This window comes from Vigna radiata, chromosome 7 (genome assembly GCF_000741045.1).
Source record: "Vigna radiata var. radiata cultivar VC1973A chromosome 7, Vradiata_ver6, whole genome shotgun sequence".
Classification (NCBI taxonomy): Eukaryota; Viridiplantae; Streptophyta; class Magnoliopsida; order Fabales; family Fabaceae; genus Vigna; species Vigna radiata.
The window spans coordinates 41,312,362-41,384,450 of NC_028357.1; the positions used below are offsets into that span (position 1 = coordinate 41,312,362).

The 72,089-nt window shown below is 30.1% G+C and overlaps 4 protein-coding genes and 3 non-coding genes across 9 annotated transcripts; 3 read left to right on the forward strand and 4 right to left on the reverse strand.

Moving 5' to 3' along the window:
• Positions 1-3,947: 3,947 nt before the first annotated feature.
• On the reverse strand, positions 3,948-7,404 carry LOC106769111. Its single transcript, XM_014654591.2, has 7 exons — positions 6,972-7,404; positions 6,281-6,367; positions 5,923-6,183; positions 5,650-5,814; positions 5,489-5,542; positions 5,219-5,365; positions 3,948-4,646 (listed from the first exon to the last, which is right to left on the reverse strand). The coding sequence occupies exons 1-7, from the start codon at positions 7,134-7,136 to the stop codon at positions 4,269-4,271; spliced, it is 1,257 nt and encodes a 418-aa protein (XP_014510077.1). The 5' UTR covers positions 7,137-7,404; the 3' UTR covers positions 3,948-4,268.
• Positions 7,405-27,238: 19,834 nt separating this feature from the next.
• On the reverse strand, positions 27,239-27,631 carry LOC106765844. The gene is made up of 2 exons (XR_002668743.1): positions 27,575-27,631; positions 27,239-27,473 (listed from the first exon to the last, which is right to left on the reverse strand). It is a non-coding gene; the product is annotated as an uncharacterized LOC106765844 (transcript).
• Positions 27,632-31,759: 4,128 nt separating this feature from the next.
• TRNAF-GAA lies at positions 31,760-31,832 on the forward strand. Its single transcript has one exon. It is a non-coding gene; the product is annotated as a tRNA-Phe (tRNA).
• A 4,393-nt stretch (positions 31,833-36,225) lies between these two features.
• On the forward strand, positions 36,226-39,500 carry LOC106767284 (beta-amyrin 28-oxidase). 3 transcript variants are annotated; one of them, XM_014652138.2, is made up of 4 exons: positions 36,226-36,916; positions 37,699-38,154; positions 38,356-38,543; positions 39,046-39,500. In XM_014652138.2, the coding sequence occupies exons 1-4, from the start codon at positions 36,424-36,426 to the stop codon at positions 39,355-39,357; spliced, it is 1,449 nt and encodes a 482-aa protein (XP_014507624.1). In that variant the 5' UTR covers positions 36,226-36,423; the 3' UTR covers positions 39,358-39,500. The 3 variants fall into 3 exon arrangements, with proteins under 3 accessions (XP_014507624.1, XP_014507626.1, XP_014507625.1); XM_014652140.2 differs by lacking the exon at positions 36,226-36,916 and adding an exon at positions 36,988-37,311; XM_014652139.2 differs by lacking the exon at positions 36,226-36,916 and having other exon boundaries at positions 38,067-38,154; positions 38,312-38,543.
• A 2,123-nt stretch (positions 39,501-41,623) lies between these two features.
• Positions 41,624-44,325, reverse strand: LOC106765579 (protein MET1, chloroplastic). Its single transcript, XM_014650257.2, has 7 exons — positions 43,739-44,325; positions 43,378-43,484; positions 43,178-43,275; positions 42,948-43,024; positions 42,383-42,503; positions 42,058-42,117; positions 41,624-41,985 (listed from the first exon to the last, which is right to left on the reverse strand). The coding sequence occupies exons 1-7, from the start codon at positions 44,158-44,160 to the stop codon at positions 41,845-41,847; spliced, it is 1,026 nt and encodes a 341-aa protein (XP_014505743.1). The 5' UTR covers positions 44,161-44,325; the 3' UTR covers positions 41,624-41,844.
• An 841-nt stretch (positions 44,326-45,166) lies between these two features.
• LOC106769243 (probable serine/threonine-protein kinase PBL16) lies at positions 45,167-51,165 on the reverse strand. The gene is made up of 6 exons (XM_014654775.2): positions 50,588-51,165; positions 49,451-49,749; positions 48,679-48,814; positions 46,750-46,886; positions 46,026-46,149; positions 45,167-45,824 (listed from the first exon to the last, which is right to left on the reverse strand). The coding sequence occupies exons 1-6, from the start codon at positions 50,649-50,651 to the stop codon at positions 45,439-45,441; spliced, it is 1,146 nt and encodes a 381-aa protein (XP_014510261.1). The 5' UTR covers positions 50,652-51,165; the 3' UTR covers positions 45,167-45,438.
• Positions 51,166-55,038: 3,873 nt separating this feature from the next.
• TRNAQ-CUG lies at positions 55,039-55,110 on the forward strand. The gene has a single exon. It is a non-coding gene; the product is annotated as a tRNA-Gln (tRNA).
• The last annotated feature ends 16,979 nt before the right edge of the window (positions 55,111-72,089 follow it).

Here is a 72,089-nt window from a genome sequence, read left to right on the forward strand (position 1 = left end):
CTAATATGTAAGCATTATTATTAATCCTCTTAAGAAATTGAAAAGGTCCATCTCCTCTAGGTAAGAGCTTAGATTTCCTTTTTCAAGCAAACCCTTCCTTCTTAAGGTGTACTCACACCCAATCTTCAGGCACAAACTTCATTTTCCTCCCTTGGTTATCCTTGGAATCCATTTTCTCATCTTTTTTTCAACTTGTGCCTTGACTTTCCTTATTCAAGTTCCTAACAAAAGTAGCTTTGACAATACCATCTTCATTAGTCGTAGCATTAATATTAGGCAAAGGCAAAAAATCTAAGGGAATTAAGGACTTAAAATCATAGACTACCTCAAATGGAGACATACAAATAGTACTATGAAATACTTTATTATAAGCAACTTCCACATGAGGTATTCATTCCTCCAAAGTTCTCAAATTTTAATTTCCAAAGCATCTAAGGAGTTAGGAAAGAGTTTGATTTACCACTTTGGTTTGTCCATGTTTGAGGATGACACGTTGTAGAGAATAGAAGTTTCGTACCTTCCAAAGATGGCTAACAAATTTTACATCTTTATTTGACACAATGCTCCTTGGAATACCATGTAGTCTCACCACTTCCTTAAAAAATAAATCCATGTGGCTTGCACCATCACTTTTATGGCAAGGAATGAAGTGAGCCATCTTTGAGAACTTATCTACCACAACAAAAATAAAATATTTTTCTGTATTGGACCGAGGGAGGCCCAAAACAAAATCCATAGACGTATCGGTCCAAGGAGAGTGAGGAATAGGTAATGGCATAACTATTCCATGGTACATGGATTTAGATTTAGCACACTTACAAGTAATGCATCTATTACAAAAGGAAATCACATCATGTTTCATGTGAAGCCAAAAAAATGATCATGTAATATATCTAATGTCTTTTGAATCCAAAAATGTCATAACAGAGGAAGATAATTTACAAATTGGATTAGTTTTTAAACCTCATAATTCATTAGTTTTAACCATTTGCCATAATTTTCATGTTATGCTATAGTTATAACATCCCATCTAACAATAACATTATTACTAGTCATCCAAACATAGGTTAAACATACTCATATGTATGTATATATATAGGTTTGTGTGTGTGCGTGTGTTTGTGAGGCAAGCTAGCATTCTTTTTAAATTTAGTACACATTTGAAAATGTAATTATCCACACAATCACTCATGTGAGATCTCATCCATTCATCTAATCAATACCATCCAACGACAATTCATTTAATCAATCACACTTATTCAAAACCAAATGTCTACACATCTCAACATAATTAATTATCTCTCATGTCATTAATTATTTACATCACATCATCATAAACATTTGACTCTATTTCTAAAAAACTCATGCTTTGATTTAGACTTAAAGATTCTACATTTGTCATACTACTTTCACTCACGCAAAGCTACATCTCTAGAAGCTACATCTACCTTGTATGACATCATAAATTCCTTATAATTTACCAAAAACTTTCTTTCACACTACGAATTAATAGGAACCTCCATTAACTCTCACAACCTAATATATTTTTCTATGTAAATTCAATATTAGTAGAGTTAGGATAATATCTTTTTAGAATACCTATTAAATACACAATTGATAACAGTTGATTTTATGTGTTTTTATGTATATATTTTTGTGAATAAATCAACTCCTTCATAGCGTTTACCTTGTTTTGTCCGCAAGTTGAATATGTTTTATTGTGTTATAGTTAGTGTGTGCTTGTTTAACTCTAATCTTTGTTTTAAGCGTGTAAAATTAGTTAATAGGGAATAATTTTGGTGGAGGAAAACAAGTTGAAACTTAATGAAGCATGATTAGACAAATGTTAGGCACAAATGTTGCCCTACAACTTAAGAAAGATTGTTCAAAAACCTTACACTACTTGGCCATTAATACAAAGCCTAAAAAGAAATCTTACACTACTTGACCTTTAATACAAGGTCTAAAAATGCTTCATGATGGCCCAAGCAAAAAAGAGTTTAGTTTCACCTTGTATACATGATTTTAACTCTTCTTGAATTCTTTTAGCCATGCTTCGTGTAATTGTACCCCTGACTAAAGGTTTGTCATCATATACTTAGCCATTAAAGAGTTTGTTGGGTTCTCAAAGTGGATAGAAAAAACTCTACTAAAAGGAATACTACCTCAAAGCAAGAGCAATTAGTTATGATATCTAGTTCAATTGGATGTTGAAACAGGCACATGGAATACTAAAGCATGAATATTCGTATGTATGTTCAGTTGTTTGAGGATCAAAGTATGTTATGAGAGGTAAAACTTTTATACAGTTACATTATATATGTTTATGTGGTGGTCATAAAAATGATTGTAAGAATAATAATTAGTGTTTCATAATAGTTATATTTGATATATTTAGATGTTTATTATAAATATATAATTTGTGATCTAATGGTGATTAAGTAGAGGATAACTTTGTGTGTGTGTTGACGATGATGTTAATGACATGCATATATGTGTATGATATACATTACTTTTATAGTGTATGATATTATAGTTATCCTATGAGTGTATTACTCTTCTATGAGAAATTTGAGAAGATACTTTGAATGTTATTACGAGTTAAAGGATCATAATATTAAACACGAAAATCAATATAAAAGATATGATATGTTTCACTAATGATCTAATCATATGGATATTGTATAATATGATTAAATACTAAAGATAGTTCTTGTATAGATATTTTCTATAATAAATAAAAATAATTGTTTTTATTTGTGAAATTAAATTTTATTTTTATCAATAATGTTTTTGATGTATTAATTATTATAAAACGTTGGGATATGTTTAACAGGTGTATTTTAGAAGCTATTAATTTGAAAAATTACATTTTTTTATTAAAATACAAGTAATAATTTGTGTATTATGCATAGAAGTGAATTAGTTCTAATTTATTCTGTATGTCGTGAGAATATGGTGTAATAATTGATATATATTTGTAAAGTATACAAAGTATATAATTTTGTATGATGATTAAAAAATAACTAACTCACCTTTATGTACATGTACTTGGTATTGAAACAAAGCAAATTATGTATAATTTCTTGGTCTTTGTGTTAACACGACACATTAATATGATGTTATCATTTGAAAAGGGTACAACCCATATGAGTGATAGCCATATGCTATATCTACAATTTTTTATGTTTAGCTGAAAATATTTGATATGGTATCCAAGCACATTAAATTTAATATAATAAATACACTGACAATACATAGAATGTGATTATATTATTTATTTTACTATTAATCAATTTTCATACAATTGGACAAAACTAATCAAGAAAAGAGAATATAATTATTGTTTGAGCTATTAACTACAGTATAGAATTTTTGTTTCAGCTATTAATTACAGTATAGTTGTTATGATTTATGTCTGCAATTTAATCTCTATAATTATGAGTTAGTGTACTATATTAAAAGAACATTCCATAACTTAAATGATTACATTCTTCAAACTCAACATAGAGTAGCCAATTTGACCCAACATTCATTGTCAAAATACAATCCTTTAGGCTTAAAAATTTCCATTTACAACTTAAAATGACTGAGTATACGTAATTCGTGATATCGTGCAAGAATACAACATCCATAAAAGTAGGTGGACCTATGACTTTTGGTACCGCATGTTCACATGCTTTAATGGTATACAACGATGGATTTGCAGAGTAAAAGGAGGTGATTGAAAATGGGTGGTGGAAGAAATGGTCCACTTTTAACAAAAAAGTTGGAAAACACAACAGATAGTACTGTCAGCTACTCACATGCAACACTTTTGCAGCATCTTTCAGTCCAAAGCTAAACACTATTTCATTTTATTCTCACTTTTATTTGACTAGTTTTCATTCAAAGCATGGTCTTATGTACCATATCATCATTTAAAATTATGGTGTGACTCAATCTAGTTTTGGTAATCACAAAAGACTAGCTCCATTGCCATTGACAAACACTCCTACAAGAGAGAAGGAGTGGAGAAACAAATAAAATACAGAGATGTTATAAAGGCAGGGCCTGTTTCTTTAGGCTTTTGAGAAACTTGGCCACACTTCACTCCACTTGCTTACATGGAGAATCTTTCAATATTAGAAAAAGAAAAAACCAGTCAAAACTTTCCACTACAGAAAAGGGTATACAAGATGGTAGAGAAGAAGAGCTTTAACACTAGGATTGAATGATACAATAGGCTGCAATTTTTCATCTTTTTTTTTTCTTTTTTTTTTCATTACTCATTGACAATTGGGATTTTTACCAGGGCCACCATAGTAAAAGTAGTGACCCCAATCCCCATTACTGCCTGTTTGAACATCATAGCAGTTGGATTGCTCAGTGAAGGTGCCAAGGCCTTTGGGAGCCTTGAGATTGTTGGAGCTATCAACCACTTGAATATTCCTGAAGTAACTTGATTTTCCAAACCCTTCTTCAGGAAAATGACCACTGCCCATTTGAGTTGAAGTATGCTGACCATCAGGCTCAGAATTAACAACTTCACCTCCCCACTCTATCATGGAAGCACTGTCAGCCAAGTATGAGAAGAGGAAAGAAGGCCAATACCCCAACACATAGTCATTCCCAAATTGCATCCACCAGTGTCCCTCTTTTGGATCCTACAAAATATAGAAGATAACTAATTAATAACAGTAACAAAGTTCATGTCTTTAATAAGTATGTTGCTTAGCTCAACATTAGCAGAGGGAATTTTGTACTATATTAGTCATGAAGGCTTAAAATGCATGTACTATATGCTGGCATTTATAGGCATGAGTATAAGCATCTCATGACTTTTTTTTAAGGTTTCTAAGGTTGAATTATTAACAGTGTCCCATCACATTACAATTGGGGTCCATATCCAACTCTCGATCAAAAGAAGTTGGGAGGAGATACCAGGGATCTGTGCTATAATAAAGAAGATTCTAACCATGGTGCCACTGCTAGGTAAAAAAGCTTTTACTAGCTAGTTAATTAGTGAATACTGACTATGAATTATCAAACACTTGCATCTGGTATTTTCCACATGTCATGTTTCATACGGTCGGTTGAAAGATGTTATATTTTCAACAATCCAAACACTCGAGACATTACAATGGTCCACAAGTCAAACACCTTGTTGGAAGAATGATGATGTTCAAAGATGGTTTCTTTTTGTGGATTAATGAGTAGAAAACTCCTGGGAATTTACCTTCCAGATAAGTATACTGATATCGTACTGAGAGTTTCGGTATCCAGAAACTGGTGTAATAGTTGCACCCATTGCTATTTCACTATTCACTTGAATAAACCCCGAGCAGAGAAGATTATAGCAGCCAGTTGCTTGATATGCATCACTCTACAAAATGCAGAAAGTGAGTTTAGAAAAAAAAAGATTATTCTATCACTAACAAATACATTAGAACAAGAAAAATAGAAAGCCACATAGTTCAACATATAAGTTCAAAAGGTAGAAGCTTACAGTCCAGTAGGTGAATAACCGTGTGTTGTTGTCACCATATAAATCTGGGCTTACCTGTTATCAGGCACAAGGAGTCATTGCAATTTACAAGTATAACTCGGTTAAAAACAGAAGCCTAGTAGTTTTCACATTCAGACTAACTGAATAGTGATTCTTATTACCTGCCAGCCAGCTTCAATGCTATTGAGATCTTGACCAAATGAGCCTCCTAATATCCACAGCTGAGACAAGCTGAACTCATTAGGTTGTTGTATCTTGGGTTCCCACACATTTATCGTGGCTTTGGCTCCATAATACTTGTCTCCTTCAACATATGCTATAGCATGCTGGTAAAAAAAATACCACAAACACAATTAGGAAATTAGACCAAGGCTACAGATTAATAGAGGAAACAAGAAAATTTGATAGCACAAGGCCCTCAAAAAAGTTCTTACCTGATGACCACTCTGGTTAATTAGATCAGGCTCTGCAGACCTAGGCTTAGGAATTGCTCTGTGCTTCTTCCTACCATACCTTCTGACTGAACTTGCTCTCAGAACATCTTCCTCTTTAGTTCTCCGGATGGGTATTGTGTCCTCAGGGCATCTACCATTCGCATGCCACGCCTGACTAATAGGGATATGAACTTTTGCTTTGGGCTTTTCAGATAACTTGTTCTCATCAAAAAGCCCTTCAGGGTGGAAAGATGGTCTTGTCTGTTAAATCAAAGCATGGTATTGGTGAGCAAATACTCAAAAAAAAAAAGGAAATACAATGAACAGGAAGCATAGATCTTGAGCGAAGAAAGTAGACCTGAATCTTGTGATCTTTGAGGAATGGATGATCAAATGCAGGCTGCTTAGAAACAGGCACACAGTCTATCGTATCCCCATCTGGACTCTGCAACACAAAAAAAATTCATGCCATGTTACCAACAATGAAAACACTGTGTACAAAAAATCTGAAACCTTGTTAGCATCTGACAACTACTTCAAATCCAGTGGCTGATTAAACAGAAGAAAAAAAAAAAGCAGATCATTACGCACTTCTTTCTTTCCGTACTTTCTAGTTACTGCTTCAAAAATTTAATCAATAATAAATCTATCAAAAGGGCTAGGGCTATAATTTTCCTTTTTAACATTGGGGGCTGCATGTAGGAGGAAAAAAAAAACAGTTTGTTTAAGAAATCAGCACACCCAAATAACGATCTACGTTATACAGAACAGAGAGAGAAGAACCCACAAAATAACATAGCGGAAATAGAAATAGCAGCTGCAAAGAAAGGATATTTTAACCGAAAGTGTTTGAAAGGTAAAGAATCATTTCAGTAACATCTCACCTACAACAACCAAAGACCAAACCAAAAAAGTAATCTTTTTTATTGTGTGTCAAACAGATTAAAACAAGAAGAAACACCCAAATGGGGGTAGATGAAGAACATCTCAAAACACAATAAGAAAGGAGAGAGAGAGAGAGAGAGAGAGAGAGAGAGAGAGAAAGAAACCTGAATGGTTTTGACAGGAGACTTGTTCAAGCGATTCAAGTGCTTAGCAACCTCAAGCTTCTGCCTTGAAAGACTGAGCCTAGCAGCAGAAGATAGGGAGATGAAGACACCCCAGAAACAGAAAAGAAGGAGAATAGTCACAGCAGAACCACCACTAGAAGCCATCACAACACGACCCTTGAAGAAATGCAGTCTGAAGTGAACCCCTAAAAACCTTTGAAGAGTGAAGTTGCCCCCTTTCACCTTCTTCAGGCACAAAAAACTGCAATGTGGAGGACTACCAACTAGCCCAACCTCACCCCACTTTCTCACTTTCTATGAAGCCAAAGGGGCACCCACTAAACAGCCACACACACATCTCACACTAAGCTAACCCTCTTTTGTTTTATTCCTCTTTCTTCAAATCACCCTTTTCTCTCTCCTTCCACTTTCCATCATCCTCATTATATTATATCTCATTAACTATTCATATTCATTATTCATTCATTAAATAGTTAAACAAAAACCGTCACTTTCTAGCTCCCTCTTTCTTGTCATTTTCCTCTTACTTGTGTTACATACCACTATCTTCGCCTTCTTCTCGCTCTTCTCCATAAAATAAAAAAAGGTTATTTTTTGGCTACTTTTTTTATCATAATAAAATCGGGTTAGATGTTTGCACGGGGAAAAACAAAAAGGGTGGCAAAGGAATAAGAAAAAAAAATTAATTGTGGGTCTGTGTGTTCGTAATTTTCATGAATGTGTGCAGTGTCCTCACGCTAGCTTTTGTCGTTTAGATAGCCACTGATGTGAAATTGCGAATTGTCAAGTGAGAGTGTGTGTGTGCAGAACCCAATGCCTTTACCGTTTTATCTTTGCATTTCAAATACCAAAAAGAAAAAAAAAAGGATTTTGAAAACACCCAAATAAAAGAAATTATTAGTTTAATTCTTCTTTATACTTAAATTAAATTTAAGTTTTAATAGATTTTCTTTTTCTTAATATGTAAGGAGTTTATTTAATACTTTTTTTTTATTTTAAGAAAGTTAATATGATTCTTTTGTTTAGTGTTTACCTTATAGAAATCCGGATTTACACCTCTTTAACAATATGATATAATTTTCATATTATTTTTAAAATTTTCAAATAAAATAAGAACTAAGAAAAAACATGTAAGAATAAATAAACCTCTCAAAATTTATTAAGCCTAAATTTAATACTCAAATACAAAGTTTTATTGATGCATAATTAGTTAAAAATTAAATTTAAATCTTTTTTAATTTATGAACTAATTAATTTTATAATATAAAAATCAAAATTAAAACTTGATCAAAGACACACGTTTAATTCTAAAAAAAATAAGTTGTAAAATGTAACCACAGAGTTTTTTCTTTTTTAAGTCTTTAAACAGATTTCACTTTTGACGCTGAAATTTACTTTTGTTTTCTCCTTTCTTTTGCAACAAACGAAACTGAAGCCGTTGCTTTTAAACGTAAAAAGAGCAACTTTTGTCCTGAGTTCTGACTGTAACTATCCGTTACTACCTATTTCTATTCAAACTAATTCATTTTTTTTTTACTTATGAAAACATTAATCTTCTTTTGAAAACCAAACTAAGGCTGTGTCTTTATCTGTGGTCAGCAATTGTTTATAAGTATTGAATAATGAAACTGACACAACATTTTTTTTTATAACATTTAAACATTATTTATGTGTTATTTTGTAATTGATCATGGTATTTATTGTTATTATTATTATTGATTATGAAATAATTTTAGACTAATCACAGAATGATACGTAAATGATATTCAAATGTTATAACATATTGTCTAAGTATCATTATCTATAAATATTAACGAGGAGAAATTTGATGGTGAAATTATGTGTATTTGAAAATTAAGAGAAGGCAGGGATTTGTGAGATGAAATTATTTTTTTTAATATTTTCTCAATTGTGCTTACTTAAGGACATTGTGTATAAAAATACATTTTTATCTACAGTTTTATTTGTTCATGTGTATGTTACTTTTTTTGCTATGAAAAAAATCTTACAAAAGTCGTGACTTTCAGTTTCAGTTGAAAAGAAAAGAAAAAGAAGCATTTCAAACAAAGAAATCAATTTTCCCAAAACTGAAATCGATTTCATGATCTATGCAAATACGTTGAATCGATTCTATTGAGGTTGTAATTGATTTCATGATTATGAAGAGATATCTGAAATCGATTTCAACATGTCTGAAATTGGATAAGCTATCTATGTAAGTGATTTTATGACGAATGAATAATTGATGATCTGATGAATGAAGAAGTGGGCCCATTTGAGAGTGAAAATAAAAGCTGCATTATGTTTAATCATTCAAAGGGAATCCGATGAAAAAATTTAATAATTTTGGTGATATTGCTGCATGCTCATACATATAACATAATAATTATGCAAATCTCTGAGAGAATCACCAGTAACTTGGCGTCGCATCCACGACCATGTGTTATTTTCATTTCATTAATCTTATCTTCCACAGACAAAGATTCCTCTTTTCCAATTTTAAAACATCTCTTCCATTATTCTAGGAATCCTCTTCCATTATACTTATATTCTTTTCACTTATCAATATTTCCACAAAAAAAATATATTCATCTTTTTAAATCAATAAATCATCTATACAAGATATTACAACACTTTTACCCCAAACTTAAATATATTCATCTATAAATTTTAACATCTTCATTTTAGACTAAGAATTAAATTATTTTTTATATGATATATTTTTACATTTATCTAACATAGAATATAAAAATAAAATAATCATAAAATGTAAAATTTTATATTTTTTCAAAAAAAATTAAATACAAAATAAAAAAATAATATAAAAGGTTTAAATGTATAAGAAAATCGTTTTTCGATTTCTTAATAAAATCCATTGATGTGTAATGTTGATGAAAATATATTATGTGAAAATGAAAGCACTGGTTTGTAGATCTTGTTGACCACGTGTTCTTTGGAAAGTATTTTTCTTAACGAAGATTTTCATCCAATGTGCTTTTCACGAAAAGTTTATTTAACTTTTATATAAGAAAAAATATAATGTTTTTTCGGCTTATTAGCGCGTTTTCAAATTAAATGAAAACAAAAGGCGTTTAATTCTTTCAACTTTATTTCTTCCATCAATACATTTTTCAAACATTAATTTTATCTCAACTTTATTTTATTAATTATAAAAAAAATACCTAAATTTTCAATTTCATAAAAACTATTTTTTATAATTTTTGTTTTATAAATATTTATAAATTTTTACATTACGCATGAATGAATATATTTATCGTCAATAACTCTTACAACTAGTTTGATTAATAGATTTATCTCATGGTTTTTCTTTATCCCAAATATCTCATGCATTTTTCTCTTAATTTAAATATATATATATATATATATATATATATATATATATATATATATATATATATATATATATATAATTTGTTATACAATAATTTTCTTCTTTTTTTTACTTAATAAGATACGAGTTTGTCTAACAATAGAATCCTAAGAGTTTTCAAATACTAATATTTTCTTGAGTTACTATTAGAAATATATTTGTCTAGTGAATATTTGGCTTATTTAACAACTTATTTCTTTTTAACTCTCTAAATTTTAATAGAATTATTTTTACTTAATAAAGTAATTGACTCGTTTATATAGCAAATATTAAGAGTAAAAATAGTTATATTAACTTAACAAGACCAAATTCACCCGAAAACTTTACTATTAGTTTTATACAATTTTCATAAAATGTTTTTGCTTAGTGATGATTCTACTTGTCCAACGACTCAAATTAATAAAAGTTCTTTTTCAATAAACTCGTATTATCATTAGAATAATATAAGTTTTATGGAATTTAAATCTTTATATTTTACTCATAAACAACATACCACACATCTATATCATATGATCAACTTAGTTACATCTAAAATATTTTACTCATTTTTATACCATAATTATTACTTTCAACTCAAAACCTACATAGATAAAATCAAATTGACTTGACATGTATATGTCACAAGATCAATACTCAAACAAAAGTACAATTACCACATAAATTAAATCCAATAACATATCTTTCGATATCAATATAAATATTCAACAGCAAACAAATACTCAAATTATTATAAAATCAGTAGAAACTAAGCTAACTTCCTTTACTATACATAACTTCTATCTCAATTATGCTTTAAAGACTTTAACTTTTACGTTTTACTTTATCTATATAAAGAAAACTCATATAAATTATTTGAACACATAAAAAATAGGATAATGATATTTAGACAACATTTGAACATTGATTACGTGTCAATCTGTGATTGGTCGAAAATTACTCCACAATCAATAATAATAATCATAAACATTATTGTAGAGTAATTTTCGACCAATCACAGATTGACACGTAATCAATGTTCAAATATTGTCAAAAAAATGTTATCTAAGTATCATTATCCTAAAAAATATTATAAAAGAATAATGATTCATCTTGAAATAAAAAGAATCGCATGCCCCTTCCTCCCTCCCTCTCTCTCTCTCTCAATGAAAGCATATTTTCATGTTTAGTATTATTTTTCTTGATCAACAATGCTGGAAATACAAACACACAAAATCAATAAAGGAATTTGTAACTATTTTATATTATTTAATACGTAACAAAGTTTTGCTTAAAGCAGTTTAATAAACATGAAATGAAAGAATTAAAGATGCAAGTCATGGAGTGGGACAAGTTCACAGTTTTAGAAAATAGGAAACTACTTTTATCTGTCTTTTGTTGTCAAGATGTAAAAGAACACAGTTGTATCTTTGTATGTATAAAGTTATCACTTTTGTTTTATTCTTCCGTCTCTACTTACCATCCTTTTCTACTATAAATAATGTGGAAATTTTATTTCCCACTATAAAAGACAACATTTCAAACAATTGTTTCATGGTTTACATTTAAAAAAATAAAAACAGTTCAAAGATCTGGTTCAGATTCAATTGTAGGCAATTTATTTGACATGAAAAAAACAAGTTTTCAGTTTAAGAAATGTATTACGTGAATAAAAGTTTGAAATCCTACAATTTAGATTTTAGATATAAAAAAGAATTATGTGTATTTAAGATACAAAATTTATTTTTTAATATATAATCAATTTGATTTTTATGTATATATGGTTAGGGATGACATGTCTAAAAACATTCATCATGATACCTCTTCTTATCTATAAAGTATCTGAAAAAAAGAAAAATATCCCATGAATTTTTATATACATGTGAGTTTTTATAAATATTTACAAATATTTTTTTACATCTTATTTTTAAAATTTTTAAAATAAATTATTTTAAGAAAATCTTTAAAATAAAAATCTACATAAAAAGATTAATTTTAAATACAATTCAAATCAACTTATCTAATGCAAATTTGTATAAAGTAAACTTAGTTGCATCAAAATATACATTTTTAACATTACAAAAAAGAATGAAATTTTTTACGGATATTATATAAGGACTTTGTTTCGCCGGTAATACTGTTTTATCGAAGGATCTTCCGATGGAACGTTGGATGTAACATCAGTGAAGGATTAGGGTCGCCGATAAAGGGGTCAGAAATTAAATTAAACATTTAGGAGTGTGATTTTCTCTCTTCGAGTGACAGAACCCATACACCCTTAAAAGCCTTTAGAACCATTTAGAACCCTTCTTCTCTGCAACCCTATTTGTTCTTCCTTCACAAAGGCTCCATCACCGTGAGTGTGAGTGTGAGTGTGAGTGTAAGTGCTTCTTCGTTCAGTTCATGTGAGCTATCGGATTCCCTCCGGCTACTGTGGACGTTCGTCCATTCCGTCATCGTTCGCGATCATTGGTAAGTGTTATTTTTTTTCGCAAATAGTTAATGTGTTCGGTGTAGTAACTAATTTGGGTTGTGACTTGTGGCTATTGTAAGTAAAAGAGTGTCCGTAACCTTCGTCAATGCATTCGTTAATGGTGTGAGGTTCGTGACTTCCTCTGGCCGGTTGTCAGGCGAAACATTCTTGTTGGCTACCACTTGTAAATGTGTCGTTATCCTAATTCCAATTTGAGTTTGTCTATGGTGACTCTGTTGGTGTATTGCGTTTTGCAGGGTATTATAGGATCATTCACAAACCAAGTGCAGGGTTTTGGCTGTCGTGGTCTACTATTTTCGCCATCGAGGCAAGTTATTGAGAGGCCGTCCAAGAGGTAAGTTGTGTGTTTTACAATGAAATTTTGCATTTGATTTTCCTGTTTATTTGGTTGTGGGTTTCTTTTTGTTTGTTTGATTCGATTATGTTGTTTAATATAAACTTTGTCGTTGACTGTGTTGTGGATGAGGTTGTATGATTGGTTATGATATAAATTAATAAAAATAAAATTAGATGGATTGGTGGGCCAATTTGATTCACCACGAGTTCAATCTGAATAAGCCGAATTTAAATGAACCGAATTGAAAATTGATCTGCATAAAAAAAATACATTTTTTTTCAACCCGACTTGGTCCTTACCTATAATTGGTCAAGTTGGCCTGCAGGTTATATAACCATTTTTAACACCTCTAAAAATGACGTTGTTATAACTTCATCAGTGGTTTTTTTTTTTTAATAAGTTCATTGGAGGAAAATCTATATATGTAACAATAAATTCAATATCATTGTTTTAAGAAAAAAAGTTTGAACATTTTAATGCAATTATTTGTTGAGTGTTATGAAAACTAATTTTGAATTTAAAATATAAAAAAGAAAAGTTTACTTCATTTCTCAATCTCAAGTTCTCCAGGTAAAATTATTAGAATCATTCACTTGATATATTATTCCCTTTTAAAACTATATTACATCACTATTTTATTTTTAAAATGTCTTTGAAAGATAAAATAGGAAATCAATTCAAACGAATATATCTTTCTATAATAAGATAAATTTTTTATAGACAATCGATAATATTTGTTTGAGAGAATATTATTATGACACAAATAAAATTTTATATTAGACAAAATAAGAGATGAACATAAATTTATATACACATAAGATATTTTTTTAATAAAAAAATGTAATAAAAAAACAAATATTTGAAGACTTGATTAAAACTAATTTCATCATCAACATTATAATTAATATCAATATTTGGATTTTAAATTTATCATATAACATCTTTAATATCAATTGAATATTATTCATTTTAAAACCTAATGTTGTGTCATAAATTTATCTTTAAGAGATATTTTATAAAAAAAATATTTTGAACAACCTTAAATCTCATCTAAACCATATGAATTATTAAACTATATATCCCTTCAAAATTTTCTTTCATCAGAGTTAAACATCTAAAGATATATTATTACCTCCAAATATAAATTTGACATATGAAAAAATGAATATTTATGAAAAGGTATTTGAGAGGTCCTTATCATTATCCATGGAGAAGCCGTGGCAGGGTTTAGTGACAGAAGTTTCGTCATGTTGCACTGCAAGCTCATCACCAACGATGACACAAAACAAAGATAGAGTTTGTTTGGACCCTTTAACCCAACCGCATCACTGGCCCTACACGTGTACCTTCATCCATCACACGCACATCACACGCGCGCCCGTGATGGAATCCATATCAGTACGGTTCCAGGCGCCAAAATAAAAAGTAATGTAAAATGTGAATAAATTACGCAACGGTACAATGAATCTTCGAAACTCTCAAAAGGGAATCCAATGTTGCAAGTTCATTCAAACATTAACCATTCTTAAGCAACTTTCCTCTTTTTTTCTATATTTTTTTTCAAAATTACAATATTAATTTAATTTTTATTTTCGTTCATTTTTGTTAATTCAGTCACCACATAAATTTTTAATTCTTATTAATTTTATTTTATTTTATTTTTTAATATCATTTAAATAATTAACACATAATAAACTGCATATGACACAATTCGTAAATTTTTAAATATATTTTTAGATTTTTAAAAATATTTTTTAATTTTAAAAAAATATTTATATGTTAAGCCATTATTGTGTTACATGATTACAGTGATACTAGGTATTGGAATTAGTATGACATGTTGGTATCAATATGAATGTTTTATATTCAATTTTATTTTTATATTCATTATTTTTTTCAATTTACTTTTTTTTTAATTCAGTCATAATTATTTTTAAAATGTAAAAAGTTTGTTTTTTTAATTGAGGTTAGAATCTCATTTTTATATAAATGTATACTATTTTTTTATTAAAATTCATATTGTTATTAAATAATTATAATTTAGGATTAGAGTTAATTTAAAATTAGAATGAAAATGCTAGAGACATAGATTAACACCATGTGTTTCATATTTTAAGACCTTAAAAATCACAAAGGATTTAACACTTTATGTATTACGTTAAAAATCAATTAAATAGTTTAACTAAAAATTAGTATAACATTTATATAGAATTAAATTTGATCTTAATTTAGAAAGAAAAAAAATTGTCTACAAAAGTAATAAATATAAAAACTAAATTGAATATAAGACATTAAAGCATGTCATCGATAATGACACTACCATCGTCACGTGAGATACGATGTTGGTTTGATATAATGTGGTTCTCAAATTGATTTTTGGAGATAGTTTTGGAAAATAGTTTCTGAAAGTGCTTTATAAATTATTATATAGTTCTTTTTTCTCTTTTCCCAAATTGTAATGGTTATTTTATTGAGTTTTGCTTGTTAATGGAAATATGTTTTGGGAAAAATTCTGTGATATTAGATGTCAAATTAGTTATTTCCAATGAGAAATACTAATCTAGGATGAATTCAAGTGTATTGAAAGAGACTTTGAAGGACAAGATTATCCTGACTCTACTAATATATAACTCACATATATAAAAATAATTAAGTGGTAAGAGTTGAATGCGACTTCATTTGAGAGACGGTATGATAGAAAAATGGTCACACTCATGGAGTTAGTGAAGTTAACCTTACATGACTTGGTGAATCACATTGGTTTAATCATGATACAAGTTTTGAAAAAAAGAAAATGGTGGTAAGTATGACACAGGTACAAAGTTTCACAAGTTTATTCAATATATTAGTATTCCAAAAGCAAATTTCAGATTCATTATGTTATTTGAACCACTTTGAGCTCATATTTTTTTAGCACAATAGTTGATACTTGGGTCGTGATTTGATGAATGTTGGCAGTTTATGTTTTTTGGACGATTTATATAGTGAATAAATTGTTGTTTAAGCCACTTGAGCCGATAATTTAATGAGCTAGTTGGATAGTTGAATTTGAAAAACACAAACCATTTGAGCATTTGGATTTTTTTTTTGAACAACGTTCGTCAAATAAGTAATTGAGTGATGTTAATAGGAAAAGGGAGGAAGACTAAGTTAAAGATTCAATTTATGTCATTGTAATATAATGCATGAACTTTAATAAACTAATTCTATTTTATTTCAAAGTTTTAGTTTGAATTTGCAAGAACATGTCATCTCTTTATATTTGAGTTTATTTTTGTGAAAATTAACTTACCCTTGTATTTGTGTGTTTCTTATTATTTTTTTTATGGTCATATATTTTAAATGTACAAGAGCAAATATCGGAGTTGATGATGATAGTGACATTGGAGTCGGAATGGAGAAATGAAGGATTGTGATAGGAATATTATAGTGATGATGAAGCCTAGTTTAGAAAAATTATAATAAGTTCCCTAGTTTATATTTTGAAGTATCTCATTATATAGTCTAAAAACTATAATGTGAGTTTATTTTGAAATACCTTATTAAGGTTACATAGACTGACTGATATTCAAGTATTGCTATATGATGTTTACAAATTTTTAAGTTGTTAGACTTTAAGATATTTTTAAGGACAAAACCATGAAAAAGGTTTAACACTTCAAATATAATAATTTAACCATAATGATGTTATCTTAATGGATTTGAACTCATAATATTGACGTTATCTATAAAAACAAAAACAAGTATCCAAAGATGAACCATCATTCTCCAATAAGATGAAAAAGAGGTTATGAAGATGAATCCTCGTTCCTTCAACCAATGGAATGAAAAAGTGGTTTCAAAAAAGAATATTCATTTATCTTAGACCTCAATTAGGATGCTTGTTTTCGTAGTTTTACTTTCTTACAAGTCGATATCAATAACAATTTTAAGAATAAAATTATGAGAAAATTTCGGATTTCAAATAGACAATACCTTAAAGAGTATGATTGATCATAACTATATTATCTCATTATATAAGATTAAAACATTGTTAGTGTTTCTGGAGATAAAACACCATTAGTATTTCTAGAGATTAAAACATTGTTGATGTTTATAGAAAAGTTTTCAAAATGTCATATTATATAATAAATCATAACCTTAAATCAGAAATAAAAATAGATAATATTAAACACAAGTTGAATTAAAAGTTGAATTATTATTCAAGTAAAAAAATACAAAATATATGAGGTCAAATAAAAAGGTTATATAAATTAATTTGTGTGAACTGATTTTAACTTTTTTAAAAAATAATTTATTTTTTACTTTCTTAAAGTTATTATGAAAAAAAAATGTGTAGGAAGACCATTAAAATTATCTCATTACTTTATTAATTGAAAATCCAACCAAATTCATTAAAAAAAAACAGGTCAATCTAAACCATTGACCCCTCAAAATTATAGGTATTGTGGACTGAAAAGTTTAACTGCATAATCCAATCAAACTGGTTTAACGTCTTATTACAAAAAAAGAAAAAAGTTTAATGCCCATTAAATCAGACAGAAGCTTGAAAGACACTTAATTTGATAGATTAAGCAATCAAATTAACTGCTCAATTATTTAATGAGAATAAACTTTCCTTTTCATTTGATTCTTACAACTATGACATAAGAAGTTTCTCTTTCTTTTTTTCTCTTATTTCTTCTTTAAGCCTCTTTTTTTCTTTTCATATTTTTATAATAACCAACTTTATCATCATTGTTCCTTTACACCTTTTTTTTGATATATAAAAATCGGCCCTTTTATTTTATTGCACATAATATAAAGATAACTCCGTTTTTAAATGAAAAAATCAGAAAGTTTTTTTTTTTTTAATTTTTATTTTTTTATATATAATAAAATTATGCATGACCAACTATATATGCAAAATGTTGATTTTTCAACATCACATATAATGCACAAACAGATCACGTTCATATGTCAGTGTCGGTGTTCCTCCAAAGGGCACAACGTTGCTTCAAATAAAACCAGATTTATACAAATAATTACAGACTATTTAAATCGAATTTACAACACTGAAAAAAGTTCGAACCAATCATGTTTGTTAGTTTGATTTTTTTTTTTTTAAAAAAACATGATCTTTTGAAAGGTATGGATTCAATTGCACACATGATTTCATCATCAAATCACATATAGTTAACGTTTTTTTTTATAATAATTTGCTTGCGCAAACTAAATAATAATAGTTATTATATAAATATATCACGGAGGATAACAACTTTTACATATTTTCGATCTAAATAGTTTAATTTAGTTTGATTGGATTATGAAAGTTAAAATATGAAACGAATTTAATTGTTTAAAGTTGGACTTTTTAGATAATTAAACCTTAATAACACCCTTTTAAAAAATAAAAGCATGTAAAAAAGAATTAAATAAAAAGAAAAGAAAAATAAAGCAAAGCCGTAAAGGTATTGATAGAGAAAATGGACTTTTTCGAATTATTGTGCTTTTGGTGAGGAAGTGGGAGACTTTTGGAAATGGTCCTAGAAAAAGCTTGAAAGTAGGGTTGAAATAAGTTGTATTATAAAAGAATTTGCGTATGGAATACAAGCTGGAAAATTGATCATAATAATTCTTTGGGGTCTACATTTTTTCATCCTTTTGAGTTTGCAAAGTTTGGATTTTTACTTTTACCCACCAAAAAAGGGTTTATAAGGAATCATGATGATGGTGTTTTGATGGGTCATCTCTACATGATGATTACAAGATGGATTGTGTTATTTTACATGTAGATGATGATGATGATGATGATGGAGGATTAGATATTGGAAAGTGGCAAAGCATTTGAAGAAGGTGGGATATCACTTAATTATTAGCAAATATGGTAGGTTTGGATGGAAATGAATGAACAATTTAAAAGCATAACCAAAGAGAATGAAAACAATATTCTTGTTCTTCACATACGATAGAGGATGTAGACAATTTATTCTTCTTATATGTATTAAACAAAAACAGAAATATAATAATTTCCAATTTACTAAGAATAATAATCAAAAACTAAAATACGTTATGTTTTTTTATTGATTTTTTCTTTTAATGAAGATGAAAAAAAAATAATGAAAATATGTGCTTACATATCAAACTATGACTCTTTATAAATATAAGTCGATTATTTTTTTTTAAGTTGTCATATTTATGTAATTGGTTAGATTACTTTAATAAAGCGATTAATAAAATATAATGATTTTATCATATTTAATGATTTATTATATATATTTAATTAAAATTACTAATAATTTATACTATTTGCATTATATTACTCAAATATTTTTTCTTATTTTAAATATTTTTCATAAATAATCTAACAAGTATTTATCCATTTTTTTTGTTTTTAATATTATAAGAAAAAAAAAGTACAACCTTGATACAAAATCTCCAACGTTTTGATTGAATTTTATTGATGATTAAAGTAATTAAATATATGTTTGAATTTTAGTACGGATTAAATATGTTGTTATTTCTTAAACTATCAAAAGGTTTTGAGTTTAGTCTATCTTCCAAACTTAGTTTCATTTTCATCGCTCTTATTAATGAAACTGTCAGATTTAGTCTTCCATGACCAACAACATTAGTTTTTGGTAGCTAACGGTGTGCCACATCACTTTTTTTTTTTCAAGAAATGTGTCTATCTTTCCTTTTTGCATCTTCATGTCGTGAGGCTTATCTTCTCCCTTATTCATCTCCATCATCCTCCTCAATATCGTCAACAATGCCATCAACGACGCCATCACCAACACCACAATCACCTTCCTCCCTCACCCCTTTCCCTACTCCTCCTCTCCCACATTGCTTAGGTAGTGATCGAAATTGGGTGTGCTTTGCAGGTTGATGGACTTCGCGATAGATAGTGTTGCTTCATAGTCATCTTGGTGGTTCGATTTAAGTGTGAAGAGGCTTTGTCATGCTTGTGTGAAGAAGGAGATGCACGAGGACGAAAGGGATTTTCCTGGATTTTGTGGTGTTGTTTTTGGGTTTCACTATGGTTGAATCGCGAGGAAAGAGATGCGTGAAGGGTTGATTTCATTTACTGGTTGGTGATTGATTTGAGGTGGACGAATATGATGAGGGAGGCGCTAATCATGGTGGCACTGTTCAAAGGGGTTTTGGGTGGTTTTGTGACTGGCTTTCCTTGTAAGTTTTGGTTCATGATGAAGGCGCAACGACATTTGCATTTCGCGATTCTAGACTCGTGGTAGCGGAAGGTTGCGCGAAGTGGCAATCTTGGGTTCTGTGTTTTGCAAGTGCGTTTTACCCACAATGGTTTCAAGTTAATGAAGGTTGAACGAAGCTGCGAAGAATGGAGGAATTGTGGGTGTGAGATGGAGGTTTTGCACTGGCTTGAGTGACGCTGATGGTGGCCGACGCGAAGTGGTGTTGGGGGTGTAGTGGAGCTCATTGTGGTTATTGGCCTGAGGACATTGATTGTGACACACCGTTAGCAGGATAGGAGGGACGAAGGTAAGTGTCTGCAATGAAGATAAGTGTACATGTGGCATCAAAGGTGGGACACCGTTAGTCATTTAAAAAAAAAATTAGCGTCGTTGGTCATGGAGGACTAAATCTGATAGTTTCATTTAGAAGAGGGATGAAAATGAAACAAAGTTTTGAAGGAAGACTAAACTTAAAAACACTTATAATTGAGGGACTAACAACATATTTAACTCGTTCCGTGAATTATCATGTGTACTTATTCTTATTAAAGTGAAAAATATTGTCTGTGTATGATTAATCTAGAATGAATCTTTACTCTTTGTTTTGTAAATTTAAATTTTTTTATTAATTATTTTAAGGTTAATTATATATTAATGTTAGTTTTCGCTTTAATAAAAATACATAAGAGTTTCTAAAATTTAACCACATGGTTAATTTAATTTAATAAAGTTAAAAAAAGTGATGAAATTAAACTTATTGTGTTAAGATTTTAATTTTTTTTATTATACTAAAATAAAATATGAAAATAGTTATTGTACCGAATTTATCATTTTCGTAATAATTTTGTAGTAAAAATATACAAAAAGTGCTTGTAAAGCTAAGGGTACCTTAGCCTTAGAGGGGATGCATTTCAGAAATCTGATTTCATTTAGCTGAAACCCTTTCTCTCTCTAAAACCATTTGCCCTAAAATTCTCTCTGACTTCTCTCTATAATTCCAATACTTTGAACCGTTCAATTTCTGATTTGGTGTTGCCAAATCAATCCTGGCGTAGAGAGCTTCGATTCAAACCGAACATCTTCCGACTGGTAAGCCATTTTCCCCCTTTTTCCTTCACTGTTCTTGAGCTAGGGCATGCCACTTTGCTGGATTCTTGTGCCTCATGTGTTTTTCCTTCCATTCTTTGTCTATTCGAGCTCTAAGAGTTGTGTTCTATCACCAATTTGGTGATTGGTAGGTTTCGTGAGTTCAACGCTGTGTAGGTACGGCCTTAGGACACTCTCAAGAAGTGGTACTGTTAAGCTTTGCAGGTAAGGGGAGCTAGTTATATTTTTTTTATGACCTGTATGATGTGCATGTTTGATAAACTGAAATTTGGTGTACTGTTATATTATATTTTTGGTTTTGAGTATGTTAAGTTGTAAATTGCTGAGATTGTGAATTTGTGCTTTGGTGTTGAATTGGTACACGTGGAAATTTATGTTTGTAAGTGTCTATGTTGAAATTAAATCTGTTTTGGTTAAAAAAATTGATTTGGTTGGAGGGTTTGGAGTAAGGGCTCTGTGATAGTATGTATATGGTTATTAAACAGGTGTACAAGTACTGTTTAAGGTTACTGTGAGGGGAAGGGAGATATATAAGACTGGGTATTTGATGTCTAAAGCACTGTAGGACAGTTTTAATAACTTAGATAATTAAATAATAACTTGTTGAGAGCCTTTCTTTGTTGGTAGGATAGAGGGGACTTAAAAACCTGAGTTGGCACATCCCTGATCATAAAGCATCCCTGGCCTGGTCCAGTACGTTGTGACTAGTCATATGTGTTGGCATCGAAGGTGAGTCTGATGCGTCAAACATCTGAACCCTCTCCGGTGACCAATTGGGTAGGAAGGGAGTGCTGGAAGGGAACATGTCTAATGGTGATGGTAATTAGCTAGATAGTTTAGCAAACAAGAAGCATTATGGGTTGTTTAAGGGGAAGTGAGGGAATGATTTTGGGCAGTAGGAGTATATGGTGCATTTGATCTGTTTAAGTAGTCTAGACAAGTCATTTGGGACTTATTAAGATCATAAAACTGGCCTAAAACTTAATAAAAATGGTAGAATAGAATTTGGGGTCTTGAGTTATAGGGTTTAAGGTTTTTAGAACTAAATTCATATATAAATCACTCTAAGATTAATTCATAGTTTCTAAAACTCATTTAGACAAGTTTAAGTAGGTCCATATCACAAATTTGGGGTCTTAGAAGTTGTGGAAGAGGTTTAGAATGAATTTTGGGGTGTTGGGTTGTCAAAATCTGCAAAATTTAGCTTCCCCAGCAAATAAATTCTCTTAGCGCACAGGGGGGGTGTGCTGAGCGAATTATGTGCGACATATTAAGTGTTTTTGATGTTTTGAGAGTTCCGGACGTCCGTTTTGGACGTTCTTTAGGTCGTTCTGGGGGTTTTGACCCTTCCGGAGCCATTGATGAGGGTCTCCAAGCTTTTTAAATTATGTAAGTATTGGTAATAATACGCTATAAAGAAATTTGTGTTAATAAGTGATGTTTCTGTGAAAATATGTAATGTCTGAGTATGCATGAGTTGTTTTTGTGACATGACTAAAGAGTGTCTTGTATGTTTATATATATAGAGCTTGTGTGGTTAAAAGGAATATGATTGTGAATTGTGGTTCAAAGGTATATGACTTGGGAAGGAATAAAACATGGTATCAAGGTTATTGGTGGTGATGTAATTGTAAAATCTCTCGGTGAGATTCTTAGTGTTTTAGAATGAAAGTAGGAGCTCAGTCTTGGGGGTCTTCCTGACGCTCCAATGGTCTTTCTTCTCACATAGAGAGGACTGAACCATGTGGTGAGGAGTAGCAGGAGGTCTTAGTTTTAAAGGCTTCCATCATGCTCCAAGGCGCGAAACAGACTAACCTCGTGAGTGTGGCAGGGCGGGGGAGCTCATGGCGGGAGAGCCTAAGTATCACAAGCCACCATAGGTGCATGACCCGCCATAGCTCGACTATCATTGTAAAGTCCGGACGAGTCAAGTCTAGAAGATAACATGCTATAATCTGTGTTGTATACATTGTCTTGCTTGTATATACTTTACTTGGATTGAATCCAGTATGTTCATGTTGGTATAATTGCATGTTTTTTATATAATTAGCTCATTCTTGCTTGTTTGTTTGTGCTGTGCCATGTCTGTGTGTTTTCTCTTGCGATAATCATCCATTTGGATGGGAGTAGATGGCGAGGAGGCTACTTTGGAAACAACTCTTGATGGGTACTGTAATTTAGTCCACTAGACCTCATTTCTCTTAGTCATGTTATTTTGTAGAACCTTTTCATGTTTTAAAATTTGTAATTCCTTGTATTTTCAGGGAGAAACTTTAGTACTCTACTTCCAAATTCTAAGTATTGTTTAAGAATGATTATAATCCTATTACTCTTGACTGTTTTGTAATGTTATTTACAGTGACGTCTTTATTATATTATATATCTTTATTATATTATATATCTTTATAATATAATTGAAATGTCACGGTCGTGCTAAATAAATAATTATACTGTGAAACAAATGCACAAATGGAATAATTTTATAAAAGGTATTAGGTATCCTAATTTGGTAAGTATTTCTTTTACTAGTTTTTAATTTGTACTTTGATAGATATTTGTTTAAATAATCTTATGCTTATATGATTACTTCAATGATTCAACAAAGGACATTCTAATTAATTGAAGACAAATACATCATTAATAAACACGAGTTTTTTTTTTTTTTTTCAATAAACTCTAATTACTTTCGAAACGAAAAATGTTAAAATTTTACAATTATTTTTTGCAAAAATATTATACAATTTACGAATATAGAGCGAAAGGAAACAAGTAAAGTGAAACATAAAAAACGAAACCCCAAAGCACATAGATAGAAAAATGGTCGATATTATAATTATATTTCAGATTGTTTACTAAAGTATTTATTGTGCTAACATTAACTCAAACTTATGTATTAAAATAACGTTTTCACATATTCAAGTGCGATGAATAATTATGAAAAAAAGAAAAAAACTATATGAAACTCAACGTTCTTTCTGAATTATAGAAAAATATCAAATAAAAAGTAAAAATATTACATAGAAATTTAAATAAATCTGATTATTTCAATAAATTGTAATCTATTACATAGAAATTTCAAAAAGAGTATACATATCGTGGTCTAATTAGTATTATTATTGTTCGTTCCTAAATTTCTAAAAATGGATTAAAAAAAAATACTATTTATTCATAAATTTTATATTTGATTTAGTTTTTTTTTTTTTTCTCGAAATGGTGTATGATTGAAGTTGAAAAACACATAAAGGTAAGAAATGTGAAATGCGTAATTTAAGGAAACGTCGTGCTCATTCACATTTCAGAGTCAACAATGTTTTGGGACTCATGAAAAGGCATTTCAGTTACATATTATGAATTTTAAACTTTAATTTTATAAGATTTTTTTTTTTATTAAAGTATGTGACCATCATACAATATTTAAGATACTGAGTTACAAAAATAAAAGTTACTATTTTATATAAAAATGTATTTTTGTTGAATAACTAAATAAGATATTAATGAAAGTATTATAAGATTTTTCTCAAAAAAAAAAAATGTTAGCATATATTTACGCTAACACGTACCATAACTGTAAAAAGAAATAAAAAAAAAACATACTATCAATTTATTTAAACATATAAGTATTCAATCTCATCACAAGCAACATATTTTATTCGTACAAAATATACACAATTAACTCTCATTAATTAATTAATACGAAGTTCAAACTTACATGTTTGTTTCAACCTTTTATTTAAAAATGTAACAATTTAATGTAATTCAACTGTGACTTAATTCACCCACCACTCACTCACTCTCATCTTATCCATTATTGTTTCTTCAAAGTTTAAAAATTTCATTACAAACTCATCTTTCACCACTTGATTTTAATATGGTTTTGAATATTTAAAAGATTTAAGTTAAATTATTTTTTAGATTTTAAAATCTAAAATTATATATTAAATATATGTTTTAATATCTTTATACATTTATAGTTAAAAAATCCATTTATATAATTATTAAATTACAAGTAATTTATTACTAATTTTCCTATCATATGTGTATTTTTCAAAATATTATTTTGGTTACGTTTAGAAAGCAAAATTCAATCTGTTTTTTTTTTTAACACAATAGAAACTATAAAAAATAATTTTGATTTTTTTTCACCTTAATTTTGGTTTTAGAAAACTAAAATAAATCTATAAAAAATTTAAAATACTAGAAGAATATTTAGGACTACTAATTTCATTAGTTTTATATTTAATTCATATTTTCGAATAATGTTTTATTTTGATAGGGCAATTAATATTTCCTCCAATGTTTTCCTTTTTCTTTCTTACTTGGAAAATAGAATCATTTCACTTTTTGTTTTTACTTTCCTTTTTCTTATTTTCCTTTTTTTTTTCTTAAACCACAGAAACTAAGAAAAGTTCCAAAGTAGTCTATGATTAAAACAAGTAACCCATTATTATTCAAATTTGTTTATGTTTTATTCACTATATATGAATTCATCAACTACACATTATTAACGTAAAAAAGAAATTACAGTAACAACTAATATTAGTTAATATAATTTTCAAAACAATTATTATAAAAATTACACCTCAGTAAAATTATAAACTATACCTCACCCAAACGAAAATATCAGTAAATTTATCATGCATAAGAATTTTAGACTTAAATACATTTTATTCAATTTAATTTCAATATTAGTAAAAAGTGTGACCAAATTCTTTACATTTAAAATATTTAATAGTGTAATAAATTTTCATTCAATTAGTATCATAACTGTTAATTATCAATATTTTTAATTATGCATAAATAGTTAACAACGATATACAGCGACAACATACAAAACTAATGATGTGAATTTTAATGGATAAAAGACTTATAATATATATATATATATATATATATATATATATATATATATATATATATATATATATATATATATATTATCGTTTAGATCTCATGTAATAATAAAATAGCTTAAGTTCAGAAGTTTGGGTTATTTGTTGAATGGGCCGAGTCCAGTCAAGCCCAAAGATGGTCCTATTACTGTATAGACTGTTGTTAGGAAGTTTTTTAGTGTACCTCCACAAATATTTTCTGTTTTTTTTTTCAATTTTATTTTGGAGTGTGTAATTTGAAATATAAATTTTGTTTATAAAATATATAATTCAGAATGTATATATATTTTTATTTCGAAATACATAATTCATGATGCAAAAATTATTTTCCAAACTATACAACTCAGAATATATTTATATTATGGATTATGCAATTTATAATACATTATACATGAAATATACAAATTGAAATATAATTTTTTGTATTTTGAAATAAAAAAATTTATGAAAGAAATTATCCTTTTGTTAATCTTAAATTATTATCGAAAAGGATTTGATTATAGACTTTGATTGGAATACACGATTTTTACCTTTTAATTAATCACGGATATAATTGAAAATTATAGAAATTTTTGTAATAACTAAGGTATAAATTATATTTTTAAAATGGATTTTAACTTACTGGTAATACAAAAATCTTTATATTGACAATAATGCGTCAAAATCAAACTTTATGTTTCATTTAAGATTAAATATATTTGTAGTGCTTAAAGTTATACACTCTTGCAGGTATATGGAACCAAACACAGTAAAGAATGGCACACGTGAATTGTGATCCTATTTATTTTATTCTTTAGCCTGTATATAAATATACCCAAGGAAAGAAGCATAAAAAAAAGGTTAAATTTTGAGAAATAAGTGATGAGAAAAGGTATGTACTATATATATATATTCACTAAACAAAGTTCAGTTTTGAATTTATATCACAACACCCCTTCAAGGGCACCTTAAAAATATCTCAGCACTCACAAATCACTCTTTACCAGGGTATACAATGTCAAGAGATGAATCAATCAACTACAATAATCTAAGTGTATGCTTTTATACAATGGGGGCAGCTTAAAGACTGCTAAAGTCCTTGGTGTCATCTTATTCTGAAAAGGAAAACAAAAGAACAAGATTTCACCATCTATTACCAACTAGACAAGGACTGAATGAAAAAACAGACACCAATTGAGGATTTCTTGTGTCTTACCAACCAAAGTCGCGTTACATCACTTCATACAGATAATTAGCAGGCAATTTCCTACCAAAAGGGCAAAAAGCGTGGTCAGTAGAGTCATAATGACGAGTCTAAGGATGATAACTTGCAGCAGATGATCTCTGAATTTGGACGAACACCAAACAAAATCTAAAATCCCAAAAGAACATCAAAATTTCATAGAGGAACCAACGGTACAGGAAATTTAAGCAGGATTTCCTAATATATAAACTCAACTTTTAGCATGTCTGAAGTTCCGACTTCTCAAATTTTGCTTAAACTGCTGGAGTAATCATAAGAACTTACATCTATCGAGTAATCAACAAGGCGAGCACACTGCTGACTATTTGATAAAATTCTAACCATAAAACAGCAGCTCTTGTGATAATATTGGCAATACAATCAAGGGAATGGTATTCTGTGGATTTCTATATGAACCTATTAGCTAACTTTTGGTTCACTGTAATGGTTTTTGATGGAAAGAAAATGAATGCATTTCTCACTCCTCTTATGATCTTTGGCATGGTCAAGAAAATAATCATTCCGAAAGTGGCCTCGGAATTGGTGGTCCTGACTGTGGTAGTGAGTGATGCTGTTATCCAAAGAAAATACACTGGCAATTGAGCTGATTCCAGGAATGTAATCCCTTATTCTGAGGGAATGATACTCAAGATAGTGGACAAACAAAAGTCAAAGATCTTATGCCGTCACTGGATTCTGGTGCACTTTACTCAAAATATATCAATCTGTCCGAGAAGGCAATAGATGGACAAGGATTTACTTTATTTGAGAATAGGAATAAATCACTGGATTGCTGATGCATTTGACTGAGAAATTATTATGCTAACTTGAACTTCATAATTAACTCAAGTACATAAAATCTAGCTAGCTGACGGATGTTAAGAATGCTAAAATGAGCCAACTTACGTATAGAATGATTCCTCTTGCGCTATAATGACAACATCATGTACAGTGAAAAAGCTTCCCAGATCAAACACGACACTGTACCTCCAGCCCTCTTTCGAAAATCTATGAATTCAAATCTTTCAGAGGCACAGCCTACCCCCAAAGAAGAGACAACGTACATGCTAACTTAAAAACGTTCAATATAAAATGACACTCCACTCTTTTTCAATAAAAGTTATTGATTTCTACATCATTCTACAAATTATAAGTTTCATCTCCATCACACACTTCCGATGATGGAATTAGAATAAAAGTAATTGCATCATATAGAACCATTATTGGGTAAATTTGAATCCACAAAATATATTTTCATGGTATCAAAGTGACATATTCCCCTCATGACCAAACAACAAAGCAAACCTTTACTTTCTTTCTTTCTTTTCAACAAAACTTACATGCAATTCCTTTCAGAGTTATCAGTATTGCTCTGATTACCATATGTTTCTAAACTTATCCACAAATACTAACAAAAAGAAAAATTTAAAACAAAAAGATCCTTAAATTAAAATTAGTTTATATGTAAACTAGTTTGCAAGAAAAACTTTCTCATTGATTTCTCCACAACTAATTTTAGCTTATGATTCTAATTTTTTCATCTCCCACAACTTTCTCACATTGTTGTTTTTTTTTTTTTTTCATTTTTGGATAAGTTTATCCCAAAATATCTCAATGTTCATTTCACCTCCACAGACTGTTACTTAACAAACTACCGAAAAAAAACCTTAATTAAAAAGTAATGCCAAAAGCATATAAAAAAGCCAAAGTTTGTCTTATATTTTATCTTTTCCACTTAAAAAAATATATAAAACTGTACAAACTAAAGAGAAGGTAAAATACCTAAACCTAGTTTCAATTATCGAAATAGAGCCAAGCGTATCCTTAGATTGCAATTTAAAATTCATCATAAGGAGAAACACACATTGCAATTGCTCAAAATCTAGAAGCAAGGCTTTGTCTAATCGAGATAAACACCAATAACGTTATAATCCAAACACAGAGTAAGCGAAATTAGATACGGCGATTGCGTGAGGATGAATGAATACGAAAACAATAGGAAGGAAATTGAAATAGAAAGAATACCTATTGAGTTGAGTCGGAGTAGGATTGGTAGTAGTAGTCGAAACGAGAAGAATCATCATCGTCTTCGTCGGAATCAGAAGTCAAATAGGAATAGTTGAAGTGAGGAGCGCAGAAGAAGGAGTAGAGACAGAGAGCGAGTTGATGCAGAGGGAAACAGCAAACCAGATCTAGAATCTGGTCACTGCTCAGAGGCTCCGCAATGCATTCCCACACTTCCGCTGACGCACGTGCCACCGCCAACACCACCATGCTGTTCCACACCATTTCCGATCCTTGTTCTACCCTTTCCTTTCCCTCACTCTCACCATGACAATCAATCCATCAACACCACTACCTCCACTGTCACCATCTTCATCCAAATTTCACCAACCTAATCCCTAACTTCTGATTTCATCCTCCTATTTTATTCTTCGCTTTTCTTCCATGAAATTGTTGACTAGTCTCAATGGTCGCACCTTAATTGAATACTGTAGATTCTAATAATTGTTTATTATAATAATTAATTAATTAAGTTTAACAAAAGGAGCATGGAAGCTTTTTTTTCAATCATATTAACAACTAGTTAAAATTATAAAAAATATATTTTTATACATTTTAATAAAAGGGCATAATCAATACACTACAAGATTCAATATCACAACATTGTTACCATTAAAATTTAATAGTAGTATTTCTAAATTTTCACCATGCTAATTAATTGACGATGTAATTTTTATTATAAACTTTAAAGTGTGCAAACAAAACCAAAAATTAGTATAAGATAGTTTTAGTTGAAAAGAAAGATCACTCTTTTCAACTATTCCACTTGAGATTAGTGACTAAAATTCTATAAAATTAAAGAAAAATTATTCAAGAGTAAATAAAATGTTGCTCTATTTTAAAAATTTATTAATCTAAAACCTTTGTTGTTGTTTTAACTGTTCAACAATATGATTAATTTTTGAAATAGATGAAATTAAAGAAAAAAATTGAAAACGAGAAAGAAAGAGAACTATGATAATGTAAACATATGTTATTGTTATCCTATTTCATTGTCTTACATACTTGTCTCAGTATGCTAACAAATGTAATATTTTTGTGATTAATATATAATGAAATCATAATTAATGTAAAACTACGTCTACTTTTTATTAATGTGTTGGATAAAAATGATGGTCTCATCATTGATCACCATAATCATTATAAAGGATAACTTGTAAGTAATTGCAAAACATGATTTGTTATCTAACACATAACAATAAAAGTAGTTTTTTTTTTATATTAATTTCAATTATGATAATTACTATGACATTTCTTAACATTTGAATCAATTAAAAAAATGATATAGCAAAATAACATATCACCTAATTAACAAAATATTAAATAACAAAAACTTAATTGAAAATATTAAATTATTAGTACCAATAAATAAAAATAATAATAGCTATTCAACTAAAAATATCTAAATTTATAAAAAACTTAAATCTAATTAACATGTATTTTGCTTTCTTCCAATCCAATCTATATTACCGTATTATCATTGATTGATATAATTATTATAGTCATATTAATTATATGTCACCCTTATTTACCATTGTATATCTTTATCATAATGTATATTATATACATTAGGGTAATGATACATAGACAACATTTTTTGACAACATTTGAACATCAATCATACGTGTCATTGTGTGATTGGTCCAAATGACACAATGATACTACCATGAACCAATCACACAATGACAGGTATGATGATGTTCAAATGTTGCCAAAAAAAAATGTTGTCTAAGTATCTTTATCCATATACATTATCTCTATTATTAACATAACTAAGGTTATTAATTATGATAATTATGGTTGAAAAACTTCAACTCCAACATTATTAATATTAATCATGCAAGGTTGATATAATAGTAATAGTTGAAATGAAGGGTTAGAGATTATAGTTTCAACCTTCTCCAGTAATATTTAAAAAATATAAGATTGGTTTAAAATAATAAGATTGGTTTAATAGTAATATTTATAATTTTAATTCTCCGAATAGCTAAAAGCAAGATTGTATTTATTCCCTTTTACGTTTCTATTTGATTATGTATTCATGGAATAAATTTAGTGCAAAATGTAAAAGAAAACGCGTTTAACTTTTAACTTGCGGGGATAGCTCAGTTGGGAGAGCGTCAGACTGAAGATCTGAAGGTCACGTGTTCGATCCACGTTCACCGCACTCCAAATTTTATTTTTTAATATTTTTCTGGTTCATGATTTGATATTCTTAGAAAGTAGAGAGAGAGAGAGAGTATGATTTTTGCACAATTGTTTTTTGTGGAAAAAGAGGGTCAAAGAATGGATTGCGACCAGAGATATAGAAGGGAAGAGGGTTTGAATTTGTTAGGCAGCGAAGAAGAAAGAGAATGTTTTACAAAATGGTGATATTGGTATTGATGATGAGATTGGTGGTGATAGATGCAGAAACATGTTCAGAGGGTGGCGGCGAAAATGTTGATAAGGAAAGGGTATCGCCCTCTACGTGTTTGGAAAAATGCTTACCGATATGCATGAAGATTAGAGCTGCAACCATTTCACAATGTAACGTAGGTTGCCGATTGGGATGCAAACAATTGGAAGGCCAAGGTTCTATATTCTACAGACCCATGACTTAATATCATTCATGCTTTCTTCTTCTTCTTCTTCCTCCATCTTTTACAAATTCCTCTTTCCAATCCTCCAACAATGCTGTTTTTCTTCAAGCTGCTTTACCTTTTCTGTACTTACATTTCATCTCCATCTATCATGCAAGTTTTCAATTTATATGTTATGCTTATTTTTCTTCCTCGCACAAAATCTATTCATCACTATGCATTACTACAATTCTTTATGTCTGTATTTTATAATTCATTATCTATAAAACAAATCAGATATATATAAACAAAACTTTTAAGAAGTTTTGAAGATTAAATGTGTTTGTAGCTTTCCAATTTTAATAAAAAATTAGAATTCGTTTATATATTTTAATTTTCAAATTTTAAAAAAATATAATTATCTTAATTCAACTATTTTAATTTTTTTAAAATACTAAAAATGTTTATGTAAAGTGACATCAATAAATTTTAAAAATCTATGTTTGTCACATTAAAAGATTAAAAATCACAGGTCTCACTTTACATTTACACTTTTAATAAAAAAAAGTTATAAGTTTAAAATATGGATTTTTTATGTAAATTAAGTAATTTAAATATTTAGGTGAAATGATTTTATATATATTCTAAAAAAATATTTTACTTGTTATAATTAAATTTAATTATTAATTTGGTAGAGACCAAATTATTATATTTAAAAAAGTGAGAAGTCAAAATTTTAAATGTAAAGATCAAATTAAAAATAAGTATCACGTAACACTATTGTGAGACACGACAATAACTTAACATATGACAATAGTATTTTTTTCCAATTTAAAAAAATTAAAATGAATTAATACATGACATATATAACACTAATGTCAATCTAATTGAACTAAAGTAACTAAATTAAACCAATTTTAAGAAAATAAAAACTTAATTAAACTAAAAAAATAAAAAAAAAAAGAAAATTAAATCAACTTAACAAATACGAGGAACAAATAATAATTAAACTTTAATTATATTATTTTACATTACTTTGTTGATATAATAGTATATTCTTTTACGAAAATTCCATCACTTTGACATATTATTCATTAATAAAATATAACGTTTTATTTAGAAAGATAAACTATTGATTTATATGATAACATCAATTTAAAAAGGCACAACTTTTTTTTTAATATATTGTTGGGAGAGATTTATCAATTTCACCAATAACCAATTTTCATCAAATTAACTGGCATGTTTAACTAAATATTTTTCTAATTATGTTTACTAAAATAAAAAGCTTTGAATATGGGTTTTTTTAGACAATTAAACTCAGATAGGATGAACTCTCAAAAATTAGATGTAGAATGTTTTTCTTCTTCTTAAGTTAAAATTTGTTTATTCATAAATTAATTTCAAAAAAAATGTATATAATGGTTGAAGCTTTTATTTTTAATTTTAATAAAAGTTTTTTTTTTCATATTTTAAATTTTGTTTTTGAAAATCTCTTCTGAACAATGTTTTAGAAATTATTCCTTACAAGAAAAATTAGAACCATACAAATATTATCATGATTGCTACGTGTACTTCCATTAGCACTTTTGAAAACATTATCTGATTTTATCTTTTATTTTTCCTCTTCATCACGAAAAATATCACCTTAGTTTTTTATTTTTTTATGTTTTTAAAATCTGTAAAAAAAACAATAAATATATAATTCTGTTTTACAAACATTATTCTAAAAAATACCCAAAGTCAATGAATAAAATCACAGATAAAAACATTAATAACTTAAATAATACACTGTTCTTAATTTCTTATCCATTAGTCTCGATATAATAATTAACCATCCCTTTGAAGATAGAAGTTGTTAACCATTGTACATGACACAACTTTATTCTCAATGGTAGAGAGCAAAACTCCATCATCATGTGTCTAAATAATCTCAAAAAATAGCCAACAAACCCTACTAAAGTCACTATTTATAACACCACAAGTTTAGTTATCACATAACTTTTATAGCAAATCATAAATATTAATTATCTTAAATAAACAATTTAAATTAATTAATTTACTTAAAAACTAAACTTTCCTTCTGAAAAATTTCTTTTTTCCTTTTCTAAATTTTTGAATGACACGAGAACTTATTTAGTATATTAGAACAAAAGATTTAAGTCGAGATAAAAGAACTTTTACTTTCAATTGTGAGTTTGACAACATCTAGATCCATCATCACACTTCTAAAATATTATCAGTTAATCACCATGTTCTTAAAGTATTATATGCTTTGAAACTTAAAGTTTCATTATAGTTTTGTCTCCAAAATTTTAAAGACAAAACCATAACGAAACACAACTAAAATGAATAGGATAATGATATTTAGATAACATTTTTTTGACAACATTTGAACATTGATTACGTGCCAATCTGTGATTGGTTAAAAATTATTCTACAATCAATAATAATAATCATAAACATTATTGTGGAATGATTTTTGACCAATCACAGATTGACACATAATCAATGTTCAAATATTGTTAAAAAAATATTGTTTAAATATCATTATCCAAATAAATAATACCTCAAATAAAATTAATGATAATTGATTATAATGATGTCAATCGACAGAAAAACATTTCTAAACTTGAGATGACAACAATTTAAAAAAGAAAAAGTCTATTTTTTTAAATGGTCCACAATTTTAAGTTTTTAAATTTTAAATATAGGATTTAGTATAATATTACTCTTTATTCTTAAGTAAAAGTGCTTATATATTCCATTTTAAAAATTTAACCACTCTAATAATATATTAAGAATGATTTAGTAAAAGTATTAGCAATTCAAATCTTTCTAAAAGAACTCCTAAATATATGCCCCCAAGAAAAGAGATGATGGTCTTTGAATCCCACTAAATGCTATCCTTAACCCACATTTTCTTTAGTGCTTTCTTTGCTTTGATTTGTCGGTTTTCCACATGTATACAATTTCTGTAATACGATGTTTATTATGTTTTATTCTTCATCATTCATTTCCACATCAACAAAATATTAATTAAATATTATATTTTCTCCTTTACACGTATGTTTAACATTAATTTATGGAACACGTACTAATCATAGTAAGAAAGATTTTATACAACATATTTTTCTCCTTCTCATGATGACATGTGTCATAATGTCTAGATACCATGTTAGAAAAAGTAAACCACTCATTAAATTCATCAACACATGTGAAATCTTATTTATTGATGAATAACATTTAGATAGTAAATCATAATACTTTAGAATTAATTCTTCCATTTTTTTTTATTCTATTATTGTTATAGTTTTTTAATTGTGTTTTAACATTTTAAAGGTTTTTATTGGATTTACTTATTCTTTCTTAAATTTGTAATAATTCAAAATTTAACTATGAACTTAAGTCTTATATTAATAAAACTAAAAAAAAGGTAAACATGGTATACTATAAAAAAATCTATAAAATTATTATCTTGATGTTGATGTTTTAAGTCAAATGTAAATCTCTTATATAAATTAAATTTAAGTAATATGTAATCATTATTTTATAAATCTTAAAAAAACATATAATTATTGTTTATATTATATGTCATTGTTTTAATGTATATTGACTTATTTTTTAAAAAGTGAAACCAAATGCGGAATCTTTGAAAAAATTATTATAATAAGAAAAACCATAAACCTATATTAATTTTTATTTTTGCAAAAGAATAACTTAAAATCTTATTCAGAAGAATTCTAAATATCTGGTAAACCTAGTTGACCATTCAAAAGAAAAGAAAACTGTTAGCAACGATTATTATATAAATACCATTTCTTTTTTAATTTTTTATTTATTTGTAAACCTTAATGGTCGTTATAGTTATGGCAGGAAGGACTAATTTTATAATATAATATAGAAATGTCACTTTCGTGTTCTGTAATTGGAGGACCAAGAAAATCCAGGATGAACATTAGCTGAAATTACAGTTCACAACCTTATGAAATAATTACAAAGCTTGAAAGTGTAAAAATTTCATGTTATGATTGAATCACATAGGTAAGTTTTGAAGCTTTTTTCTTTTATATATGGCTTCTCTAGTTCAGTCCTATTGCAAAGAGCAAGTTTCTCTTTCATCCATCTCACACCTCAGTTTTTCTGGTTCTTCTTTCATATTCTCTTGTGCCCTTCAGTTTAAGGACAGTGACCTTTATGGAGGTGACAAAGCTTGTTGTATTGCCAGCAGTTTTTGCATTATTTGTCTTTTGTCTGCATTTCATGACAAGAATGGCAAGACTGAGAAACCTGAATCTTCCTCCTGGAAGATTAGGGTGGCCTGTTGTTGGAGAAACCTTTGAGTTCATGCTTGCAATGGTTGAGGGAAACGTGTTCAGGTTCATGAAAGAGAGAGTGGAGAAATATGACTCAAGGGTGTTCAAGACATCAATGTTTGGAAATCCCGTTGCTGTGTTTTGCGGACCAGCTGGGAACAAGTTCCTGTTTAGCAATGAGAACAAGAATGTTCAAGTGTGGTGGCCTAGTTCGGTGAGGAAGCTCTTAAGGTTGTCCCTTGTTACCAAGGTTGGTGATGAGGCAAAGATGGTGAGAAAGTTGCTCATGAACTTTCTTAATGCAGAAACACTCAGAAATTACTTGCCAAAAATGGATAGAATTGCTCAGCACCATATAGACTCTTATTGGAAAGGTAAGACATGTAACATAATAATACCTCTATTATTTGTTTGTTTGGTCATACATATGAGAATTGTGCTACCAAAGATTTACCATCAGATAGTTAAATAATGCTTTGGTGGTTAAATATTTGTATCAATGATCAAGCAAAAGATTTTGGTGTTGGTGTGATCCTTTTTCTGTTTTGGTGGGGAATACCATGTTCTTGAACCTTATTGGAAACTATCATATCCTCTCTTACCATGCTTATACAGTTACTGGTGAGTGTGTACAAGTATCACAAACAATTTGTAGTGGTACAGCTCAACTTGCCAACTGACAGATGAGAAGTGTCAAATTTATGAACAAAACAAATCTATCCAGCAGGACTTCTCTCCATCAAACGCTTATTTTCATTCTTGTCACCTGGTACAATCATCCTTAAAAAACTTTTCTAGTTTCATTTTACAACAAATCTATGTACACAGATGAGATGTCAAAGTACATACTGATGTCTAACATGAACTCTATAGAAAAAGAAAAAGCTCTAATAGGAATCTTACATATTTTTTTAAATATATCCTAAACCTTTTGTATATCTCTCACTTGCATAAGATTAAGCATTATACATAAGGTTATCTTCTCATGGATCAGAGCTAGTCTTAAGAGGGTCACCTATTTTAAAGCTTTTCTAATGATTAAAAAGTGTTGATTGACCATATTATTTTCTTTCATCAATTAAAACTGGTTATGCATTAGAAAAGAAAGAGGAAATTTATAGTGTGAATCTGTGATCAATACTCTGCAATTTTGTAGGAAAGGAGAAGGTTTTTGTCCATCCAATTGTAAAGCTATACACGTTTGAATTGGCTTGTTGCTTATTTTTAAGCATTGAAGACCCTGCACAAATATCAAAGTTTTCGTTAAAATTTGATGCATTTCTGAAAGGGATCATTGGCTTCTCCCTAAACATTCCTGGAACAAGGTTTCATCGTGCAATGAAAGCTGCAGATGAAATAAGGAAAGAGATTAGAATGATTCTGGAGAAAAGGAAGGTGGATTTGGAGGAGAAGAGAGCATCACCTACTCAAGACCTTCTATCGCACATGCTTCTTACATCTGACCCAAGTGGAAGGTTTATGACCGAAATGGAGATTCTTGATAACATACTTCTGCTACTTTTTGCAGGCCATGATACTTCTAGATCAGTTTTATCATTGGTCATGAAATATCTTGGACAGTTGCCTCAAGTTTATGAACATGTCTTGAAAGGTTAGTAATAAAATCCTTAACAATGTTTGTTTTTATGAAGACTGTATTTGGATACTCATGTCATGGAGAAGTTCATCTTATTTTTTCTTATTTTTCTTGTTCAAACACACCCAAAGAGGATTGTTATAGCAAACTGTTGCTGACAACTATTTTTCAGCCATAACATGATCAGGATAAATGTTGAAGTTATTTTTATGACAGAACAACTTGAAATTATTCGAGGGAAAGAGGTAGGGCAGTTGTTGCAGTGGGAAGATGTTCAGAAAATGAAATACTCTTGGAATGTTGTATGTGAAGTCATGAGGTTGTCTCCACCAGTCAGTGGTGCTTATAGAGAAGCTATAAAGGATTTCACCTATGCTGATTATAACATCCCTAAAGGCTGGAAGGTATTTTTCCTTTCTTTTGTATAACTTTCTTTTCTATTATCATGCTTTCTTCACTACACAGTCATTGGAATCACTACTAGTTCTTGAGACATGTTCAATTATTTAACCTTTGTTAAAGATCTCATATTTACTAGTGATAAAACCAAGTGCAAATATCACTTTTAGTCGGTTTTGTAAGATTGAGTTAGATCTAAAGTTCACTTTTAACATAATATCAAAATCATGGTTTAAAACCTATTTTAACGAGATTTGTTGTTTGTGTAGTCTATTATATATAAATTAGTGCAAACCTCACTTCACAACATATATATATATATATATATATATATATATTTGTTTCCGTGAACTACTTGAGCTGTCTGATGTCAAATTAGACCAAAAGCTTCACTTTCTGAGACTCAACAATACTAAGTGTTACCTTTTCAAGACCATTAAAAGAAGTTATTGTATGGTGAGAACCTTGTCTCATGTTGATCATGTTATCTATGATGTTTTATGACAGTTGCATTGGAATACTAATTCATCACACAAGGATCCAACAATCTTCTCGGATCCAGAAACTTTTGATGCTTCAAGGTTTGAAGGAGCAGGGCCTACACCCTTTGCATATGTTCCATTTGGAGGTGGCCCCAGAATGTGTTTGGGCCAAGAATTTGCTAAACTAGAGATACTTGTGTTCATGCATAATATCGTGAAACGCTTCAAGTGGGAATTGGTGATTCCAGATGAAAAGTTGAAGTATGATCCCATGCTAGAACCAGTAAAAGGACTTGAAATTCGACTTCATCCTCTAGTTCATAGTCAAATAACTTAGCTATAACATAATGCACGGTTTAGAAGCTTTCTAAGTTGTCAGCTTATTGTGCTATATTTGAAGAAAACTTTTTTTCTACTTTGATTAGAAGTTTTTTGTATCTGGTTCCATGATTTTTATGAAGTTTTTTGCTACTTTGATTATTCTGTTATTTGCTTAGATAATATCGTTTAAATAAACTTTGTTTTGAAGTTTAACAAAACGTTTAAAAAAAATATTTAATTTTCTAGGATAAAAAATAAGAAATGCTAAACACTACACCAAAAGTATCCTAAACTATATGAGAGTGTCTAGTTAGAATAACATTTAAACGTATGTTTGACCATCTAGGATAAATGCTAAATTCTATAAGAATTTATAACAAAGGGTATAATATGAACCTCCAATGAAAGTATAGACAACGCTAAAAGCTATAATTGAAATATCCTAAACAACATAAGTTACTCAATCAGACTGTGTTAAAGGATAGTACTTGAATAATGCTTAAACAGTTAGGACCGTCTAACGCTTTAAAGCATTTACTTTCTAGTACTTCTTTGTCTATTGTGTTGTGCTCTCTTTTTCTGTGCAGATTTTCACCTTTATAAAAAAACTTACTTAGAATAAGAGCAAAGAGATAGGAAAATATTCAATGAATGTTTCATACATGTTTTATATCTGTCTCATCCGTACACAACACAGTTGCTCTATCAAGACGCGACATAGCTTCTGACTCTACTTTAAAGGCTACATCCTTAGAAGAAAGTCAAAAACTCTGAGTAACGATTTTTCAAAGACTTCTATATAAAGAGGACTGCACGAAGAGAAGAAAAATAAGAATTATCTTATTTGTAATAAGTTCACGCTGCTTCTCTCTAAGTTCTATCTCTTAAAGAATGTCTTTCAAAAGTTCATGTACAAGTTTTCAAAATATCTTGTATTGATTTCAAATCCTTTCGAAGAGTGTTAAACATTTTGTTCTTTTAATCTCTCAAAACACTTTATGTATATATTCAGAAGTGAATTAAAATACTTATAAGGTTAACTCAGTGAAGTTAGACTGTCTAGTCAGATAGACTAGTGATATTAGGAGTGGTTATACTCGTCTAACCAGTTGGTTAGCAGGACTGGTTAAACTCGTTTGTAATCATTTATGATTAGTGGATTCTCTTAAAGGAATTTAAGGGACATAGTTCAATTTATAACAAACCAGTATAAAACAAAGTGTTCTTTTAGTGTTTCTGTTTTTCAAAGGTTTTCCTTAAACACTGTTTTAGAAACTCAAGTGTTTAATATCTATTGTAGACCATGTAACCTTGTAAAGAGAATTAAATACTGATTTACAAAAAGTTTAAAACTCTATTCAAACCTCCTAAAATTTTCTTGTGTTTCATTATTATTCAGTGCTCATAAGTTCATGTCTAACCTTTGTTATACGAGCATTGTGAAGTTGTTTCTGTATACGAGAAAATGAAGACATGACACATTGAAATTTATGTCCAAAAGAGTACAAGAAAATTAGATATAGTCTTTAAGAATATGAGACAAGACTTTCCTCTGCAAACAAGTTGCACCAATAGCTATTGTTTTCCCTCTTCATGACTATTTATATTATTATATCATCTAAATACCATTTTTCTCCTGTAAATCAATACAAAATATATTTTCGTTCATGAACGTGTAAAGTACAAAATTTTCGCCCTGCTGTTAAGTTTTATAGAATAAACGTCATGTAGTTAACTAATTGAATATTAAAATTAAAGTTCAGAGATCAATTTGAAGGAAAATTATAAAGTTTAAACATGAATTCAACTTAAGTTGTTCAAAATTGTCATACAATTTTACATAAAGATCAATTTGATGGAAAAGGGGATGAGTGTGGTTTTCTTCTTTGTCATGTTCTTGTTTTTTAAAACAGCCCCGTCTGAAATAATCCAGTTGCTAAAACCTATAACTTCTCCATGCTAGTTTTTCCTTTGGTATTGCTCTCATTACTTCCAAAAACATTTAAAATCTAAATATTTAATAATTTAATATTTTTGCTGAAATAGAACAGAAATTGCAATATTTATAAAACATGTAAAGTTTTAGAAGCAGATGGGGTTTTGTACAATGAATTAAAAGTTGAAATCAGTAAAAAAATTGACAATCTTAAAGAAAGGTAACTGTTGATGGTTGAAAAACAGCAATGTGAAACATCATAACAAATAGCAACATCATAAAAAAGTAGGGGAAAATCAATGCAATTTCATCAAGTTAGCAGTTAATGAAGGAACAGGCAACAAAGTAGAAGGTAATAGAAATGCACAATTTTATTGATCATAAATAAGCTTCTTATAACTTTGCTTGATTATACTGGTAGTACATAAAGCAAGATCCCAGTGCAGGGACAAAAAATGAGGGATCCGTGTAGTTAAACTATAAAGTTATACACACATGGGAAATAATTACCATATTGCTCAACCAACCACTTAGTCAGCCAAACTGTGCCTGTGTTCACAAAACAAGTTATTTCTTACCAAATCCAAAAAGAGATTTAATAGCATTGATGGCATTCTCATTGATAAAAGATTCATCAAATCTTTTCAATAAAGGATCAAATTCCTCTGATGCCCTAACGTTATCCAGGTCAGGATCAGTTCTCAGTCTCTGTTAAAATAACAACAATGTTAGATGGCTTAGCCAATATGATAATGGAATAGCTTCAAGTAGGTTCATCACCTTGAAGTCTTCAAAACCTGAATTCAGGGCTTCTTCCAGTGAAGAAAGTGCAGCTTGAATCTGTTAGAAATTTATTATTCTCCATTAGTATACATACATACATACATATATATATATATATATATATATATATATATATATATATAGAGAGAGAGAGAGAGAGAGAGAGAGAAGTCATAGAACTGTTTGTTGGCAAGACTAATGAATTCACTTAACTAAAAAGTATGTTGTTCTTGTTGGTGTATTCAGCATGGATAATAAGGAACTAATTCAATATCAGGTCAAGTTGCATGTTCCAAGAGAGAAAATGGTAGGAAACATATACCTGGTTTAGCTTAGAGTAACAACAAGCAACGTTGTAACTTGCAACTGCTGCTTCCTCAGGTTCTGGCTTTGATCCCAAAATAGACTCAAATTTCTCTAGTGCTTCATTATAGCTTCCATTCCTTCAGCATTTAATCCAGGAACAGAGTGCACAGTAACATTATCAGTGGGATAGCATCATGTTATACTTTTAACCAAGATATGATGCAAATTGAGATTTTGGAAAGAGAAGCAGGTATTTTCTTTAACCAGTTGTTTTGGCCCTTGGCCATATTTAGATAAGGGTTCAATCAATGGCTGAGCAACAGAACAGCATTTAGGATTCAAAACTAAAATTTTCATAATAATTGCTGATGAAAGACAGTATATCAATCATCAATTGGAGACAATTGTCAGATACCATATTCAGAATGTTTGTTAGTTCTTCCAAAGATGTTGCATTTCATCCCTTTCGAAGAATAGACTAACATTCTGAAATGTTATGGCTAGACAAACAAAGGATAGAAAGGAATACTGGATACACTATAAATGTAAATAAAGAATGATTTTGAATTGCTAATTCATACTTATATAGTTGCAGTCCTTCTCTCAAATCCTTTTGTCTGCGTTCTTTCTGTTCTTTTTTCCTCAAAGCATTTAGCATCTGAAAATTTGCAAGTTTGAGAATTGGCAATGAATGTTTGTACCCGCATGCAGCAGTGACATGTCTATGTAGAAGTCAAAACATCTCATACAAAATGGTTTGTGAATGTAAGGACTACAAATTTTACAGTTTAATCACAACCATGAAACTTACTTGAATTTCTCTCACTCTGTTGCTGATTACCCCAGAGTTTCTCTCAGCCCTGATAATCTCCTTTTCAGTTAACTCACCACCACTATCAATACTCTTTCCTGTCAAAGTGATAAACCATGGCTAAGATCACAAGAAAATTCACAAGTGACTACTGAATATAGTAGCACTCGAACATAGCAAAATGAACACATTGAACTAACCATATCTCTTCTGCATTTTCATGAGCAATGGGCCAATTCTTTGGCGAATTGTGTACATTGTCCTTCCATATTCCGCAGCTGGCCAAATCTCAGTCCCAAAAACTGCACTGCAGATATTGAACATATTGGTCATATCAGACTCAAACATCATGAGACAAACACAAAGAGCACAAGTTTACTTCTCAACAGGACTTTAAAACTCATCATTTCCACATCCATAAACCAACCAAGAATAAATATAAGACCTCCAATAAAGTCTCTTAAGCATGATACTTTAAAACCAACACCTAAATTTTCTATATAGTTCTCCAAATAAAGAAAGTTACAGAAGGAGGAAAAAACAAAAACATGAAGAGCACACCTGGTGGCAAGTACTTTATCCCCAACATTGAAGACTCCAGCTTTATCAGCTGATCCTCCTGGTGCAATAGCATCAATGTAAGTTCCCCCATCCCTACCCTTTGCAAATTTTATTCCAAAAGGCTGTTCAATTTCAACCTCGTACTCCTCGTACGGTTCCTCCTCTTGTTCTTCACTCTTATCACTCTCCTGTTTGGATGCTTCTGACCCAACCCCGGATGAAGCCTTGACAGTAAAAAGCAACGGTCTTGACAAAAGGGTGTTGGAGAAACAAAAGGACACACCCGAGTACGAGGTGCTTCTGCAAGAAAAGAACTTGGGGGAGGAAGAAAACAAGGTTGGGTGGATTTGGGTGGTTCTTGGCAAAGTTTGCGCAGAGTAAAGAGATGAATGACCACTAGTGGTGGTTGGTAATGATGACATGATTTATGGTTATGCACAAAACTTTGAAAGTGCCACTGCTAATTTCTATGTTCAGTTTCTTCTACGAGTGGAACATCCTTTGGGGCTCGAAGCTGTGCTTTTTCATAGTTAACAAATGGAGGTTGTGTTGTTGGGGCCACAAAGACAGAGATGAGAGGTTCTGAATGAAGATTGCTGAAGTGGTTATGAAGGCACATCCATTCAGTTCACTACAATGATGCCACGTGTACCTTTAGATTTTCCAATGTTTGAGACGTGGTTATGCTACTTCTTCTACTCCAACAATTTTACCAGAGATGGAAAATTGAATAAAAATCAAGAACCTTCATCTTAATATTAAAATTCTTCTGGGAATTATTGATATATAAAATACTTAAAATTGAAGTATAAATAAAGCTAATATAATATTTTTGGTGGTGCCATTTTATAGACGACTTTAAAATTTAATAATACTATTCAAATATTAATAATTTTATGATACTAAGAAAAAATTTCAACATTATTAATACTTCTTTTGGGTATTTTTGTACAGTTTTTATATTGACGCCTGCTGCTGCATAAAAAGCAGAAAGAAATAACTACAACTTTTCTTTAGTTAAAATTATAAAAGATGTTCAGTTTTTTTATGCAACACAAATTTGTTTGAAAATAAAGCTAAACATTTTAAATATTATACGAACATATCAATGGAATTAAGAAAATAATATTTTTTTATTAAAATTATAGTTGCAAGGAATAACAGAAATATTAAAAAAATTACAGAAAAATAGACAAGAAAAAGTTCAGAAGTTCAGTTCATACTGTATAAGTTTTTCCAAAGTAGAAGGAGGATATAAAAATCACTGAAAAATGAAAAAGATAAATGGTTTATATTATGAAAAAAAAAATTAAGCAAATGCATACAAAGTGCATTAGATTAGTCATAACAACTGATTTCACTAAAGAAAAACTTAAAATACAATATTAACCTAATACTGTCAATAAAAATAATAATAAAGACTTCAACTGATATGGTTCCAACAAGGTTTTAGATTCTGCTAATAATATAATTTTTGCTGCTATAAGTTGTGTTGTTTCTGTTGAAATTGATATCAGTTCATACAGTAATCCAGCTGCACTGATATGAAAACCATGTTGAAAAGCAAAGAAAGGGATAGAACAAAAAGAAATTGCCTATATGTCATGTTTATAAACACAAGAAGTCAAGGCAAAACCTCTCTCCCAAACAACATGAGAAATGAAACTTAGAGATAACCTACAACAACACCCTCTTTAAAGTCATTTTGCATCTTTCATTTTCAAATCAGATTCAGGAACCTCACTGATTATGGTCACTGTTTTTCCAACAGGAACCTCTGTGTATGCCTGCAAAGGCTCCAATGAGTCCACAATATCTCTCATCAGAGGCCTTGCTTTTGGATTGCGGTTCAAGCAATGATATGCAAGCATTGCAGCCTTGTGAACTGCTTTAATTGGATAATCACCATCCAACCTTGGATCTATTATGTTTAGAAATTTCTTCTTTTCCTTCAGCAAAGGAACAGCCCATTCTGTCAGATTCTGCTCTCTAGCAGGTCTTAACTTGTCTAAAGATTTTCTCCCTGTCAGAAGTTCAAGCAGAACAACCCCAAAACTATAAACATCACTTCTAGGAGTCAGATGACCTGCACAACAACATATGATTATGTTGTCAGTTTGTATTATACCATCAAGACTTTAATTTCAACACATTGATAGTATAATATGTGACTGATGAGTTTGTTGAATTTTATGACAATTATCTTAAAGCTCTTGGTTTAAGAGCAGTAAAAATATGAACTTTGTTTCACTTGAATACAGAATTCTGGGTTCATAATATACTTTACCTGTCATTATGTATTCAGGTGCTGCATAACCATATGTTCCCATTACTCTAGTAGAAACATGTGATTTGTCTCCAACTGGTCCATCCTTGGCAAGGCCAAAATCAGAAAGTTTTGCATTGTAGTCCTGTTTTTGTAACATAAAAAACCAAGATGGTTAATTCAAACCAATGTTTAAGTTTTAGCATCTCCAGTCTGTTACTAAAGCTTCTTATTTATAGTTTGCTTGCTAAAGTATTCTGTCTTGGCATAACAGTTTTGTGTTTTGCTATGAGAAATGTCTTGGATTTATCGAAGAGGAGGTTCATTAGGATGAACCCAATTACATAAGAGATTGATATCACTCTTTATCCAAAATCTTAAGACAATGAGTTAACGAGTCTTCATCTTTATATGTTGTTTTACTTTCTCATTTCTATCCAATGTAAGATTTAGACTTATACTTAGATTCTCAACCAAATGTATTCTGTCTTACGATGGTAGTTTAGAGTCTAATTTATCACGATCGGACACTATACATTTGAGATATTATCTATTTTGAAGATTTTGGAATTCTGTCACGGTTTTATTCTTAAAAAGTGTTTTAGAAAAGGAAAGAAAGAATTTAAACAGTCTTTTATTTCGATTTCGATTACTAAATGATGTGAGACTATTAAGTATGATAGAAACAATATATTTCTTTATTTTATTTTTTTAATTTTGAGCTGATATATTTAAAGTTGCTGACCTGGTCCAATAAAATATTTGATGTCTTGAAATCACGATAGATGACAGGTTTCTCTGCTTCATGGAGAAATGCAAGTCCCTTAGCTGCACCAAATGCAATCTTCATTCTTATGGACCATGGCATTGGAAGCAAGATTTCTGGGACATTTAAGTGAACATACATTAGATATACAAACAAAAACACCATAATAAGCATTAAATCGTCTTCTTTTGTTGAATAAAGACTCAAATAGTTTTTACTTTTGAACATTAGTAATGGACTTTATGATTATAACGTTCGTGGTGATAATATGTTTTTCAGAATATTTAGTAATCAATCAATTAGCTATTTGATTCGTTTATAAGTTCATTTAGTCAGTACAAAAGTGTTTTATAAGTATATTTTAAGAGTTTATAAACTACTTTAACTGGCTTTTAGTTTACATTACTATTCTTTATATCTGAATGTATTTTTTTACTATCCTTAATTTATTTCTACCTATTATTACTTATTTTAATTTTACTGAAACAAATAATACTGTATTTCTTTTGTATATTTAGTATAATAATATGTCAAAATTATACATTAAAATTTGTAAAAACATAATGTAGTAATATTTAAATTTTAGAAATAAATAAAAAGTAAACATGATTAATACTCATAACATCAATTCTTTTAAATAAAACAAATTGTCCAAATTTAAAATCATATACAAGTTTTAAAAAACAAATAGAAGTAATAAAATTTTTACTAAGAAATTAATTATTTAAAAAAACTAAAATTGTAACTACATAATAATATATTTTTGTCTCAAAAATGCAAATTTTATTTGCATAATCAAATTTATATAATTATACTTTTTCCACGCCATCTTACATTTGTCAATTAGTTAATAGGCAATAATTCTAATTCAATAAATTAGACTTATAAATTAAAATTTATCATATGAAGTTGTTTTTGAGAAACAGACTCTTTAGTGACTTTGAAGTTTAAATTCATGGACTCAAATCCTAAAAGTAGGTCTGGTTAAGACATCCATTTTTTCTTTTTGCAATTATTCTACATGTCAATGTACATATTACTTTTAAATTTAGTCTATATTTTTATACTTATTTATTTCTATGTTGTTTTGTTTAAATTTGATGTATTTAAAGAATATAGTTTTTAATTATTCAACACGATTTAGCATATAAATACTTAAATTATCATTAGATATATGCAAAGTTGTAATTTTGGAAAACTATAGCACAAATATTTTTAAATATATATATGTATGTATAAACTAATAATTTATTTAATTATTTAAAAGATATTGTGATAAACCACGATTACGAAGTCTTTCGGCTTAAAACTGATATAGTTTGTCACGCACTTGTCTCCTCAAAGTGGAATTTGGAATATTATTGTTTAATGGGCTTATCCGTGGGGTATTTCTTTCTCCACCCCCATAATTTCAGCATACACTCCCATAAATTTGAATGTTTCAAATCTCTCCTATGGGAGGTGCGCAAAGAAATGCCCATATAAGTGATTTCAGCCGACAAGAAAACCCTTGTCTATATGACAACCTCGGTAACCCTTTAACTAAAAACAACACTTTATTTCCTTACGTTAATGTCAAACTTATGTCTTTATCAAATCGAACCACATGTCATAGTGAAGTGACAAAGAACCAACGCCCAAAACTTCCATCACTAGCTGTTTTTCGACGAAGCTACCAAATGGAACCAAAATCACTTCTTTAAATTCCTCCCTTTAAATGTCAACATTGTCGGAGAAAACACAAAAGGAAAAGCTAGTAAAAAGTAATGATTCTACAAAACACAAAGAACATTGTTCTAACAATGTCTAATAACTTAATCTTAAAAATTTGTCGGAAAAATAACTTTTGGTGACAGAGAATCTAGAACAAATTTTAATATTCAAAGAAAGGAGACATGATATACTTACTTGAGAACAAGTTGTGTTCCACACTTCCCCGGGACATGTACTCATATATCAGTACTCTATGTTCATCCTCGCAGCAGTATCCAACTAATTTCACTAGATTTGGGTGTGAAAGCTGCCCCAAAAATATCACTTCTGCCTACAAACCAACCAAAATTTTAATTTAGTTAACCTTACAACAATAACTTTGTCTTGTTACATCAACAACTAACCTTAATTAATAATTTGATCCTTACATTTGTTTTTTAATCAATTAAGTTTTTGTAAAAATATTAATCTGATCTTTTCTGTTAAATTGATGTTAACACCATTTAAAAGTGTCATGTATTATAATTTGAGTTATCTTTTACTTTGAAATTCTTATGATTTTATCACATTGTGTATTTTAAATAAAAGATGATTCAGATTTTGATCCGTAACATTTTTAGATAACGTTATTTATTGAAAGAGTCACAACACATTAAGTTTTTTTTTAAAATTAAGAACTCAATTTAATATTTTTTTTTAGAAAATACTGACTTAATTGAGTTAAAGAAAATACAAAGATGAAAATCAATCAAATTAAATTACTAATTATGTCTTGTCAACTTATTGTTGGAAGTATAAATCTTATTATATTAGTCGGTTTTATGAGTTAAATTTGACTTAAATTTTATCTGTTAACACTTATATTAATATGTGTTTATAGGAGAATAAACATAGCATGTGAAGCATGATGATTTTGCAGATAGATCATTTGATAGAAAAGAATAAACAGAAAGAGAAAAAAGTATACCAGCCATTCTCTGTGGCCTTGATGACTATTGTCACCATCATGAACCTTAACAGCTACAGCAAGAGTAGGAAGACCCTGCCTTAACTCCTCAGAAATGAACCCTTTGTACACACTTCCAAATCCTCCTCCCCCCAACACACGATCTGGCCTAAAATTTGCAGTGATTATCTTCAACTCATCGTAAGTGAATACAATCAATGGATTTGCAGCCGAATCACGCCGTAGGTCTTCTACTTCCTCAGGGTTTGATGGCAACTTACTATCATGATCATTCCTTTGCTTCGTTACCTGGTTTTGTTCTTTTCGTGAATCAATAAGAGAAATGAGAACAAACCATGATATGCACTTTTAAACCATGAAAACAGATTACTTCAAGCAGTCACTCTCAGAAAAACCAACCAGATGTTCCATTAAGCAGTCAATACAGATCATGCAGAAAGAGAAAACTGAATACTTAAACGTTTTTTATATCATGCAGAAAGATTAGAAATTCTGCATAAACTTCTTTTCTTTTATTGGATGAACAGAAGAAAATTAGTATACTGTTTCAAAAGCAATGGATGCTGGGAATATATTATAATTGTGAAGGAGAGCACTATATTCTGAAAACCCTCATCCAATTTCTTAGAAATTTAGTTAAGATAAGACTGAACACGTAAGAATTACATTTACATGTAGACCCACTTTTTGACACAAAGAAAAAGTGATTAGGGGTTATGTTAACAGATTCTACAATACAGAAACTTTAGAAAAGTTAAAAAGATTTTGTAAAGACAGCATGTAACTCATACATGCAGATTTGTGTTATTTTTTGTTCTCTTTGTCTTCCAATGATTTGCATAACATCAACTTGCCTACAAGGATGAGATATATGAAGCTGAGACAAGATTCAAATGATTTAATAACCGTAACACAGAAAATTTTCAGTGAAAAAGAACCTGATGAAAGGGTGATCAAGGCTCCAAAACTTGAAATCCTTGAGAACAAAACTTAACAAAAGACAAAATATTGAAAAATAAAGAAACTATTTTTGTCAAGAACTCAGAGAAAACATACACTAAAAGCATTTATAAACAGCAAAATCATAGAAAATGTCCAAAACAGAGAAAGGCAAGGTTTTTTTGTTGGTAAACCAACCTGACTTTACATTGGATGAGACTCTATAATCTGATGACTCCCATCTACACCAGCAATTACCCATTATAGCAAATCCAAACACACCCTTTGTAGCAGCAGCAGCTCCTTTACCAACCCCTCATCACAAAAACCAAACTTTTTTACCTTTTTCTCTTTTTTGTGTGCTGCTATGTAACTCCTGAAGAAACAAGGGTGAGATTTAGGAGGAAATAGATACAGAAATGAGAAAAAGGAAGGAAGTAGAGAGGAGAAAAACAAGATGGTTAAGTGTTTGATGAAATGTGAAAGGGGACATATCTTTTGGTGACAGAAAGGTAAGAGTGGGGGATAATTCAGAGATGGCAATGATGTTGATGAGGTGGGTGTTGGCTTGGCTATGGGGGAAGATGGAAGGGCCCACATCGACTGGGTTGTAGTGATTCAAAATGTGGGTTTGTGCACTTTGATGGTAGTGCGCACATAGAAGGTGCATGTTTTTGATAATGCAAACCCACCAATCTTTTTCCATCACTCTCTCTTTCTCTTTCTCTTTGTCTTTCTTCACGCTTCTCTCCAATTACACCTTCTTCTCTTCCACACACAAACTTGCAACCACCACACCTAACCATTCTTTTTAATATTCTTCTTCCAACTCCCACATCGATCATTCAGATAAACTAAATTTATAATGTATAAATGATCGTAAAATATCATTTGAGGTTTAAACCTTTTTTTTTATCCCTAAGTTATGTTTTGATATTCAGTTTAGTACTCGTTTTTAAAAATGTCAACTTTTAGTTTCTGTTATATGAAAAATGTATCAAATCAGTCATATTCATTAACAAATCACAAGTTTTTCATTAAGTGATTTTGTTAACAAATCACAAGTTTTTCATTAAGTGATTTGTTGTTCATAACACCTTACTTTAACAAATCACAAAATATTGGATACCTATATATGAAAACTTGTGATTTATTGTTCATTAAGTGCTGTCATGAGGACTGATTTTATACATTTTTCATAGGAACTAAAAGTTGACATTTTTAAAAGCGGAGACTAAACTGAACATCAGAATTTAACTTAGGGACCAAAAAAGGGTTTAAACCATCATTTTACATATTAGTTTTATAGTATAAATGATTTTGTGTGATTAAACTAAACTTAATATAGTTTCAAAATCATAATTAAAGTTTACTTTTTAATAAATTTTATCTTTTCTTTTTCTCAATAAAAGGATAATAGAGTATCTATTATATATTATAGTATCATCACTTTCATTAAATCCTTCAAACAAAAGCATATGTGTCTACAAATGTTTGTGTTCATATTGTATGTTTTCTTTCCTTTCATTCTTATTAAAATGTTTCTCTTACAAGATGCATACACTTTTATGGCACATTCAATTATCTTTATAACAAATGTAGGCCAAAAAAAATATGCCTACTAATTATCATGCTCATATTTGCCTTATTTGTTTATTCAAATGAACATACACTTTAATGATCCTTATTAACCAATGACATTTAATAATACACATATATATGCATATGTATATATAAATAAATGCACTAAGTAATCAGTCCAAAAAAACCATGTACTATATAATATTAATCTGTACTCTGCTTTATCTATTTATGTTTATACTAATGTTTCAACTTGTGTCGGGACGCTGATGTATGTGCTTTGATATGTAAAATAAAAATATTATCTTTCAAATAAATGTAATTATTTAAAAAAATAATATTTTTACATTAATAGGATAAGCCACAGATTAAAGAAATGGGATATACGAGTGCAGTGTTTTTAAAGTAAATACTTTAAAAAAAAATGGAGTGTGCTTTTAATTTTAGGAAGCAATTGTGAGGATAATTTGAATTTGAAGAGTGTGTTAGATTAATTGGTTCCATTGAAAAGTGATTTAATTTGTTATGACAGAATTATTTTTGTTTCTCCAAACAAAAATTGATTGACCCCATTGTTATTAAAACTTGAATAGTTTTATAAAGATGTAAAATAATAATGATAAAATCACATATATTTACATTCATTTAATATATATTATAATAGTAAGATGATAATAAAAATATGAATTTTTATATATTTTTACAAAATAAAATAAAAGTAATATCTAATAAATATAAAAACATTATATGTCAAATAAAAATATTTATGTATATATTTTCAGCACCCGCAATCAACCAATGTTCATATGCATCATCATTTACCAACTTTTGCCTAACAATTTTGTTTTGCCCTAATTGTCACTTTATTACTCAATATATATAATACGGTCGAATTTTATAATTAGTAGACAGAGACATTTCATAATAGGTTAAATGTACATTTTATGTGGATTCTAGAATTAACCTTCATATGGATAAGGTAAAAAAAAATCAATTTTTTTTTTATTTTTTTGGACAATTTTTCATAATTTTCGTACAAAAATCTTGAAATTCACTTTATTTTCTATTTTCTTTGAGGTTAATAAAAAGATGATGATATTATGTCCTATGAAATTTGGTATTGAAATTTTGAATACATTGATGAAACACGAAATTTTTTAATTCTATAGGAACTTAACCAGAGAAAAGCTGAACTTTGACATTGCTTGGGTTATGAATAAATATATAGTTGATAATATATATATATATATATATATATATATATATACACACATATATATATTTCCTTTCTAACATTTTCTGATTTCGATTCTAGTCGTTAAAAAATTAATATACTGTTTTTTTTTCTTTTTAATTTGGAAATACAATTCTACTTAAAAAAAATCACTATTTAAAAAATAACAACAAAGTTAGCTAACTATTTTTATGGTTTTTTTAGACTTCAATAAGGTTCGGTGATGATTTTAAAATAAAGTTAATGAAATTAAAACAATTATATTAAGATTATAACTTTTTTTCGTATTATACTAAAAAATACCAATACTTATTATACCATGGTTATTATTTATTTTAGTTTTTAGATTATTTTTTTTTTAATTAATTTACCTATTTTATTTATTTATTTCCTGGTAAGTATGATCATTGTATGCTGGTCGGCAGGTTATTAAAATTTGAAATTGAAAATATATAAATAAAATATATAAAATCATTAAATTCAGTCAGGACAAAAAGGTGTGTTCAAAGAAATAAAGTGATTGGTATAAATAAATAAATAAATAATTAAATATTTCCACTTCTTCAAACCTTTATTTGTCTTTATTTATTTGAATTGTACCAAACTTTCCATGCACATATGAAATTATATGTAATTTTGTTTTGAGTTGGGAAGTATAGTCTTTTTCACTCACTTTCTCCATTGCATTTCCATAATTTTTTATTCATAACAAAGTGTATATTTAATTTTGAATATAGTGTAACTCGTCACATTAATCTTTTTATTTTTTTTCACTCATATTTTATATATTATCAACTAAATATTTTCAATCCCTTATATATTTTTTATTTATTTTTTTTCCTTTTTAACCTAGTACATTTTCTAAAATTGAAAAGGATTTATGATACGAGAAAAACAAAATGGAAAATAGTATATGTAGTAATCTTATAAAATAACTTTTGAAAGTTAAACTTTAAAATGAAAAAAAAAGATAAATAGTTAGTTCAATTTAACAATTATTAATGTATCTCATATTTATAATACAAGAAAAACGCATCATTTTAGTAAAACAAGTATATGTGTGTGTGTGTTCATGAAACAAAAATAATGAATTTATCTTAAATAAATGAGAAAGTGAACATGCTATTTTCTAAGTAAAAAAAAAAAAAAAAAAAAAAAAAAAACTCTTTATATAAACATGTATAAATAATTTGTTCTTTCTTTAAACGGATAAAATATTCAAAACAAATTTATATTTTGAAATACTTGAAACAAATAATTCTTTTAATAAAAGTGATTTTCATGACTTAAACTAATTTGACTTTTTTATGTTTTTACTAAAATTTTTCTAATATAGTGTGAATTGGATTGTTTTAGCTGAGATATTTTAACATATTTTCACTTCTACTAATTTTTTTTAAACAATTCAAATAAAACTAAAAACATACAAATGTATTATGTTACTCAAACACGTCAAATACACGATTATGAAATCCAAAAGAAATTTTATGTGTGATTTTATTTAATATTAATGATGTTTTCAATATTAGAAGGATTTAAGTAATGCAAAGAGTAAAAGTTTTTTTTTTAAAAAACAAATATATTCGTTCTTAGTATTTATATGAAAGTATATAAAAACTCCATTCATACAAAATAAAAACTAAAATTTCAGACATGTTAATACTGAATAATATTATTATAAAGCTCACAATTAAACAAACACGTGTCTAAATTAAAAAAATAATTTTAGAAATGAAAGCATTTCTAAAATATATAATTTGTTAATATATTTATTGAGCAAAACTATTCATTATAAATGGATAATATATATGTTTCCTAAAGACTTGAACAACAAGGTCCTATGGTCTAGTGGTTAGGACATTGGACTCTGAATCCAGTAACCCGAGTTCAAATCTCGGTAGGACCTTTTTCTGTTGAAATTGTATATGTTTTATAGCTATCTTTTTTGGTAATATATTTATAATAATATATATTAAAAAAAATCATATAGAGTAAAGTTTTATGTGGTGTCACCACAAATTAAGTTATCACTCCTCTTAAATGTAATGTTAATACTTCCAAAATTATTTTTATTATTTTTCAAATTAAAATAAATTGTAAATATTTCTTAAAGATGTACCACGAAAATTAAATAGTACGCTTTATGAAGTAATTTAAATTATAAACTAGTATTCCTATGGGTATATGTTTAAGATTACAAGTTTATCATATCAAATTAGTGAAAAGGAGACATTTTGTCTATCTAAATTAAAAAAAGAAGAAGATAATAGTAGTTATATAATTGATTGTTATTAATGAGGTTACGTAAGAGGACGTAAATGATTCATAAAATATACACAAGACCATGAAAGAAAAATAAGCACAAAATGTGTAGAAAGAAGAATACAACTTTATTTTATTCATATGTAATTTCATATTGCATGTGAAAAGTGCATACAATTTTGTTTCCATGATAATAAAATTTTAAAAGTATTCAATTATTTTTTAGTTTAATTTTGGAAAATTTAATTATGTTTTTTTTCTCATTATGAAAAACATATTTTTAATACCCTCAAATATCTAGTTAGATTTTGATTATCTGTATGAGATAATTTTGAGACAATAAATGACTCTTACGTGTATAAACCTATGTAATAAACTTGACATTTAAACTTATTATTAAATCTAACATAATTGAACTAATTTATAATATACATCACTTCTTTTACCAAAAGAGTACATAAACTCCAAACAGTGGTTATCCAAAGATGAAAATCAGACCCAATTTAAAGCCTAACCTTAGGAACAAAAATTGAACCAAAATTTAGCTAAGAACTACATTAGTATAGATGAGATGAGACAATAAAATTTTATAACCAACCTATCTAAGATCAAGTTCTAAAGAGAACTAATAAGTTTTCATGCAAATAAACTTTTTATAATATATATATATATATATATATATATATATATTGATAACTACTTTGATTTATTTGAGAAGTAGAGACAAATTTTAAAAAAGACATGATTTAAAAAAGTGTAAAGAATTCAAACAGAGAATGTTTAAATGTCTACTTAGTTCCTATGTTCACTGGCAATTTTGAATTTAGTTATAAGTTTTAAAAGTGCATGGATTTGGTCCCAAAGTTGTAAAAATTGTATGAATGAAGTCTTATCCATTAAGTTGACAACAACGGCGTTAACTCCATACTGATGTGGCGTACTTTTTCTCTTCTCTCCTCTGTCCAACTTTTTCTCTCTCCTATTCAGCCTTTTCTCTCTCACGTTCACCTCCATCCCCACCTAAGATACCCTTCATCAGAAATCTTCATCAGCTTGACCTGTTGTTGTATTGTTCCTTGCAAGCCCTTTCTCACAAGCATGGCCCTCTCATATTGCTACAGCTGGGGCAGGTCCCCAAGCTCATCGTTTCATCTACTGATGTGGCCGGAGAAATATTCAAAACTCACTTCCTCGTTTTCATCAACCGGCCAAAAACCACCGCCACGGGAATCTTTCTCTAGGGCTACAAGGACGTGGCTTTCACCCCCTATGGCAATGAATGGAGACAGAAGAGGAAGGTGTGCGTTCTAGAGCTTGTGAGAATGAAAAACCTACGATCACTACAATTCATCTGCCTTGAAGAAGTAGTATAAATGATGGGTGCCATACGTGAAGCGTGTGCGAGTGAAATAGCCTCTATGAACCTGAGTGAGTTGTTAATTGCACTCACCAACAACATAATGTCGAGATGTTTTTTTGGACAGAAGTACGATACTCCATCATAGTAACAACTTTGGGGAGCTTGGAAGAAAGTGGTTGACTCAATTCACAACTTTCTGTGTGGGAGATCTCTTCCCTTCGTTGGCTTGGGTTGATGTTTTAACGGGCCAAATTCCTAAGTTTAAAGCTACTCTTGGTTTGTTAAATGGTTTCTTTGATCAGGTAATAACAGAACATAAAGAAAAGATGACGAAGAAGGATGGCATCAAATTCAAAAAGAAAGACTTCCTAGAAATAAAATCATTAGGGTTTTTAAATGGGGAAACCCTTTTTCATTTCTTCCCCTGTTTCCCCATGGCCTTCGCTCCTAGATTGGGGTTCCCTTTTTTCTTTTTCTTTTTTGTTTTCCTTTTCGGTTTTCGAGAGATTGAAATGGTAGTGGCTTAGCACTGCTCAGTATTTATGTTAGTCTTAGGAGTGGAGTTTGTTTGAGGTGTATTTATGCTTCGTGGGTTGATACATACAGGGATAGAGGTTGGTTGGGTCTCCCACAAATATATAATATACCTGGTGAGAAGTTGGCCAGGGAGGAGTGTATTAATGGGGAAATTAAAGCTTTCCCACAAAACATAGCTTTTATTGGTCTGTTCCCGTTGTCATGCAAATTCAACTCCAACGGCTTCCCCGACAGAGTCTTGGTGTCCCAAACGTTGATTTGTTCGGTGTCAGACAACACGAGGTTTTCGTTCTTGAGGAGGGAGAGCGAGGAGCATTTCCCGTTCACCGAAACGTCGCGATTGGCCATCTACACCACATGCTTCTCCGCCTGCGAGAACCACACACCGAAGTAGTATGTGTCCTCCTCACGCTCCTGAACCTCGCCGTGAACGCCCCCTTCGGCAACGAAACTATCATGTCTTTGTCGGGTCTCTCCATAAAGATGGGGAGCGTCGTCGAAGAGTGGAAGGACAAGACAAGTGTGGGTGATTACGACCTTCGTTAGCTGTCACGCTAACTGATTCTAGGTCAACTAAATGTCACCTCTACATTTCTTGCACAGCTCAAACCCACAATAACTTCAACGTTATCAATTTTAACATTGTTAAATGGATAGAATTGAAGTCAAATAATTTTGATAACGTAGGACCCAATGTTTACACTTTTTAAATCAGGTACTAAACTGAAAATTATCACTGAACATAAGGACCAAGTAAGCATTTAAGCCTTCTCTGTTTGAGTTCTTTACACTATTTTTTAAATCATGTCTTCTTTAAAATTTGTCTCTACTTCTTAAATAATCAAAGTAGTCGTTATATATATATATATATATATATATATATATATATATATATATATATATATATATATATATATATATATTATAAAAAGTTTATTTGTAATGCAAAAACTTCATTAGTTCTCTTTAGAACTTGATCTTAGGTAGGTTGGTTATAAAAAAAATATTTAAAACGAACCAATCATGAATCACCAGGTATGCATTGTCAAAAACTTATCAAAATAAAGTTGTTAAAAAAACATTTTCCTTATTCAATTATCAATCTTGATCATGATCATTTGTTTCTTCATTAGAAACACTCCCTTGATCAGATACCTCACATAAAAAATAATCATAATTAGGTAACATTCATTATATATATATATATAAGATTTAAATATCATATGTGATAGATGAAACATAAAAAAGTCATAAGGCAATTCTCCTTTAATAGTTTTGTACAGAGAAATTCATCATTGTCTTCACTTCATTGACTTGTGATGTTAACGAGTAAACCTATTTTATAACACAATCAAATTAATCAAACTGTCTGCATCTGACAACATGCTTAACGATAATACAAACTTAAATCAAACTCAAAATCATCAAACTCAGTGATTTTGCAACCATATTAGACTAAACAATTTTGATCTAGTATGATACTTCAAAAGAATCCAAGAGAGATAAATAATCATTATCTTTTTTTTTTTTTACTTTGTGGCAAACATCCATAAGAAATGGATCATCATTTATGATCCAAACAATATCACATCAATGATAAAAGGTCAAAATGATATTTAAAACAAATTCTAAAATATGTTTCAACCCCCCCCCCCCCACACACACACCTACACACGTGCGCACGAACAAACACACACACACAAACATACACGGGGACAGATGTGCACCAACACGCACATGCACATGCATACGCACGCAGACGGACACACACGAACGGACACACACACACACGCACACACACACAAACACACTCACACACATAACGAATAATGCTCATAATTCTACAAGCTTGAAACATATTTTTATTGATCTGCCAAATCACTTAGTTTTGTATTGGTGAAAAAAGTCTAATTTGACTTACTGGTTCATAATAAAGCTTGTTACTATGGGCTTATAGCTAACGGATCGGAGACTGTGACAAACTGGATGGAGAGAACTGAGCAGTTGACGTGCAAGAAAGCATTCCATGACCGCTCGGTCCCGACAATCGTTGAGCAGAGTTAAGGCGCAATTGATGTCACAATGGCTACTGTCAAATGATTAAGGTTTGCATTAATGATCATTAAGAGGTAAATTAACTAGTCATATTCTTATAAACACTACAAATAGGGATCTAATATCGAGGTAAACTCACTTTTACTCACTATTAAATTACTAAAGGCCTATAGAGAAAAATTTTGACTTGAGCGTCGGAATGTGTTCTGCAGGTCACCCCCCCCCCCACACCAATCGGTCATTTGGAGTAAGGAGCAAGGCGAACGTTCGATAGAGAGAAGAACTCTTTAGGCGGTTATCCTCGTCCCGTTTCAGCAGGAACATTTTGTGTTCCACGGTGGGCGCCAAAATGTTTCGGTAGGATTGAGATCCCTAATCCAAAGCATTCAAAGTTGACCGTTCCATCATCCAGTTGTGTTATTTTCTCTTTTCTCCTTGTCCTAGCCAAAGGAGAGGTGCCTGCAGAAGACACTCCGACGCTCAAGTCAATGATTTACTCAATAAATTCTATAATAAGAATTAATCAAACTTAACAGTTTCATCAATAATGTTGATAACTAGTTGAAACTGAAATGTACAACTTAAGAGTCTTGTGTGAACTAATCATTGACTACGAGTCTCAATTTTATATTAAAAAAGAAATTATTAACCTGGTTTCATAATTGTGTATAAGAAGTAAAATTTGAAGACATCCCATAATACGAATGAACATTGAAGCCAAATACTTTAGACGGGAAAGGTTCCAAACTTAAACTCCAAACACGTTCACAATGGAGAATTATATTACTTTATATATGTGTAAATTTTAAAATTGAACTAACTTTTATATCAATTTCACACATATGGTTCACAAGAGAAAAATTAAAATTTATCACACGTAATAATTTATAGTGAAAGGATATATTTTATTATACGATTCTAGTTAACCATTATTGTTTGTGATTATTGTGTGTATCTATGATAATCATATGTTGTACGTAAATAAAAAGACAATATCAATGAGAGGACATCAATATTAAGACAGTGAGAGGGGTCTAGATAGTAAAAGCTACTTATGATAGATTGTTTTATATTGTACCTTTTTTTCAATTGTTTTAGTATTTTGTTTTAAAAAATATAAAATATTGAGCAATAATATACCTATCTAATATTTATGTTTAATATGAGTTAGCATAATGCTTCAATTATTAGAGTAATTCTACTAGAGTGTTATGCTCTTTTGTATATATATATAGGATGCTTCAGGTTTATTCGACTAAATTTATTATGTTATATTAAATTAATAAAGTATATTTAGTTTATTAATTATCATGTATTATTAAAAGCTATAATTTAATATTCATTATTACTTAACAAGATTACCATTAATAGAGTTTAGTATACAGNTATTTTTATTTTATTTTATTTAAAATTAATACATAACTATAATTAATAAAAATATGTTGTGATGATTTCTAATAAGTGATTTAATCCATTGCCATTAAAATATAATAAATAATCAAATAATAACATACAATAATGTTATTCATAACTTTGTATGTATACTAAACTCACACTCACTAAAATGTAACATAAAACAAAGAAATATGCATACAATTATTCAAAGAGTAAAATGCTATAACTTCTTAACTCTTAATTTTAATGTGTACTTATTATTAAATTTAATACATCACCTGCTTAAATAAATACTAAATATAAATACAATTTACTGGATTGAATTAATAGCTCGAATACATTAAAACTCAATTAATAAGTTGTAGTTGCCTAAAATTAAACACATGATATAATATATATATATATATATATATATATATATATATATACACGTAACATTAAATATCGTTAAAGTCGAAATTGTGACCATAAAATTTATTGTTTAATTTGAAATATAAAAAATATAAAAACCTTCATTTCAGTCATTTTCAAGCTTGATTTGGATAATTTTAATTAATTCACTAACACAAAAATAAATTTTAACGTATGTTATTTTAAGCTTTTGATGTTAATTAAATGTCTAACATCATAGTAAGAGACGTTAAATTAGTGTATGTTGTTTTTGAACAGATGTCAATTAACGTCTATTGCATTTGTTACATATGTTAATTGACGTGTATGTTGTAAGAACAAAAGATGTCAATTTATAGACCTTTTTTTTAAAAAAAATTGCCAATATTTTCTTCCGCTGAAACCATGAAAAATTAATATACAACACAAGAATACATCACAAAAATTTCTAGAATTTTAGAAGTAGTAACAACCAATGAAAATGTAACAACTAGTATATATAAAAACCCAAAAATGAAACTAACCGTGAAGGTGAAGAATAGACAAGCGTCAATTGTGAGGGTGAGGAGCAAAACGCGCACAATAACAGTCCAAAAAATCGCCGCTGTAGTTGTCCTAGGACGCGCCTAAGACCTGCACCAAAAGCTAATGAAAACGAATTTTAATTGGTGAAATGAAAGATAATGGTTTCAAATGTAATAAAATCGATGCAAAATGATTTTAAAGAGTGCAAAGTGGAAGAAATCTTACCTGAACATTAACAGCGAACGAGAGAACGCAGAGGAAGAAGTTGAACGCAACGAGAGAGAAAACGCGTAATTGGTGCTTGCCAACCTATGTCTAAGTGATAAAATATATTAATATTGACGCCTAAAATAAGGTAATCACGCACCTTTTTGACGTCTGTGGAGAGGGGACTGACGTCTAAGTGACAATAAAATAATAATATTGGGACTCAAATGAGATATTTTCAGACATTTTTTATATCTGTGGAAGGGGAAGTCGGCATCTAATTGCAATTAGACATTTATACCTTATTTGACGTTGGAAACTCATTTAACCGAGTTCTATAATGACATTTTATTTACAAAACTACTATCGATATTTTTTACGTTAAATTTTCTTCTTTAGATGTAAAGCACGTGACGTTAAATATTATTTCTACATAAACTAGAAGAAAAAAACAACAATGCTTTCAATTGTAATAAAAAAAAAAAAAAGCGGTTTTAATTAATTTTTTAATTTGAATTAAATTAGCTCTAAAGTAAAATAAGTTGAAAAACCAATTTCAATTACTAGTAAACAATGCAGAGGCACGTACGAGCATATCAAATGTAAAATCAAATCAAATATTCGAACTAAACATGATGCTCATTAAAATAACACATTCACGTCAAAAGATAGATTGAGACACTAATATCTACCCATTACAAAACATATTTTTATACTTTTTACACACAAACTCAAACTGATTAGGACTTTAAAAGGATTCAAACATCATAAAATATTTAAAGAAAAACAAAATATAACCAACTATGAAAAAATATTAATAATATTTAAAAAGAGCATTCTCAAAGTATTTATAGTATATTTTAAATCGTTTATCTAAAAGAAATATTAGTTGTAAAAGTTTGTAGCATGACGTGTAACAAATTATTTAGTATTATTAACTAAATTTTATTAATTTCGAAGTTAAAGTAAGTTAATGTTATTGTTTTGATGACAAAAGTTATAACCTCTTGTCTCATCGTTCATCAACATTTTTTTTTCTTTTTCATTTTCATGTTTTCTGAATTTTGCAACACAAACTTATTATTTATTTATTATACTTAATTTTATATTTATTAAGCGTGTTATAAAATAATTTCGAAATCCTTCTAACTTGATTTTCATTATTATATGCATGACGTTACCCACCCTCACAATATTTTTAATTTCGTTTTGTTTGCAAGTTGTTACTCAACAAACTTTCTATACATTCAACATATATTATATTTATTTATTTATTCATATTCTATTGTTATATTTATCTGTCCAGTTTATTTATTTATATTTATTTTTAATTATGCATTTTCATATTTATTTATTTATATTTATCTTTAGTCACTAATTCTATTTATTCAATTATACTCTAATCCTGTCATTTATTTAATTACTTATATTATTTGGTTTCAAATATTTATTGTTTTAATTATCATTTTTATTTATTTAATTATATATACTTCGAATTCTATTATTTATTTAATTAGTCATATTGTTTGGTTTTGAATATTTATTGTTTTAATTGTTTATGATAATGATAAAATTTATGATAAATATAAATTTGATTATTATAGTTGAATGTATAACTTTAGGGATTTAAATAAATAAGTTTACTTGAGATAAGATGTTCTTAGGTTATTTTGTTAGTGATAATTAATGAATTTCATTTACCTTGACTAACTATTATAAAATTAATTCAAATGTTTATAAAGTATAAAAATAAAGTCGTGCATATCAATGAACTTTTCTTTCTTTTTATCTTACTTTGATATGCTATAATTCTATATTATATTTGTTTCATTTTTCTGTTTTATAATAGATTCCCAATATATCTTATCTCTTCACCATATACATTCTAATAGTCTTTTCATGATAAATCAATGTTGTGAATAGTTAAGTAATCTTTCACGAGTTTCTCTATTTTCACTTTCACGAGACGAGTTTCTCTACTTTCACGATACGGTTTGATAAGTGAGGAGAATTTTTATCACTTTGAATTAGGAAATTCAAAACAAGAAGTAAGAGCAATTAATTGGAACCAGAAGGACATTATCCCAAACATATCACTTCGTTCATATAAGTCAAAACTTATTATACAAGTTGACAAATAACTATTTATAATATGATGAATTTATGACTTTGAAGTTCATTTAACTAAGACAATTGATCTAATAGGTTCTCTAGTAACACTAGTAACAAATAATATCTAACTAGAGATTTAATTGTAATTTAAATATAAAAACAAAGTACCAAAAAATCTTAACAAAAGACAATACAAATGATTTCAGACAAGGTGTTGAGATCCTGTACTCAAAGTACTCTAAACTGTTATAAAGACCGGATGGACTCTTTAATGATCCTCCATCATTTGAATTACGTTGATTGCTCTTTTTCCTTTTTGTCTTAGATGTGTGAGTGAGTACATGTCAAAGGCACTTTGACACTCTAGTTAGTGATTTTACTCAATTATATTCTGATAAAGATGAGTAATCAGAATTAATTATCTGACTTACATATATTTATAATGGGTTTTAATTAGGTTTGACCTATTAATTACTAATTAATGACTTTCATTATTTTTATTAATTTTCAATAAATGATTATTATTCTTATTAATTGTCCATTAATAACTATTACTGCTCAGATTAGTTATCAATTAATGACTGTTCAAACCGGTTGGTCATTTCCTCGTTGGATGGTCAATTGTCCGGTTCTTGCGTCATCGGGTGGTCATACAGTATACAGGTCCCCTAAGCTTAAGCATGATCAAATGTGCGAAATAGTTTTAGGTAGTCTGCTTCCGATGCAGATTAGTTTTACCTTTGACACTTGTTTTTGTGTGTTGTTATACGTTGACCAAGATCTTGAGCTTCACCGACCACTCGTTGTAAGTAAGGTCGAAGTTGAAAAGCGCTCCCTAAAAGTTGGTTGACGGTAAGTCGTGGGTTTGAAAAACGTTCTGTGACCACCCGTAGAGGGCTTGGCAAGAGATGAAAAACATTCCTTGTCGGCTGATTTAAGGTAAGTCAAGAGTTGAAAAATATTCCCTGACCACCTGTGAAGGGCTCGACCGAAGTTGAAAAACATTCCCTACCGGCTGATTTAAGGTAAGTCAAGAGTTGAAAAAGTGCCTGACCCCTTGTGAAGGTCTCAGCAGGAGTTTGAAAAGAACTCCCTGTCGGTTGATTGAAGGTAAGTCAGGAGTTGAAAAATGTTCCCTGACCACCTTGAAGGGTTCAATAAAAGTTGAAAAACATTTCCTGTCGGCTGGTTGGTCAAAGTTGGTCAACTGGTTTATATGCATGGTCCTATCATATGCATAGAAGAAAATGAGCAATTCAAATTTGAATGGTCATAAAAAATGTATCCAATCAGGACAACACATTTACGAGGTCAGACAGTGAATATCAAACTAGCTAAGGTTATAAGGCCGGATGACCAAGCAAGCGATACAATTTGGTCTTCGATTGGACATTTGAAGAAAATAATAAGGAACCCATATTAGGATGTATCACGACCAAGATGTTAATAATTAATTCCTTGTGGCCTATAGGAGAACTGAGGACGAAGACCATGACTGTATGGATAGGCCCTGCTCGGGATACAATAAACAAGGGTTGAGGTGCCCAGATGAGGCTCGAACGAGAGCTAATCCATTGGAGCCTGACAAGGCTGAACATATGAGGTTCAACTGAACGAGCGAAAGAGAGATCAAGGTCTACTTGGGTTATATCCTCAAACTCATCAGGTTCATTACAGAAACCACCATGGAATTACCATGTCCCCTAATTTGCAGACGTTCTTTCCTCAAGGTTGTTATACCACAAGCAAACGAGTAAATCTTGCTAAACTTAAGGTTTATCATACTCCTTTTTCTCTCACCCCTTAGCTTCTTCTATCTAGTCTTAAAGAGAAACTTCCCTAACCATTATGCTTGAAAAGGAACGAAGTGTCACTAGCTAACAAACAAAAACATCACAACTGCACAAAAACTTGGAACCCCTTTTAGCCTTTTACCACAAAATTAAGCAATCTTGGTTAGGCCTACGGTTTCAATGCACCAAAACTCCTGATGGGGATAGTAAAATATGTTGCACAACACAATGCTTAACACTTGAAAATCACCACACAGTATAATTTAAGAGGCATACGCAATTATTTTCTTCCTTTGATTTTTTTCCTATCACTCTTTGACATCTCTTGTGTTTGGCACCTGTGTCAATGATCCTCCCTTGGAACTTCCAAAATCCCTGCTTTTACCAACCCTAAAGACCTTGCATCTCTCTAATGTTAGATTCGCCGCCTTTGATGGTCAATGAGTTAAACCCTTTTCAGCTTGTAGCATGTTGAATACTTTGACCATCCACGATTACTCCTTTTTCAATAATGCAGACACTCTCTGCATAACTAATTCTAACATTTCCAGTTTTAAGATTAGTAATTTGTTTGTGTACAACGTCTACCTGTGCAACAATGCAATACCATCAGCAAAACTAAACCAGTGCGGTGGTGATCGAAATAGAACGTGATGGATGAACGATGTGTTGCAGGCAACAATCTTTGACAATGATAAGGAGAAACATTGGTGAGCGATTGTCGGTGATAATAAAAATGGCGGTGTGGAAATGACATAAAGTGGTGGCGCAGACAATGTCGTGGGGAGTGTTAGGGTTTACAAGAGGAATTCTGATGGTGGAAAGAGCATCCCACTAGCAACAGTCTCTGATGACAACGCGTCTAGCGGTGCAGGCAATGCTAGGGGAGATGCTAGGGTTTGGAAATTGATGGTGGCAGGCGGTGTGGCGCTTGCATAGTGACGAGGTGTTTGAGGGGGCGAAAATGAAGGTTTACGGGGAGAGGCTGTTGTATAGGGCGAGGAAGGGGAATGATTGGGTTTATTGCTTCACTTTTAGAAAATTTGATTTGTTGGGAACCAAAGTATACGTGATTGGGCATCATCATCGGCAAAACATGTGGATGGAGTTTGATTTGGTCAACCCTAAAGTGGGGTTCATCGAGACAACATGTGACCTCGATCGGTAGTCAACGATTGGGCTTAAGATCGACCGGTAGTTGCCGAACGAAAAAAGAGTTCAAATCTTGAGATAGTCTTGCTGTGAACGAAGGCACCAAGCCAAATTGTCACCATTGATGAAGAGGCACTAGTTTAAGGCCAAAGATGGCCATTTTGCGAAGCTTTAAAAATTCCACGAATGCAAAGCCAAATATGTCCACTTAGCTGAGGCTACAAATAATGCCAAGATGATCGACCTTGGAGCAAGTCGGTGAGACTGTTCAATCTCGTCACTGATACTTGACTAGGCAAAGACAGTGAAATTTCATATCAAGTTGAACGATTAAAACTGTAGCCATGTTAGGCTGTGATTAAGCTTAACATCCAAGATAATTGGCCATGCTTTCAAGACTTGAACAAAGATACAACGCTCGGTCATGCAACAAGTTGTTAGGTACGAAGTTGTGCAAGACCATCAAGCTAAGGTTGGGCACGTTTCACAATAATAATGATGGGCCAAGTGACTATGTGATTGTTTTCCATTGTACTGTTCATTTGGTTCCTTGAGGCTACATGGGTGTCAATACCAAATTTCGTCCGGATCGTTTTTAACTATATTGTATTTTTGTTGTCACCTTTTTTTACTTCTTTTAGTTTTTATGTTATTTTATTATTACTCTTTTTTGGTATTTTTATTTATTTTATTTTATTTGCATCCTTTTTAAATCTTACTCTACTTTTCTTCCTTTTGATTTTAGTTTTTGATTTTCGTCATTCATTTGTATTTCTTTTATCTTTTGTTTTGTTTTAATATAATATAGCTAATAAAAATATATAGTAAACATTATTATTAACTATAAGGTTTTAAAATTAAAATTAAAAAAAATGTGTGTATTTTTGTCTTATAGTAAAAAAAAGGGAGTAAAAAAAAGAAAAGAAAAAAAAAACAAAACAAAGAAAACTAAAAAAATAATGAAAAAGTAAGGGAAAGAGAATGAATGTTGGGTTGGAGGGGGCAACAGGTACGAGTTGGAGGGGAGGACGCAGAGGATCGTTTGGCAGGAAATGACGAGGCGTTTGGGGAGGTGGCAGAGGCGATTTTGGGACATACAGAATCGTCAAAATTGTTGCAAAAGGCACAGAGATGGTTGGCCATAAAACAAAAAAAACATAGCAGCATAAAAACCAAAGAGAAAAGAGGAGATGATTATTCATTCTTCACGACCGAGACAAGTTGATCCACTCCGTGAGAGAACGTCTTGGTTGTATCGGCAAGGAAAAGCAGAGGAAAGGTACACAATCGCTCTGGAAAAGTCCTTCATCTTGAGGTGTCATTGCCTCCTAAAGACAGCAGTTCCCATTCACGAGCAACTTGGAGGAAGAAGCTCGCCGACCAAGGAAAACGGTACCCATTGGAGCTACAAGGTTCGCATTGGCAATCTAATCTTCAAGAGGTAAGTAATGCCTCTTTGAACTCCATGTTTTAGTGAGACTGGCTGTTTACTCTAGAACATAGTATTGTTGCATTGCTGTTATGACTACCATTGAATATTTTCCTACTATGTTGTGTATAACCGTGTCGTGTATGATACCGTTACATGAACAATAAAATCCCGTGCTTTTGTTCCTTTTCCCCTGTGTCCAATAGAGCCAACAACAAGAGAGCTACCTTAGTTAATTTAAGCACAACAGGCATGGCTTAAACAGAGTTATAAAACCCAGATATCAAACTCTAACGAGAATGCATAAATGAACAAAAAGAAAGCGTGTAGAGTAGATGATCCGGATCATCCTCAGCCTGCATTGTACAAAACCATAGAGATAAGCACCCATCACCAAGAACCACCCAAGATTACAGCCCTAAATCACATTATATTCTTCTCTACCCCCAAACGCCTAACACATAAACCAGCAGGCATCACCACGTCTTGGACCCACTTACATCATCCTCCACCTTATTTCCTTGGAATTACAATGCCAAGGGTTGCACGACAATGTCCAAAACGTCTCTTTCTTCTCAAATAAACCTGAGCCAGCCAACAACCCAAAATAACCAACTCATCCTTACCATTACTCTGGGACCGAAAGCCAAATGTTGGGCAGCACCTGAAACGCATATGCAAAAATAGAGATCCAACCCAACCATTCAAAGAATACAGTCACACCCTCAATTGGTAACCTCAAGTTGAAAATCCTCAAATTGAAACCCATGAGAGTCATTCTCTGGGTGTCGCCATCATATCCTTGATGCGTGTGTGACCCAGAGAAGCCAGTGAGCGTGAGGTAGTTGGTGTCGTCGAAGAAGAGATTTGATTGGAGTGGTGAAGTGGCAGCAACGAGCTGTATCGTCGGAGGTGAGTAACGAAAGGCACTGGCGAAACTCTACGGGACGATGGTGTGACGGTTGACGGTGCTCGAGAGTGGAAGAATCCCAATCTTAGGCTGGGTGAAGGAGACGTGCGAATATGGGAGGATGGTCGTGGCCGGCAGTGTAAGGTTGTCGACGGGGCTTCAGCCGGCGTCGGTGGCTGGCGGAGGGTGAGGTCGTCGCAGCCTGCGGTGGCTGGCCGGATGGTGGCAAAGACGCCGGTGTCGCCGTGGATCCCGCCGGAGGACAGCGGCCGTTTGGAGAAAAGGAAATCGGCGTGTGGTCGCGCTTGGGAGAGGAGAGACCCTAGGTCTCTTTCATTTTTATTTTTTTTTAATAAGTGAGAATGGGAGGAAAGGGGCAGAACCCCTAGTGTTTCAGCTAGGAAGAAGGCCTTGGGCCTAGGTTTGGACCGTTTTCTCCTCTGCCACCCCCATTTCTCGTATTCACAGCCCCCTTCATTTTCATTCTCTACTTGGGCCAAGTAAAAGAAAGCAACAAAAAAAAACAAACCTTTTCTGCACCCCTATTTCTTCTAAGTCGAGCCCCTTTTCCACTTGGGCTTTGGCCCAATCTGTTATCAGAATTTAATTTGGTTTGCAGCCCCCTTGTTTCGTTTTCACACCCCTTTTTCCACTTGGGCTTAGGCCCAATCTGTTTATAAAAGGAAAAATAGCTTAGACACCCCCTTCTCTTATTTAAGCACCTTCACACCTTTTGTTATTTACTTATTTATATTTTATTTTTATTTTATTTTATTTTTCCTTTTGTTTCCATTCTAAATATTTATCTACCTTTTTTAAATATACTTTTATAAACAATTAAAAAAATGTGTTTTGAAGGCTTAAGCACGTGTGTGATCGCACGCATCGTCCTCGTGCTAAGGCCTTTTCCCCTTTCATTAAAAAAAAATAAAATGTGTTTTAAAGGTTTAAGCGCGTGTGTGATCGCTCGCATCGTCCTCGCGCTGAAACCTTTTCTCTTTTATAAAAATACCAAAAATATATTTTAAGGGTTCTAGCACATGTGTGATCGCACACATCGTCCTTGTGCTAGAAAACCGTTTCTTTTCTATAAATAGAAATCAAAAAAATATATTTAAAGGGTTATAGGACATGTGTGATTGCACGCATCGTCCTTGTGCTAGAAAACCCCTTGTTTTTTAAAAATAAAAATTAAAATATATATATTTTAAGGATTCTAGCGCATGTGTGATCGCACGCATCGTCCTTGTACTAGAAGACCTTTTCTTTTTCTTACATAAAAATTACAAAAATACCAAAACATCCTTTTTCAAACCACAATCAACCTTTCAGAAAGAACTACGTAACCCTGATTTCTCAGTCCAACTGAGAATATGTAGGAGCAAGGTCAATCATTGTCAGGCACAAAAAACACAAAAAAAAATACTTTGTTTTCTTTAGAGTTTTATTTTTTAGGGGAAATTAAACATTTTGCAAATCATATCAAATTCGCGTATTTAGTTAAAGGTACTGCCTTAGGGTAGGCGTTGTGGGGGTGCTAACACCTTCCTCACACGTAACCGACTTCCGAAACCAGAATTTGGTTTTCTAGACCTTGCCTTATCATTTTATGGTTTTTCCGTAGTTTTCCAGAATAAACTATGGTGGCGACTCCAAAAACTTTTCTTAAACTTGTATTTCTTTTCCTGCATGTACATGGGATGTCGCTCGGCCCCACGGTGAGCGCCAAGATGTTTTGGGTAAGGTGTTGAGATCTCTTACTCAAAGCATTCCAAGTTGTCTTGAAGACTAGATGGACTCCCTACTGATCCTCCACCATTCGAGTTATGTTGTTCGCTCTCTCCCCTTCTTGTCATAGTTGTGTGAGTGAGTATTTATCAAAGGCACTCTAATGCTAAAGTTAATGATTTCACTCAATATGATAAGTATGAGTAATCAGAATTAATTATCTGCCTTTCGTTGTCAAGCATATATTTATAAATCTAATAAAGGGCTTACCGTTAAGTTTGACCTATTAATTACCAATAAATGACTTTTATTATTTTTATTAATTTTTAATTAATGGTCATTATTCTTATTAAGTGTTCATTAATAGTTATTATTATTTAGATTAATTATTAATTAATGACCATTTTGGATGAAATTATTTTCTCATTGGATGGCAACCATCTTTGCCTAAGAGGGTAGTCATATAATACATAAATAATATACAAAACACTGCTTTCCTATTTAAGTTCAATACATGTCCAACTTCTCTTCTTAATGTTTTATCACATTTTAAGTCTATTTAGTTGATTAAGATATAATAGAATGAATGTAAGAAATAATGCGAAATACGATAACTATTAATTATAATTAATGCTTAATATAGGATAATTAATAATTATAATTAATGCTTAATAGGATAACTATTAATATAAGTAAAAGTAAGTTGATTCATAAATTAACTTTCTTTTACTTATTTCACTTGACCTAATCAAGGATGAAGCTAAATTCATCAATTCAAAATTGTTAAATAACTTTTTAAAATTTTAAATATAAATACAACATTATTTTACCTTAAATCATTAATACTCGCTGTTACAAACAAAATTAAGAAAAGAAAAACAATTTTAGCAATGAACCATAATTTTGAACTTGTTTTCTCATGTGAGTTATTCTATTTTTTTTTTTAGGTTGAGTCACAATGAGTCCAATTCACTAATTTTTTGTATTCTTAATTTAATATACAACATGATATTGATAAGAAAATATTAAG

Bases quoted from the DNA above. Each gene is read 5' to 3' on its own strand.
- LOC106769111 (XM_014654591.2), bottom strand. From the start codon at position 7,136: ATGGCTTCTAGTGGTGGTTCTGCTGTGACTATTCTCCTTCTTTTCTGT. The intron at 6,184-6,280 runs GTCTACTTTCTT...TTGATTTAACAG, and splicing joins TCAAAGATCACAAGATTCAG to ACAAGACCATCTTTCCACCC. The intron at 5,543-5,649 runs GTAATAAGAATC...GCCTGATAACAG, and splicing joins GCATTGAAGCTGGCTGGCAG to GTAAGCCCAGATTTATATGG.
- LOC106769243 (XM_014654775.2), bottom strand. From the start codon at position 50,651: ATGGGTAATTGCTGGTGTAGATGGGAGTCATCAGATTATAGAGTCTCA. The intron at 46,887-48,678 runs GTAAGTATATCA...TAAATGTCCCAG, and splicing joins GGAACACAACTTGTTCTCAA to AAATCTTGCTTCCAATGCCA. The intron at 45,825-46,025 runs GTAAAGTATATT...GTTGTTGTGCAG, and splicing joins ACCTGAATACATAATGACAG to GTCATCTGACTCCTAGAAGT.
- LOC106767284 (XM_014652138.2), top strand. From the start codon at position 36,424: ATGGAGGTGACAAAGCTTGTTGTATTGCCAGCAGTTTTTGCATTATTT. The intron at 38,155-38,355 runs GTTAGTAATAAA...TTTTTATGACAG, and splicing joins TTATGAACATGTCTTGAAAG to AACAACTTGAAATTATTCGA. The intron at 38,544-39,045 runs GTATTTTTCCTT...GTTTTATGACAG, and splicing joins ACATCCCTAAAGGCTGGAAG to TTGCATTGGAATACTAATTC.
- LOC106765579 (XM_014650257.2), bottom strand. From the start codon at position 44,160: ATGTCATCATTACCAACCACCACTAGTGGTCATTCATCTCTTTACTCT. The intron at 43,276-43,377 runs GTTAGTTCAATG...TCACTTTGACAG, and splicing joins GAAAATGCAGAAGAGATATG to GAAAGAGTATTGATAGTGGT. The intron at 43,025-43,177 runs GTAAGTTTCATG...GCAAATTTTCAG, and splicing joins ACAGAGTGAGAGAAATTCAA to ATGCTAAATGCTTTGAGGAA.